At 45.1% G+C, this 72089-nt stretch overlaps 1 protein-coding gene across 1 annotated transcript; it reads right to left on the bottom strand.

Annotated features, from left to right (window-relative positions):
• Nucleotides 1-27244: 27244 nt before the first annotated feature.
• On the bottom strand, nt 27245-45585 carry MAD2L1 (mitotic arrest deficient 2 like 1). The gene is made up of 5 exons (XM_040330239.1): nt 45401-45585; nt 44564-44710; nt 40154-40274; nt 35677-35780; nt 27245-27879 (listed from the first exon to the last, which is right to left on the bottom strand). The coding sequence occupies exons 1-5, from the start codon at nt 45468-45470 to the stop codon at nt 27710-27712; spliced, it is 612 nt and encodes a 203-aa protein (XP_040186173.1). The 5' UTR covers nt 45471-45585; the 3' UTR covers nt 27245-27709.
• Between the last annotated feature and the right edge of the window lie 26504 nt (nt 45586-72089).

Raw genomic sequence — 72089 nt, forward strand, 5'->3', positions numbered from 1 at the left:
TGATGCAGTCGATCTGGCTACTCTGGATGGTAATCCATCCACAGAGATTGCGGCGCATGCGCAGTGCGGCCGTTTCCGGGCCTATCTGCGCATGCGCGGCAAGTTGAGATCGAACGGATGTGATGTCAGGGGTCATCTGACCCTTCACATCCGGGTCACCCTGCTGATTTAACCACCGGCGTGTGTGTTTGCTTCATACACGCCAGGAGCCTTGCAACAGAGGTCCATCGAGAGAGAGGACGCCGATTCGATGCACTGCAATAGGTATGAACAACAAAGTAATCTCTCCCCCACTTCTGCTCCTTGTTTTCCCTGTGGTTTGAGGGCACTTTTATGGCTTATTATCCGTGGAGCAACAATGTGGACCAGAGTCTCCCCCCACTGTGTGACTATTTATCTGTCCTATTGATATGCCTAAGGCTACCATCCTCTAATAGGATGCTGGCCTTAGAGGCACTTTATCAAGATACCTACTACTAAGGCGGTGGAGGGATACCTTGGCCCTTTTGTGACGCCCCGGATTCGCCTGGCCCCAACTCGTTTATTCTGCATTATACCTGCAGTAATGTAAATTACCATTTATTATTTAGGTGTGGGACTACCATTTTCCATGCCATATCTGGCACTACGGCGCCTCCTTATTGGTCATATTGCTCTGTGTTCACTACTATGGCCCAATATGAATCTAAGCGGTGTTAAATCACAAGAGTAGGTATGCTATATAATCTTTTATACCTCCTAAATCAGAATATTATTTAAATTGTTTAGGGATCTCTTCATATACTGCAGTACTGGTGGGGAAGTTATATCCCATCAGTAACACCATAGTCCTATATATTTTTGTGACTGTGGCAACATGTACTTCATATATATATACATGTTTATATATATGACCCATACTAGTTACACCTATTATTATCTTTATAGATCCAACTACCCAATTTCTTAAAATCTTCAATCTACCTAAGGGTACTGCATTACCCAGAACCCTGCGGATCTGACTCCCGCAGGGGGTGAAGGTGCTGCTTAGACGCGCCCCTGCCCGGTGTGCATCTTTCCAACTTCCCTCAGTCCTGTCTCTTGTGTCTTAGCTGGCGTTGCTTGACATCCCACAGTTGTTGGTGAGCATGTACATATATTATTTACGCTTTTTCTATATGAGTTTACTAATGAATTACATGAATGTATATTGTATACCCTGTAAAAAAAGTATATGTAACTAATTTACGTTTGTTTACATATTATCAGATAAGAGTGTGTCATAGATGACTGCTGCGCCCAGAAGACGCTTTGTGCGAAACATGTCGGCGACCAGCTGTTCCATTCATCTAATTCTTGTCGCATCTTATCTGTCACAGGGCAATCAATAATCTCAGTCATTGTATCTTTTATATATTTTGTTTTCATGTATTTATAATAAATTTTGATATTTTTCTATACCTTGTATCATTTGCTCACCTATTCATGACACGACACACCACGAAAAGTCCTAGATTACTGATACGGTTTCATTACCTATTCAGTTCTTTCTCTGTTCCCCTGGTAAAGAATGTCTGCTCTATATTATTGAAGAAAAGGAAGAGTACCCCTAGGGGCTTTGTGTTGCAGCAAATAATAGTTGAATCAAAATATGAAAAAATATTGTAATTTATTAAAAACAAATAAATAACAGGATGGGAGCACCCATCTGATACATATAGGAAACATGGACTCAAAAAGTGTCATTCGAACATTGAAATGCAATGGGTAAATATAAATAGAGCAATATATTGGTTTAACTTATGCGCAGAGCCCCCGACGCGTTTCGACCCTTTTGCTGGTGTGGGTCTTCTTCAGGGGGAAGAAGGTTTGCAGGCATAAGTTCTATAAAAGAGATATATATATATGTACATAATGAAATTTGTTGGAAAAACAAAAAACAAAAAGCAAACAGACATATGAGTATTATGCTATTATAAATACAGTCATTATTACAGACATTGAAAAATGATATAGTTACCAAAGTGAATGTCCAGAGCCAGAACCGGTAGCAAGACACAGACCAAGCCGCCATGACAGGGAATTCCCAGGGGACACTCAGGATGAAGGGAAAGGTCAAGATTGCCAAATAGACCAGGTGGTGGGAAGGGTGGAACAACCCCCAAACCCGCGAGGGATCGCAAGCACAGACCCCGCATGGGGCCGGAGGGTGGGGGGGAGGGGGGAAAGGGCAGGACAAGGAGGGACGGGAGAAAGGCCGAGCCCGACGGAGCGAGGAACAAGCCAACCAAACAGGATATAATGAAACCTGAGGGGAAAGAAAAACCCCATGATGGAAATATTTGCATCCTAAGTGGTAATACAAACAGAGTGTCTACAGGGAGAAAAAGTGAATGATGTGTGTAAAGGACGGATAGTGGGGAAAGCTAAATGTGTGTGAAAGAACAGATGAGTGAAAAAGAAAGGATGTGAGTGCAAAAAAATGCGTGAGAGGCAAAATGGGAAATGAATGTGAATGTGAGATGGACCTGAGAGAGGACAATACTGGGTGAATGAGGTGTGAGGAGAAAAGGATATAAAAGCTGTCTGTGCATGGATGTCAAGAGGAAAATCCAGTAAATATCAGTGTACGATGCAAAAGTAGCCAATATGTGCAGGTGGAGCATAAGTAATGAGTGTGTATCATAACAGGGTGAGATGGTGTAGGAAGGAAAAAGGACAAGGTGAAAAACAAGAGTAAAAAAAGGGAAAAGCAAACAGAACGAAACAAGAGAAGGGGGAAGGGGAGAACGAGAGGGGATGTTTACCTGGACTATCTGGATGAATAGGGTGAACCACTAGGTAGCAGGATTTTGTCTGTAAAGGGATGTGCTGCTGAGTTGACCCGGAAAGGTATGGGGTGGATGTAGACCATCAAGGCCAAAAAACTACAGCAGAATATAGGAAGGAAAGGAGGGTATAAATGATTATCAATAAGTATTAGTGATATTGCTATAAAGCAAATCAAATGTCTATCCAAGGTGCCATAGACAGAGGTCAGGCCATTACTTACTTGTCAGACAGTAATATAGTGTTATCTCTAAGTAGGTGCAAGCCTAGGAGCTCGACAGTGCGAGTTACCCAAGGCTGCTCTATTTATGGGAGTAGTGGTCCTGCCTAGGGCGTGCCTCTAAATCGCCGCCCCCCCCATCCGCACAGACAACCCCCCCCCCCACACACACACGGTCTGCGGGAGCCAAGGCGACGGTCAAAGACCGCGGCCGTTGTGCGACCCCCCCGGCGTTCCGGAAGGACAAACATGTCCCCGGCAATCGCCGTACCTGTCCCCGTCGGAAACGCCGTGACGTCACCGCATGCCGCGCACGCTACAGGCGCATGCGCAGCAGAGCCGCGAACGTCCAGGGGTATCGCGGGACGCCGCCGGCAGACTGGGAGCTCCATCTGGCGGTCAGATGGAAAAAGACCACCCTGGAGCAAAACAGGGGATGGGGAAACCGAGATGCCTCTGGAACTCCCCACCCCCTTAGTCTGCCGTGGGGCGTGGGGGTAGAACACCACTGCCACGTAAAAACCTTGCCATGGGTGAGCCCAGGGAGCCCCGCAGGCATGAACATGGTCATGGGTGCAAAACAGAACTGGGAACAGACAGACACCTGAAGTTGTTACATGTATAAATAGATATAGATAAAAAACGATAGTAGGATAAATCATTTAAATTGCCAAAGTGGAATATAACATGTTACCAAGGTATGAGTGTATTTGTATTGTTAAATATATAAACATAAATTTATAAAAGGCAAAAAGCAGACAAAAAGATGTAAAAAAACTCAGCGTTAGGGGAGGATCAAAGAACCCCCTCAAAGCTCAAATCTGGGTAAGGAAATTAAAAAAATATATAATAAGGTATGCAACGAAGAAGGACAGGAAGCTTACTATGAGGAAAACTATCACTAAACTCCTCGTTGAGGTTGCCCCTTCAATAAACGATCCCTAAAGAGGGTACAAGCGAGAGGATGCATGATAGCCTGTATGGGCTCTGGCTGAGTAGCCTACGGATCCAAGTCTGCCTGTGTCGTGAATCGGGGATCCCATCTAGAAGCCACCCACGATCGAAATCTGTATTTACGATCGGCGGGGACAAAAGGAAAGGAAAATATTAAATCATATGAAAATTAATTTAAAAAAATGTATTATTGGGATAAGATATATAATCTCAGTTCACATTATGTAAACATGTACTGTACATCTTTTATATTGACTTGTTGCAGGAACAGAATGAAAGTAGCTTGCAGAAAAATTCCAGCACTGGACATCAAATGTAGGAAATATAATTTAATGTCTAAAATAGTAGATGAGATGTTTTACAGTATTTTTGTAAAAAGTACAAGGGTGACATCTACTGGTCAACTGAAGACTTAGCATACGAAACAACGGCATCTCAGAATACAATACACATTGGCCCAGATTCAGGTACATTTGCGTGATATTTGCGGGGGAGCAGGGCAACGATTTTGCCCTGCGCCCCCGCAAATATTTTGCGCTGCCCTCGATTCACGGAGCAGTAGCTCCGTGAACTGCGAGGGCGCGCCGGCAAATTCCAAACTCCCGCGCCGAGCGTACAGCGCATGCTCCGTCGGGAAACTTTCCTGACGTGCATTGCGGCAAATGACGTCGCAAGGACGTCATTTGCTTCAAAGTGAACGTGAATGGCGTCCAGCGCCATTCACGAAGCACTTACGCAAACACCGTGAAATTCAAATTTCACGGCGCGGGAAGGCCGGCTATACTTTAGCATTGGCTGCCTCTACTATTAGAAGGGGCAGCCTTGCGCTAAAGTTGCCGTACGGAAACTCCGTACCTGGCTTGCGCGGGGCCCGCGCAAGTTTGTGAATCAGTTGGTAGTATGCAATTTGCATACTACACGCTGATCACAATGGGAGCGCCCCCTAGCGGCAAGCACAAGAATGCAGCCTAAAATCTGCGAGGCATAAGAGCCTTATGCCGCGCAGATTTTAGGCTGCAGTCGGTGTAACGAGGTTCCTGAATCAGGAGCACTCGTTACACCGGAGCAAGTAAGCAATTGCGCCGTGTAACTTATGGTTACACGGGCGCAATTGCTTCTTGAATCTGGGCCATTGTTGATTTACTTAAAGGGGTTGTAAAGGTTTGTTTTTTATTTTCTAAATAGGTTCCTTTAAGCTAGTGCATTGTTGGTTCACTTACCTTTTTCTTCAATTTCCCTTCTAAATGTTTTTTTTCTTTGTTTTCTTTGTCTGAATTTCTCACTTCCTGTTCCTCCTCAGTAAGGTGTTCAGTAAGCTGTTCTAAATGACTTTCCACCACTCGGATGATGGTGGAAAGCTTACTGAGGACAAACAGGAAGTGAGAAATTCAAACAAAGAAAAAAAACATTTAAAAGGGGAATTGAAAGAAAAGGTTAGTGAACCAACAATGCACTAGCTTAAAGGAACCTATTTAGAAAATAAGACAAACCTTTACAACCCCTTTAAGGCAAATCATATTGTGCACTGCAAGTGCAGTTGCTCTAGAAAATTTGTTAGAACCCCCAAACACTATATATATATATATATATATATATATATATATATATATATATATTAGTAGAGACCCTAGAGAATAAAATGGCAGTCGTTGCAATATTTTATGTCACACTGTATTTGTGCAGCAGTGGTTCAAACGCAATTGTTTTGGGAAAAAATACACTTTCATGAATAAAAAAATAAATAAATAAAAGTTAGCCCACTTTTTTTATAACGTGAAAGATGATGTTACGAGGGCTTTCACTCTGGAGCGTTGCGCTAGCAGGACGGTAAAAAAAGTCCTGCTAGCCGCATCTTTGAAGCGGTGTGCAGCAGCACATTGCGGGCGGTTTTAACCCTTTTCTCGGCCACTAGCGGCGGTAAAACTGCCCCCGCTAGCGGTCGAAATGCGCAGCAAATCCGCTCATAGCGTTAGCGGTAAAAATAGTTTTACCGCTGACGCTATGAGCGGCTCAGTGTGAAAGGGGTCCTACAGAGGAGGTCTGGTGCAAGAAGTATTACTCTCGCTCTGATTGCAGTGAGTGAGTGAGTGAAAAACGTATACAGCGCTACACATGCGAACTGAATCGCCCCTGGGCGCTTGTTTGACCACTTCTCCCTTGAGCTCAGAAAAGGTGGGTTTTGATCTTTCTCCTAAAGGCCAAGTGGTTCTCCTCCAACCGAATGGAGGTTGGCAAAGTGTTCCAAAGTCGAGGGCCTTGGACAGCAAATCTTCTTTCTCCTTTGGACTTGTATCTGGTTTTGGGGATTTGGAGTAAATTTTGGTTGGAGGATCGCAGAGCGCGATTGGGGTTGTAGGCTTTTATTTTGTCGCATAGGTATTGGGGGGCATTTCCCCAAATACATTTATGCGTTAGACAAAGTGCTTTGAAAGTGATTCTGTCTTTCACTGTTTACATATGTGGGCATGACTTAGGTATTTAAAGAGGAGGTCCACCCTAAAATAAAATTAACATTCTCCAAAAAATCTATAAAAAAAAATAGAAAAAAAAAATAGGATTTTCTGCTCACCGTAAAATCTCTTTCTCTGAGTTTTATGGATGAACACAGCTTTAATCTTGACATAGTGGGAGATAGCCTATCTTTAGGAGTGACTAGGCAGAAAGTGTTAACAACTTCAAAGCTGAACCGCCCCGCCCAGGGTGCGGTCCCACTGACTTTATCCTCTCAGCCTGCACCAAGCAGTTCAGTTCGTAGCAAACAGTACAAACTTTAAAAAAAGAGAGGGGTGGGTGCTGTGTCCATCCATGAACTCAGAGAAAGAGATTTTACGGTGAGCATAAAATTCTATTTTCTCTTTCGTTCATGGATGGACACAGCCTTAATCTTGACATAGTGGGACGTCCCAAAGCAGTGTCAAAATGAGGGGTGGGAAGCATAAAATTAAACTTCACCCCAAAACAAAACAGAACTCCTCAACTGAGGAGTTGTAACTCTAAACTGCCGCCTGCAAAACTTTGCAGCCGAAGAAGCATCCGAAGATGCACTCACATCAACTTGTAAAGTTTAGTGAAAGTGTGACCGGGCGACCAGGTCGCCGCCTTACACACCTGGGAAACAGACACTAGATGTCAGAAAGCCTCAGGCCCCGTACACACGTCCGAGAAACTCGACGGGCAAAACACATCGTTTTGCTCGTCGAATTCCTTGTGAAGCCGCCGAGGATCTCGGCGAGCCAAGTTTCCTCATTGACTAACGAGGAAATAGAGAACACGTTCTCTATTTGGCTCGACGAGTTCCTCGTCGGTTTCCTTGGCCAAAAGTGTACACACGACCGGGTTTCTCGGCAGAATACGGCTCCGATCGAGTTTCTGGCTGAATTCTGCCGAGAAACTCGGTCGTGTGTACGGGGCCTCAGAGGCACCATTGCCCTAGTCGAATGCATCGACTAGGGTGGCCGAAGAGACCGCTGGGCCCTTCTTGGGACCAGCCATCGAAACAAAGTATATTCTCGTAGCTCGGAAAACGTCCAAGGGATGCCACATCGTCTCCTTAGGATTCGACAGATGAGGACACAAGTATGGAAGTACAATGTCTTCCTTGAGATGGAAGGTCGAAATGACCTTAGGAAGAAAAAAGGCTGCGGATGCAGCACCACCTTATCCTTGTGGAAGATCAAATAGGGAACCGTTCATGACAAGGCTGCCAGCTCAGAACCTGTCTTAACTGACATAACAGCCACCAAAAGGACCACTTTCTGAGAAAGTGTCAACAAGGGAACTTCCCTAATGTTCTAAAACGGTGGTTCTGAGGCACCTAGAGGTCATGGCGTTAAAACCATTGGGCCGGATTCAGAAAGAAGTTACGACGGCGTATCTCCTGATACGCCGTCGTATCTCTGAGTCCGACCGTCGTATCTATGCGCCTGATTCATAGAATCAGGTTACGCAAAGATATGCCTAAGATCCTACAGGTGTAAGTGACTTACACCGTCGGATCTTAGGCTGCAATTCCAGGCCGGCCGCTAGGTGGCGCTTCCGCATCTTTTACGTGTCGAATATGCAAATGAGCATTTACGCCAATTCAGAAACGAACCACCCGGCGCTTTTTTTTTACGTCGTTTGCGTTCGGCCTTTTCCGGCGGAAAGTTACCCCTGCTATAGGAGGGGTAAGTGCGGCGTATCCTATGTTAAGTATGGCCGTCGTTCCCGCGCCGAGTTTTGAATTTTTTACGTTGTTTGCGTAAGTCGTTCGCGAATACGGCTGGACGTAATTTACGTTAACGTCGAAACCAATGACATCCTTGCAACGTCATTTGGAGCAATGCACGCTGGGAAAATTTGCGGACGGCGCATGCGCTGTTCGATCGGCGCGGGGACGCACCTGATTTAAATTGTACACGCCCCCTAGCCACGGAATTTGAATTCCGCCGGGGGATTTACGATACGCCGCCGCAACTTTAGAGGCAAGTGCTTTCTGAATAAAGCACTTGCCTCAAAAAATTGCGGCGGCGTAACGTAAATCAGATAGGTTACGCGGATCTAAAGATCCGCTAACCTATCTGAATCTAGCCCATTGACTGTAAAGCAGGATGACCTATGGGACCTTGGGACTGCAGGTCCTCTCGTAGCGGTAGACGCCAGGGTGCGTCTGCCATTCAAATCCCCACGGAGGTAGTGGAGGACGGACCGGAGGGGCCACATGCCGAACCCCTTGTACAAATGTTCTCACTAGAGAGTGAGTCGCCGGTGGTCGCTGAAAGGAAACAGCCAGGGCAGATATCTGCCCCTTAATCGTGCTTAAAGCAAGCTTTTTGGTCCACCCCACGCTGTAAGAACAGCAGGACTCTGGACACTATATAAGTCCGTGGATTCCACTTAATTTCCTCGCAAAGGGCTAAGTAAGCTCTCCAAGTGCGATAATAAGTCCTCCTAGAGGATAACTTCCTAGCCTTCTTCATGGTAGGAATCACAGAATCCGACAGGCCCCGGTCTCTTAGTACCTGGCTTTCAATAGCCATGCCGTTAAAGCCAGCGACTGTAAAGCAGGATGCAGTATGGGACCTTGTGACAGCAGGTCCTCTCTCAGCGGTAGATGCCAAGGGACGTCTGCTACTAGCCGCACTAGATCGGCGTACCAAGGATGCCGAGGCCAATCCGGAGCAATTAGGATCATAGAAATACCCTCTGCCTCCACTCTGCGAAGCAGAAGAGGCAGGAGCTTTAGAGGAGGGAAGGCATAGATTAGCCGGTACTGACTCCACGGCGCCACTAACGCATCTGTCGCGTCCGCCCTTGGGTCTCTTGACCTGGTCACCAACCTCAATACCTTCCGATTGAGTCGAGACGCCATGAGAGCTACATCTGGCGTGCCCCATCTTGGGCAAAGGAGCTGAAACACCTCTGGGTGCAGAGACCATTCTCCTTGGTCTAGCATCTGGCGACACATGTAGTCCGCCTGCCAGTTTTCCACACCCAGAATGTATATGGCCGACAGTGCCGGTATGCTCCTTTCTGCCCACCTTAGGATGTGAGCGACTTCTGACTGAGCTACTTGTTTCTCCTTGATGGTTGACATATGCCACCGCCGTGGCGTTGTCCGACTGGATCCTGACTGGACGCCCTCGTAGCCTCTGAGACCATGTGGAGAGGCACAGCCTGATCGCCCGAAGTTCAAGGACATTGATTGGCAAATAGGAATCCTCTGGAGACCAGAGACCCTGGGTCGACTGAACCCCCCAGACTCCCCCCCCCCCTACCGGTAAGGCTGGCGTCTGTCGTGATGACTATCCAGTAAAAGGGAAGGAACGACTCCCCTGGACAGAAGTGTCGGTGAGGTCAGCCACCAGACAAGGGAGGCCCTGACCAACTGGCTCACCCTGATTTGATAATCCAGGGATGATGGACGTTTGTCCCATCTGGACAGAATTTCCTTCTGTAGCACTCGCGTGTGACATTGCGCCTATGGTACCGCCTCGAAGGAGGCCACCATGAGGCCCGGGACTCGCATGCAAAAGCAAAGTGATGACCCTTCTGGGATGTCAACTACCACGCCGCAGCCCGAAGGGTCTGCAACTTTTCCACAGGGAAAAAAACCTTTGCGTCTGAGGAGTCCAGAATAAATCCCAGATATACTAGGCATTGAGTCGGTACCATTACTGACTTCTGAATGTTCAGTAGCCACCCAAAGTGTCTGAGGGTCTGACATGTTATAGACACGCTCACCTCTAATTCTGAGGCTGAGGCGGCCCTCAGAAGCAGGTCGTCTAAGTAGCCCACGATATCGATGCCACGTTGTCTTAGTAGGGCGAAAATTGGGGCGAGCACCTAGGTGAACACCCTTGGTGCCGATGCCCGGCCAAAGTGGGGAGCCACAATCGATAGTGGTGTTCCCTGACCGCAAAGCGCAGAAGTCTTTGATGCTTTGGCATATGGGGACCTGTAAATAGGCATCCCTGATGTCCAAGGATGCCAGAAAGTCCCCCGGCTGGAGGGCAGTGACGAGGGAGCGAACCGATTCCATCCGGAATCTTGTACCTTCGCGAAGCAATTGAGGACGCTGAGGTCCAGAATTGGGCGAACGCCCTCCTTCTTTGGTAATATGAACAGATTGGAGTAAAACCCCTGAAACCGTTCCTGTACTGGGACAGGAATAACCACCCCGCGTTTTAGCAGGTCTTGAACTGCCCCAAATAGGGCTTCCCGACGAGTCGGTTGTAGTTTGCTGTTGGAGGGAAAAAAATCTGTTTGGTGGGCAAGATAGAAGTTCTATCTTGTACCCTGAGATACTACTTTGCAAACCCACCGGGTCGCGAATTCGCGAAGACGTCACCCCACCAGAGAGATGGGTGGGGGCAAACCTTCATGCGGACGTAGCTTTGTCTGCAGGTTTGTTGATATTGCGAAACCAGGGACGTCTCTGTGGTCTTTTACCCGCCGTACTGGGCAGGCGAAAAAAACGCTTGTGTGCGGTAAAGAAGGGCCCTTGCTTACGGCGTGGCTCCTTCCCCAACAGGTCAGAAAACCACGGTGCAGCACAGTAATGCAGCAGTCAGTACACCGCAGCAGAAATCGCCAGAAAAATGCAGCTACAAGAAGATGGCCGCTAGTGAGAAAAGAAATACAGCATGGACACCAACATGGGTGCCGACAGCATGAAGTAGGACACACAGAAAAGCAGAATCTCTTATGCAGCTTTATACATTGTGTAAGTAAGAAATACAGCATGGACACATCAAACATGGCCGCCGACAGCATGGAGCAAGACACACAGGAAAGAAGAATCTCTTATGCGGCTTTATACATTGTGCAAGTAAAGAAATACAGCATGGACACACCAAACATGGACGCCGACAGCATGGAGCAAGACACACAGGAAAGCAGAATCTCTTTGCAGCTTTATACATTGTGCAAGTAAAGAAATACAGCATGGATACACCAAACATGACCACCGACAGCATGGAGCAGGACACACAGGTAAACAGAATCTCTTATGCAGCTTTATACACTGATTTAGTGACTTATGGTTCCCCAAGTGAAGCTCCTCAGAGAAACCCCTGCCCAGCAGCTAGCTCAGAGAGCCTGAGGAGGAGGAGGGGAGAAGGGGGATAGGGCCCTTTACTCACCTCTCCAAGGATGCCCAGCTCTGTCTTCTTGCTAAAGCAAGGTAGTAGCTACTTACCCTTCCTGTGGGTTTATGCTGGAAGCATCCTGGACAGCACATCTACCGCATGGTAACGGTGGTGGCTGTCGGCCAGGCTACTGCGACTCGGCCCTGTAGACCGGTCCGATGCAAGCCCTGGAGCGTATAGCTCACCGGCCACCCGTAGAGCGACGGGCATGTCATGGACGACCTAGCGCGTAGCTATGGTCGGCACACGCTCGATGGCCGAAACTGGGAATAATACAAGGATCTGGGATCCAGCCTGTCGCCCAGTCGACAGTTGATCGAAGATCGCAGGAAAAACTTAAATAAATAAATAAAAAACCCAAAAAATGAATCCAAACTAAAAGCCTCCAAGCCTTGGGCCTGAAGGGAGCCATGTCTTCTCCTAGACTAGGCAGAAAAAAACTGAACTGCTTGGTGCAGGCTGAGAGGATATAGTCAGTGGGACTGCACCCTGGGTGGGGCGGTTCAGCTTTGAAGTTGTTAACACTTTCTGCCTAGTCACTCCTAAAGATAGGCTATCTCCCACTATGTCAAGATTAAGGCTGTATGCAATTGACATATAATATATTCAAATGGTGGGTGATCAGTGAAGACAACGAGTCCAATGAATCAGCAGATGGAAATCCAGAAAGGAAAGTTCAAAAGGAAGCTATGAACATCCAGTGTGTATTGAGTAGTTCCAGATAAACGTGAAATCAGCCCATCACCTGATAGTAAAATGGAAGGCTTACCAGAAAGCCTGTGACCGCCCTTCTCAGGGGGGCCAAAACAGACTTATACGATGAAGTTATCCTGCAGAGCAGCTGAGAAGATCCTCCGTCTCTCACACCTTCTATGGCTCCAACCACGGCTCACAGGTCCTTCCAGGAGTATCACAGGTGTGTGTGTATAGTGCTGAATAAACACTCAAAGTGGGGGTGGAAGTGCCGCAATGGAAAAGAAACAGGAAAAGAGTTCCATAGTGCAGGCGCTTAAAAATCAAGAGGGTTTATTGTGGGTATAAAATACAAACTCTCGTGTTCAGCGAGAGGTAATAAAATATCCTTGCAAGGAATTATAAAACAAAGTAGCTCCGTTTGGCGTCAAGCCGCCTATGGGGAAGAAAAACCGCGCATGCGCAATGCGTGTGCGAGTCGCCCGACGATCGTTTCGTCACACTGACATCATCAGGGGCACCTGATGATGTCACTGTGACGAAACGATCGTCGGGCTTTGTTTTATAATTCCTTGCAAGGATATTTTATTACCTCTCGCTGAACACGAGAGTTTGTATTTTATACCCACAATAAACCCTCTTGATTTTTAAACGCCTGCACTATGGAACTCTTTTTCTGTTCATAGCTTCCTTTTGAATTTTGAACTTTCCTTTCTGGATTTCCATCTGCTGATTCATTGGACTCATTGGCCCGGATTCAGATACAATGGTGTATCTATCGGCGGGCGTAACGTATCTCAGATACGTTACGCCGCCGTAACTTAGGGAGCAAGTTCCGTATTCATAAAGAACTTGCGCCCTAAGTTACGGCGGCCTAGCGTATGTGGTCCGGCCTAAGCCCGCCTAATTCAAATGTGGATGATGTGGGCGTGTTTTATTTAAATTAATTGTGACCCCACGTATTTGTCGTTTTTTACGAACGGTGCATGCGCCATTCGTGAAAGAAGCCCAGTGCGCATGCTCAAAATTACGCCGCAAATCGTCAATGCTTTAGACGTGAACGTAACTTACGTACAGCCCTATTTGCAAACGACTTACGCAAACGACGTAATCGACGGAAAATTCAACGCTGGCCCGACGTCCATACTTAACATAGGATACCCATCATATAGCAGGTGTAACTTTACGCCGGAAAAAGCCTAACGTAAATGACGTAAAAAAATGCGCCGGGCGGACGTACGTTTCTGAATCGGCGTATCTACCTAATTTGCATATTCCTCGCGTAAATCTACGGAAGCGCCACCTAGCGGCCAGCGTTAATATGCAGCCTAAGATACGACGGTGTAAGACACTTACGCCGGTCGGATCTTAAGGAAATCTATGCGTAACTGATTGTATGAATCAGTCGCATAGATACGACCCCGCAACTCAGAGTTATCCGGAGATACACCGTCGTAACTGCTATCTGAATCCGGGCCATTGTCTTCACTGATCACTCACTATTTGAATATATTATATGTCAATTGCATATATCCTAAGATTTTCACTTAATTTTTTTGAAGGTTTTTGAATGTCACGTATTTTTCATTTTTTACGTTTATTGTTTTACTAATTTTAATTACATTTCCAGCGCTACACTATTTTTTACATATGTTTTTTTGACTTGTTATCAAGGTTTTAGTGTCTAGCTGCAGGATCCCTCAGGGATTATTAATATTACCCTCAGGGACTATTAATATATTTTTCACTTTCCCTTTCCCCTTTTACACAAGATTAAGGCTGTGTCCATCCATGAACGAAAGAGAAAAATATTTTTTTACTTATCAGAAACCCCTGTTGCTAGGTAGTCTTTCTTATCTGCCACTTCCTATAACGCGGAGCTCTTCTTTTTCTTCCTCCCTCGCGTGTTCTTCTGGGTAATGGGGCACACTGTCTCTGGGACCTGTGTGTGTCCCAGAAGGCAGCCGGACATTCACAAAGCGCCACGTGAATCGCGCATGCGCAGTAGGAAGTGGGCAGTGAAGCCACAAGGCTCCACTGCCTGTTTCCCTTAGTTAGGATGGCGGCGCTAGATCACGATCTGATGGACGGATCGGCCTCTGGGGGCCGACATCATGGGCTCCCTGGACAGGTAAGTGTCCTTATTGAAAGTCAATGAAAAATATATAAAATGGATAGGAATGATGGCGCTGCCTGAGTGTATTTCTACACCTATATGGTCCCGGTGTGGGTCTACCTAGACCAAATGTGGGTAATAGATGCTCCACTGAATACAATACACACTGGACTAACTGAGGTCTATGCTGGTAGAAGTCCCACAATGCCAGAGGGCTGAGGGAGCATGAGCTTAAAGGCCATCAGCTACACTAGAAGTGCTATGAAATTGGTGTATCTAGATGTTGGAAACCAACAAAAATGCACTGAAAGTATGCTGCTGAACAGTGGGGTGTCTGAACTGATATAACTCTATATGTGACGGCTATCACAATATACAGACATCAATATATAAACATACACAGATTGCGACAAGTGCTATTAAAAAAACAAAAACAAACAGTGTGAACCCGGTGGTGGTTCCAATAATAGTCCAGCAAGAGTTATATATGGAAATGAAAATAAAAATAACTAAATAGGCCAAAAATGAATAATAGCCAAAAAACACACAGTTACATGGATATGACATGCAGTGGTATTGCATAATAAACCAACAACACCAGTCCACCCTGTGATCTGCACAGGAAAATGTTGTATGGAAAAAGATGCAGATAGCTGGCAGCCTGTAAGGAACAATTGTATATAGTGTCTATGAATTTCCAAAATGAGATAGTGTGAGAATGTAGAACTCTTGATGAGGCAATTGGAGTCCAGTAAAGGGATCTGGCTGGTGAAAAAGAGGTGCTCCTATATCACACTCCGACGTGCTCCCGGTGCTCCCCTCCAGGTTCCCCACTCACCAGATAAAGGTCCCCTCTTGGGGTGACAGGCACGTATTGCCGGGTTTTATAGACGTTCCTCTGCTCCAATTTTTCCTCCTTCCTTCAAATGGATTTCAGGCTTCCAATGCTTCCACGGCTTTGCTGCCTTAATTCCTCAAAGGGAACAAAACCAGGGGCTCCAATATTGTGATAAAGTATGACCAGAGAATGTAGTCAAAAATTCTAAAGTATTTATTTAAAATAAACAATATGACATAACCTGCAGTGAGACTGGCTGCTGCAGCAGGTGTACCTATGCCAGAGTCCACATGTAGCTCCGATAACGGAGTATGCAGGGAAAAAAACACTAAATAAAAATATGCAAGTTAAAAACTAATAAGAAATAAAAGGGGGGGCCGTTGTCTGCAATGTAGCGGCTCAAGTGGCTGCTAGTAGCCGGCGTTAGGTACCGTCACCTGGCTAGTATGCACGACAGCGTGTGCTGTCTAGGTGTTTGGCTTGCGTTCCAGCCGAACCACCCGACGTTCACCCGGAAGTGACGTAGCACGTGACGCAGCCTGACGTACGTTTCGAATTTCTGATTCGTCCTCGGAGGCTTGTCAGTGTCACGTCAGCTCATCGAATTTATGGGAGTCGCCGAGCCGCTACGATCCTCCCACCCCTAGGGGCTAAGCCAGTAGTATTACCCTAAAGGACGCCACTATTGTGAGTACAATACTGGGTATACCCTGGGACTTGTAAATCCGCGGCACAGCATGTCCCATAAAAGGAACTTAACTAAACATAACAAAAGCATAATAAAGTAACATATATGTTTTAAAACCAACTGACACAGCTGATAACATCTGCTACAGCAAGAGAAATACCATTATAGTAAGATCAGGTCTATCCCATAGGGTCATAAGTGGGGATATGTTCAGGTTATAAGGGGTGATATTGAGAGATATAAAATCATAATGTTAGTATAGAGAAGAGGGTCATTTAAGGAAGATTGGTAGATACCCCTCTGCTTGATCATAAAGTCATAAGTTACCATAGTGTACAAAAATCTAAAGTGTACAAAAAAAAACCCCAGGCTAATGTGAAAGAGTTAATGAGTTATGTTTAGGTGTTACCAGGGAACTAGCAAAGATCCATATATACTCATGGATACGGTCTCTAAATACAAAGTGACTTGTGTGCACACCTCAAATGTGTGAAGAAATATTGAAATAGGTATAACCGTATATAGAATGTGTATATAATCCTAGTGGTAAATACCACATGGTATAGGGACTGAATAAAATATAAGTGTACATTATAAGTGTGGCCGGAAGGGGCTATATGTTACCTCTATGTATCCAGCTTTAGAATCAAATATAGTATGCTGCTGACATGTAGAAAACATGACAGCCATATTCTATGTGTGCACAAACCTAAGAAATAATAATACGGGCATAGAGAGCCCTACGTGGATAAATCTCTAAGTGGCCTGGTCCCCCAGAAAGGGGAATAGGCACTCCAGTGAGTATGTGAAAGTATGGCCTCTAAGGGCGTGAGCATAATGGTCATGCTACATGTGCAAACAGTAATAGCTATAAAAGAAAAGTGTAAAAACTGTTAATCATGAAAGGGGAAAAAAGATGTGACATAAGTAAATGTCCCAGAAGACAGCTGATATCTATAACGTAGTCCCAGAAGACAGCTGGTTATTGTGGAAGATAAGGGAACAACTATCAAGTATGGTTGGGGGATATGACATGTATATGTATAAGTGCCCCAGAAGACAGCTGAGGGTTATGGGTTGGCTAGGAAACAGTTTAGATCTATGTCTACATTGAGCCCATGTGGCACCAATGTTCCCAGTCGGTAAATCCAGCTCGTTTCGTTTTGCGAGACGGCTATTTCTTTATTCCCTCCCCTCCAGTTGTCTTTAATGCTGTCTATACCATAGAATATAAGGCCTGAGGGGTCCTTCTGGTGGAACTGTTCAAAGTGCCTGTACAGATGATGTTTAGAGGACCCTTTCCTAATCAGGTTAATGTGTTCTCTTATCCTGATACGCAGCTCTCTGGTGGTTCTACCTATATACTGCAAATGGCAAGGGCATTCGATGGCATATGTAACATGGGTGGTGTTACATGTGATAAGGTTTCGGATCTTATATACTTTCTGGTCATTTCTAGATCTAAACTCGGTTTTTCTCCGGGGTTGGGGTTTGCTGGCTCTGCATGCTAGGCATCTTTGACACTTAAAAAACCCTTTAAGATCTGGACATATCTCAACTTGTTTAGGGGGGTTGATGACATTGTGTACCAAGTGATGTCTAAGGGTAGGTGCCTTCCTGTAAATGAATGAAGGTCTGTTGGGAAGAATTTTTGATAGTGTGCAGTCCTCCTTCAGGATGGGCCAATACTTTTTAAGAATATGTTCAAATTCCTTATATTGGGAATTGAACCCTGTAATGAAAGAGCACTGGTTCCGGCCTTGACCTACTGGTGTTTTCTGTTTAAGAAGGTCTTTGCGATCTCTTTGAGAAATTTGAGTTTGTAATTTTTCCAGGCTTTCAGGTGCATACCCCTTTTCTTTGAATCTGCCCACAATGGTTTGGGCTTGCCTGTTGTAATCATCGTCCGAGTTACAATTCCTTCTGAGCCTAAGCAGTTGTCCTTTCGGAATATTGGCCTTCCATTTCGGATGGTGGCAGCTGTTCATAGGGATGTATCCATTCCTATCGGACTCCTTGAAGAATGTCCTGGTGTGTAATTCTGTACCACTCTTATAAATTTCTAGGTCCAAGTATTCAATCTTCTGTGTATTAAACTTTCCAGTAAAGTTAAGATTGAACCGGTTATTATCGAGGTTCCCTAGAAATTCGTGTAAGGCCTCTACTGTTCCATCCCAAAGGATGAAGAGGTCGTCGATATAACGACGGTACATCTTGATCTCCTGATGGTTTCCATTATAGATGTATTCTTCCTCCCATACATTCATCAAAAGGTTGGCAACACTGGGGGCATAACGTGCCCCCATTGCTACCCCCTTTGTCTGTACGTAGTACTCATTAGCGTACCAAAAATGGTTGCACTCCATCGCCGTTTTAAGTCCCTCCAGTATAAACTGTATCTGCTCTTGCCTGTATGTGGTCTTCTCATGCAGGGCTGTGGCTACCCCCATGATGCCATCCTCCTGTTTAATGCTTGTATACAGAGAACTGACGTCTATGGTGACTAATATGAGGTTCTCTGCTCCCTCCACCTCTCTCAATTCCTGTATCAATTGGAGGCTATCTCTGAGGTATGATTTACCTTGTTTGACCAGTGGCTGCAAGAAAGTGTCGAGGTACTCTCCGAGTCGTGAAAAAATCGAGTTGATGCCACTAATAATTGGCCTTCCAGGAGGTTTTGTCATGTTTTTATGGACTTTTGGGGTGTAGTATATAACTGGCGTTTTCGTGGAGTTGGAGATAAGGTATTCAGCCTCTTTACACGTACTTATTGAAAGTCAGCCGCTACGGTGTTTGTAGTGGCTGACTTTAAGAAATAAATAAAAAAAATCGGCTGGAGCACCGCTTTAAAAAAAAAAATCTTTCTTATTTTCCTTTTTATTTTTACACTGTTCATATATATATATATATATATATATATATATATATATATATATATATATATATATATATACATATATATATATGTGTGTATCACTTTTATTCCTATTACAGAGAATGTAAACATCCCTTGCAATATAAATAAGCATGACAGGTCCTCTTTATTGCAAGGTCTGGGGTCAAAAAGACCTCAGATCTCACAATTACACTTAAATGCAAAAAAATAATAACATTTTACAATTACTACAAAAAAATGTGGCCCTTTGGTCCATGGCTCTATGACAGAGCATTCCCCAGGGGATAACGGGGGGAGGGGGCACTCTTAACCTCCGCCCATCCGCAGTCCTCCCCCACCCTGGGACCAAAGTGTCCAGGACTAACAATAAAAAACATCTGTGGGAATCCCAAGTACTAAACACCTGCTGCCACCACAAGCATGTTGGGGAAGGACCCAGATACTGATTCCAAATAGAGTAATACATACAAATAGTGTGCATGTATATCATGTAAGTGTATGTACACCACAAAAAACGGAAGCTCCCAGGCCCTATTTAGGGCATCTCACCCCTTGCTGCGCTGACCAGGGGTACCCAGGGGACTCACCTCAGGAGAAGACTGTCCAGCGCTGCCGTCCGCCCTCAGTACACGGCGCGTGGGGAGGAAAAAAAACGTGAGGTAACTTGCGGCATCCAAAGGGACCTGTGCACCCCGTAGGATTCAGCACTAGGGGTCAGGACTACCCAAAGATGGCCGCCGAGCGTTCAGAACGCAGCCACAGGAAAATGGCTGACCACAATGTAAGCTGTGCCATAGCGCGGCTAGGACAAAACGGCCGCCAATGGGAGTTTTCAATGCAATTGAAAACACCCAAAAAATGGCGCCATCGCCGGCAGAATGCCGCATTTAAACAGTAAAAGCCGTGGCGTGGCCTGGCTAGCGATGGAGTAGGATGCTGAAGGAGCTGTTCTTGCTAAAACTCCTGCCTACCAGCCTGTGCACATATTTGGGTTGATTATCACCCGCAAACCTGTCTGGTGACTTCGGGATCGGAGTAGAACATGTCGCCGCCGAAAAAATCATCCGCCGCTGTGGAAAAGCTGGCAAAATACTGGCACGAGGAGCAGGCCAAAGATGGCGCTGAGGAAGCTCCAGGGGAGGATCGCCATGCTGCAGAGACGGTGAAGGTGCTGGAGGCTATAGCTGCACTCCAGGGCACTCTGACGGCGAAAATAGACGAGGTGAAGATAGATATATCACTCATGCGACAGGACTTGTCCACGGTGAGGGACAGAGTGACTGAGACGGAGACCCGCATCAGTGCCGCGGAGGACATTTTGCACCCCTTACAGCATGCCTCAGAGGACATGCAGCACCAAATTCACCAGCTGCACTCCCACCAAGACGAAATGGAGAACAGGCTCCGCTGATGTAACCTACGCTTCATAGGATTACCGGAGCGGGCGGAGGGCAGAAACCGGGCAGAATTTCTGGAGAACCTCCTTATCAAGGAGTATGGGCGCAAGGCCTTTTCAGTCATGTTTGCGGTGGAGAGGGCGCACCGTATACCAGCGAAACCCCCACCTGAAGGAGTACGTTTATTGTCAAATTCCTGAACTTCGGAGACAGGGACAAAATCATGCGTCTCTCCAGAGAGAAGGGAAACATGCGGATGGGGAATGGTCACGTGGCGGTCTTCCCGGACTTTTCTAATGAGGTCCAGAAGAAGAGGTCCCAAAATCAGGATGTAAAGCAACGCCTTCGAGTGATGAACCTCAAGTATGCAATGCTGTTCCCAGCCAGGCTCAGAGTGGAAGATGGTCGGTACAGTTTTTTGACACCCCTGCCGCGGCTGCGGCCTGGCTGGATCGGAAGGGGAGGCCGGTGTAGCAGCAACTTTGGCTGAGTGTGAGTACTGTTCCTTGAAGGGAGTTGAGGGAGTCTGTCCCTCGCCCCCTTTTGCCGAATATGCTTCAGGGGCCTTCCCTATGGTGTTTTTTTTTCACCTATTTTTGATGAGTATGCACTATTTTTTATTTTTTTGCGGGGGGCCCCTATGTGTGATGGAAGCTGCTCCCTCCGGGCTCGGGGGGAGACACCAGACATCTGTACTGTTACATCTCCCCACCGCGGTGGTTATGTTTGAGATACACTGGGAAAACTACTGGAACTGCGGTGTGGGCACAGTGAAATTTCACGCTGGATAGCAGGAGGAGCGAAGGCCTGTACCTTCTGGGAGTAGTGTTCATTCCCCCGCTCCGACAACATGCGCTGTTCAGTGAACAATCGCCCCCGAGGGAATGACTGGCTCTGTATTACCATACTACAAGCCGAAATTAAGATTTGTGCCTCCAGTCAGAATTTACTGCTGGACGTTTTTTGTTATGTTTTTTATTTTTATGTTTGGGGCTCAGATGCCTGCACCAAGTTGGGGAGGTGATGGGCTGGGAGGGGGGGCTGGGGTTGTCATCTGTTGGCAGGGCCACCGTTGTGACCCTAAATGGATTAAAATCTGTTTATGTTACTGTAGAGATGTAATGAGGCTAATACTGTATGTTGATATCAATGCTGGAGACGTCCGACTAGTTCATTTCCATACCGTGTTTCCCCGAAAATAAGACCGGGTCTTATATTAATTCTGGCTAAAAAAAACACACTAGGGCTTATTTTCAGGGGATGTCTTATTTATTTATGGTATGTACAAAAAAAATTCTCCCCCTGTCTGCTTTGGAGTCAGCATTGTGAAATTCTGTAATCCCAAAAATAATTCTTTGTTTAAAGACCTTATAAAATGATGTAATCCGTTCTGTAAAAAGATAATATCATGTGCAGTGTGTCTCCTTGTGTAACATTATTGTGGAAAATACCTTATTTACAGTGCCGCTTGCCGCTCACGTGACCCGCTGGAGCTCATATACTGCAGAGGGAGGGACCAAGATCCCCAATGATGTCAGCCCCACTCTGAGTACTGCAGTGGGTAGGGGCTTAATAAAGTTTTATTGAATAAAAAAACCGTCTGACATCAGCCGGGAGGAGAGGAGAAGAGCTCCGGCAGGTCACGTGAGCGCCCAGCAGTGCTGTAAATAAGGTATTTTCCACAATAAAGTTACAAAGGGGAGACACACTGCACATTATATAATCTTTTTACAGAAAGGATTACATGTTTTTACAAGGACTTTAACTAGGGCTTATTTTTGGGGTAGGGCTTATATTGCAGCCATCCCAGAAACTCACGCTAGGTCTTATTTTCGGGGTAGGGCTTATTTTCAGAGAAACAGGGTAGGATGGTACCATGACCTCAATTAAATTAGTGACGTGGAACGTCCGGGGTGTGAGAAACGAAATTAAGCGCACAACGGCTCTCACATTTTTTAAGGCACAGAGAGCTAATATAATTGCATTGACCGAGACGCACGCTACGGGTCACCTGCAATCTGCTCTAAAGCACCCTTGGGTAGGCTGGGCTTATCATAGTACACACACCAGCTTCTCTAGGGGGGTTTCATTATTGGTAACAAAGGCTACCCCGTTTGAGCTGATATCTCTGGAGTCGGACCGGCAGGGGAAATATTTATTTGTACATGCCTGTCTTGGTGGAATGCCTGTTTTGCTAATAGTTTGCTATATCCCCCCCCCCCCGCACAGCTCGGAGGTCGTCACTGCAGGCCTGGCATTTATGGCTAGGCACCCGACGGTACCGGCTGTGTGGATGGGGGATTTTAATATGACTATGGATGCTTTTATGGATCGACCGGCGCAGGCCGGGGGGACGCCTGGGGGGTCCAGACAAACCAGACTGAGCCGATTGCTGATGGAATTTGCCCTGGTGGATGTGTGGAGGCAGCTGAATCCCATGGCCTGAGCATACACCTGTCACTTGACTAGCCACGCTACTATGTCCCGCATTGACTACATTATAGTCTCTGCATCACTCATGCCCAGAGTGGTTGGGGCTGGATTTGCTCCTAGGGCCCTGTCGAACCACTCACCATGTTGGATGCAGATGTCCCTCTTGGGGGAGGCTCCCAAGCGTGTGTGGAGACTTAACCCATACTGGTTGACTGCTTTGACGGATCACAAGGGTATAGAGAGAGAGCTGCAGTATTTCTTTTCTGAGGGGCAGGATGCTAATTTAATTAACTCCCGGTGGGATGCCTTTAAACTCCATGCGCGTAGAGTGCTAGATACTAGAATACATAGACTCAAAGCGTCCTCTAAGGTGGTGGTGAGCATGTCTGATGATACACTACAGAATTTAGAAGAGACTTACAATACGCAGCCATCCCCTGAGAATCTAACAAGGGTGAAACTACAGTCTAGGGTGGTCTCACAGTTGCAAATGGAAAAGGCCAAACGGCGCGTTTTCTTTTGTAAAACACGGGTATATGAGCACGGGGAGAAGGCAGGGAAGAGGCGGGCTTAACTGACGCATTTGGAGGATAGACCGCCAGTGGTGGTATCTCTGGCTGAGCCGGACGGCTTGGTTATCACAGATCCCCCACGGGTAACGGAAAGGTTTATGCAGTTCTATGGGGACCTCTATAGCTCTCAATGCCAACACACGCCACAGGAGATACAGGCATACTTGCACACATTACACTTCCCTAAGCTGAATGTGGTACAAGTACAGGCACTAGAGGCACCTATTACCACACAGGACATTGCCACAGCAATATCACAGCTGGCTAAATCCAAGGCTCCGGGGTTGGATGGCCTGCCCCTGGAGTTCTACGCGGCTTATTTCGAGACGCTTGTCCCTAAACTAAAGGCCCTATTCCATTCCATGTTTGAACTGGGAACACTTCCCTCGTCAATGCAGGAGGCTCAGATAATAGTCCTTCCCAAGCCGGGTAAAGACCAGCAGTATCCAGAATCATATAGGCCTATATCTCTGCTACCAGTAGACATTAAGATCTTGGCCAAAATATTATCATCTAGACTGAACACAGTCATTCTTTCCTTGATCCCCCCGGACCAAACTGGGTTTATGCCGGGAAAGAATACTGCGATGAATATCAGACGGTTGTTTATGAACATTCAAGCCCAGCACGAGAATGTGGGGACTAGGGTGGTGGTGGCCCTAGATACGGCCAAGGCATTCGATTCAGTCGAGTGGCTGTATCTGTGGGAGTGCCTGAGAAGCTATGGGTTTGGCCCAAACTATATTAGATGGGTACAACTTCTCTATCAGACCCCCAAAGCTAGAATTGTTGTTAATGGTTGGCTCTCAGAACAGATTTCCCTGGAACGGGGCACAAGACAGGGGTGCCCACTGTAGCCGCTATTATATGCCTTGGCGGCAGAACCATTGGTTATTGCCATTAGAATGAGCCCGGAAGTGATCGGTCTTAGGAAAGGAGATGCTTGGGAAAATATAGGCTTATATGCAGATGATACGGTTCTGTATCTGGCGGATCAGGGTCCCTCATTGCAGGCGGCATTGATCATCATAGAGGAGGTATTCGGGTTTAAGGATTAATTGGGACAAATCTCGGATTCTCCTTCTAGACCATTTCCCCCCACCGGAAATGTCCCCAGAGCTACCCTTGCAGAGAGTGGCAGAGGTTAAATACCTGGGGGTGAGAGTTACACGGAACCTTAGAGATTATGTCCCTTTTAACGTAGAACATTTGTTCGCCACTATCAAATCTAGAACCCAGGCCTGGTCGAGGTTGCCCCTAGGGGTAATAGGTAGAATTAACCTAGTAAAAATGATCTTGCTACCCAAAATAGTATATATGATTTGGCACGCCCCCTTGTACATACCGTTAAAAGTATTTAAGCAGATGGAAGCAATTCTGAATTCTCGGGACAACATAAATTGGCTTGGCATATACTTAAGAACCCCACACTGGGGGGTGGGTGCTCCCTCCCGGATGTGCAGGATTACTATGTAGCGGCACAACTTTCTCACCTGTACTATTTCAACATGTCTGAGTCACAGAGATATAGGGCGTTAGTTTGCAATAAACCAAGCAGCCCCTTTCACACTCCCATTCAGGCGGTGCTCAGGAAGGGACATGGAGGCTGTACATCATCCCGTTTTGGAGCGGAGATGTTGGTTCACCACCAAAAAGTATGGGACATTGCCCTCAAAAAACAGGACCGGTCCCATATTCATTCCCACACTCCACTGTGGAATAATGGTTGCCTGCCCGAAATGGACACGGTTCCAGATCCACGGCTCTGGGCGGCATACGGGGTACTGTTCCTGTCTCAGGTCCTGACGGGGTCCGGAGTCAAGTACTTTTCAGCACTGGGGGAAGTCAAGACTGCTTCCCCCAAACTGACAGATTGACGCAACTGTATATTATTCACTGGGCAGATCTTACGCCTGCGAGATTAGCGAAGTTTCAATCCGTGAGAAGTCCCCTGTGTGAATTAACTGCAGGCTCATATAATTTGATATGGCACTGCCCGGACATACAGGACTACTGGCTCCAGGTGACACAACTTCTACATGACAACATGGGGTCTCCAGTGGGTATGGACACGAAGCTGTGTCTTTTGGGTCGAATACCAGATATCGAGGTAGATAAATACCAGGCTATTGTCATATATGAGACACTACTCCTGGCTAGGAAAGAAGAGGCTAAGGCCTGGATGCAAGCGAGAGCCCCATCACTGAGGGACTGGAAAAAAGGAGGTAAACGCCACCCTGCCATATAGAAAGATGATTTATATTCATAGGGGGCAACCACAGAAATTTTCCAGTATTTGGGACAGGTGGCTGAAACCTGCACTGTATGAGTCGCAAGAAAAAGCTTACTTTTTCTAAAGGGTGGATATGGGGAGTAGGAGTGGTATCCAGATGATATGATTGAAATGGTTATTTTTGTTCCATGGCAGGTTGTGTTGGTCTCTCTTCGTTGTATTTCTTTTTTCCCTTTATATCATCACCAAAGTTTCGGATATACCCACGCATGTTTGAAAGTGTACATGTTACAGTGCTGGCCTGATTTATGATGCAACCTGTTTAATTAGTTGGACGATGTTGGTCCACTGAATTGTATATGCGTGTAACTTGTTTGCATCTCAATAAACTTGGAGTTTTCTGGTAAAGAAAAAAAAAAACCCTACAGGAAAGCCACAGTAAAAAAAAACAAACAAACACACTGCAGCAGAGGGAAAGGGGAAGGGAGGAGAAGAGGACCCCCGAACCCCAGCCGTACCAATCCACCTAAGCAGGGGGGACTGACCGTCCGAGCGAGGACTCGCTGACAGACCTACAACTGCAATGGAGGCAGCTGTCGGCCCGGTCCACTGTGAGTGAGACAACACCACAGCCCAGTCATATGGGGACCTCGGAGCAAAGCTCACTTGGCCACCCCAGGAGTCATGGGGTATGGCGTGGCAGACCCAGCCTCTTTGCAAAGATGTGCCCACGCTTGCTGGTCGGACTGAGTAGACTACAGGGATCTATATTATCCAGCCTGTCTCTCAGCCAACAGTTGAAAGATTCAAGAAAAAATGTAAAATAAAATTTCTCCTCAGGGCGCTGGGCCCAAAGGGAGCCATACATCCTTCTTTGCTAGGCAGAACGAAACCGAGGCTGCAGCGAGGAGGGTTATGTCAAGATTTAAGGAGCTGTGTCCGTACATGGACGATAAGAAGAAGAAAAGAAAAATAAAATGGTTTGTTTCTTTTGAAGTTGTAATTTTTCGGAAAAAAGTGAGATAAAACAAAAGAAATTGCCACAAAGTTGTAATTTTAACAAGTTCTCACACACACAGACAGCGCGAGTAGCCCCCCCCCCCCCCAAGCTTAGACACAGAGGGGCCCAAAATCCAAACACCTTTGGACCTTCTATCTAGGGGCATAACATACATATCCAATTTCCTGGATCCCTGAAGTGCCAGGACAGGCGAAACAACCACAAAGCGACCTCATTTTGGAAAGCAAACACCCAAAAAAGTTATGAAAAAAGGCAGCAAGTATTTTGAAGTCTTTGCCATGATTTTTTGGAAAATGCAGGAAAAAAAAAAAAAAAAAACCCCAACACACACATCTATATATAAAAACAAAAAAATGAATACAATATTTCCAACACCCAGCATAGGTATACTTAGAATTACACCTCAAAACAATCTGCCTCCTGGGTATGGGAATACCAGACAAGAGCCTAGCCACATAAAGGGGTACAAAATCCAATGATCACCTTCAGGTATTCTAGGGACATGAATTACACATCTAAATTTCCTTAGCCGAACTGGGAGGGGTTATGCCCGGGTGGGCAATTGCCTTTTTTGGCCAGTGTCCTCCTGTAACATAACTAAAGTAGTCATGAATTTGAAGTACCCAATGCCTTGCAGCATATGATTAGGAAATATTATTCTAGCTGCAGTTGTGCTCATCAGCACAGTGCTGCACCATTATACCATATGGACCACAAACAGAAAAAAATACAATTTTGTCACATCCGTTAAGAAATATCACTTTATTTTATCAAAAGGTCTTGAAATGGATAAATTGACATTTACAAGAAAAAAAACAAATCTGATGTCAAGGTTTACAAACATAGCATCCATATAAATAAAACAAGAGTTAACTGGGAGTAGTGATGGGACCAAAGGTTTTGTGTTTGATGATAGGAAATTTAAGCAGCAAAAAAAATAAAAAATAAAAAATCTCCTGATAAGGGAGGTACAAAATCAAATGATGTGCAGTGTCAAAAAAATAGAATATAGCATAAGAAATCTCTTCACATTTCCAAACGTTTATGCAAGAATAAAATGCCCACATTCCTTCCCAATTATTGTACAATATATCAACATCCCATACAAGGGATAACAGACAATTAAAAGCTATATCAGCACACAAGTCACTAGTGATATCTGCAGCAGAGAAAAAGATGGAGCAGCTTTCTGTACATCAGTAGAATACATCTCTAGGAGTCTATCTTCTTGTATGCCACCATACTGTTGACTTTGTGGATTGTAGTAGTAAAGGAACGAAGACGGACTTCTTCAGAGTTGGAAACAAACTGAGGCCCAGATTCCTCCCACTTTTCAGGCACTTGCAAATCCTTGTCTGTGTAGATCAGCAAGTCAAAGGCACCTAAAAACGAACAGAAGTAATGAGAGAAATGTATCCAAAATAGGAAAGCAGTGACTTTTATGATCATATATGTAACTACATCACCTAGTTCTGTGCTTCAAACAAAATGGACTCAACTAGGACGCCCCCCCCCCCTTTTTAAAAAGCAGCTGTATGTAAAATTGACAATGCCAGAATGTAATTAAAGCCTAGCTCAGTGTTTGTCACTTTAAATAGCTTGTTTGGCTCAAGCTGGTCCAAACCATTTGCTTTATGTGTAGGGGTTAGGCTGTACGTGAAATAATAGACTCCTATAGAGGACACCATTTCTATTAACGATTTGCTTTACTAACAGATGTAACAGTTTAGGCGCTCTAATCTGCATGTAGCATCAACTAAATACAGTATACAACGCAGTTGTCCAGCAGCAGGATGGGAACCTTTGTCCCTCTCCTGGAACAAAATTGAGTCAAGCTGAGCTCTTAGCCATTTACAGGAAGCTTTGCATTTTCCAAATGAATATAATAATGCTTCTTTTGATTGGCTGAGGCAGAGATAGTATGGATTAAGGCTTCTTTGAGGCAGAAATGCATTAAGAGATTGCGTTTAATGCGGTTGCAAAAAAAGGAAAGACTGGAGGTTTATGCAGTGCTGAAAACTTGCTTTGCTTACACAGTAATCTATGGGGCTGCACTGTGCCGACACAGGGAGGAAGTAGAGCACTTGCATTGCTGGATGTCAGAGAACTACAGGCATCAGAACTCAGAAGTATGCCTGCAAAGCCAGTAGATTTTAAATAGAAAATTATGAAAAAGGCCTACTAATGAGGGTCATCTTTTTCTTCGAGACCAAAAGAGACATGGTCCCTTATTCCCTTAAACAATGGGCACTTGGTCTTCCCAATGGAGAAGGCCTTACATTTGCACTTCATGTTGTATAATACTACACCTACTGTGGCAGGTGGTTCTTTGTTTGAATGTCTATAGGGTATTATTTGGAAGGAGGAGGTAGCAGTAATTACATCTCCCTTAGGGAAAAAGAGCCCACAATGAGTCCAACTGGTTGTCAACCGAGTAATGACTCGTTACCAGACAGTCTAAGCGACTTAGATCGTCAGTATGCAATTTCTTGGTATGGTTTGATGCATTTTTTGGATCTTCTGATATGCAGTGAAAAAGATACCAATGTTTCTCATATATGGCCCTAACTTTGTAATGCTGTATCGTATCAGGTGATGATTCTAGTGGAAGTAGTTTGTGTTTGGTATGTATATTAGGGACGACCCTGTCCTGGATCTAAACCTCAGGTGCAAGCTTTTCTAAAGGCCAAAAGATACCAAATGGTTGTACAAATGTTTTTAGCTCAGTTATGTTTAATCCTTTCATGCCTAAGCCTATTTCTGACATTTGGTATTTACAAGTTAAAATCCGTATTTTTGCTAGAAAATTACTTAGAACCCCCAAAAATGATATATATTTTTTCAGCAGAGAATCTAGAGAATAAAATGGCGATTGTTGCAATATTTAATGTCACACAGTATTTGTGCGGCGGTGTTTTAAACGCAACTTTTTGGGAAAAATTAACTTTCATGAATTAAAAAAAAAAAAAAAAAAAATGAAAAAGTAGTTAGCCCAATTTGTTTGCATAATGTGAAAGATGATGTTGCGCCGAGTAAATAGATACCAAGCATGTCACGCTTCATAATTGCGACAAACTACGGTACCTACAAATCTCCATAGGCGACGCTTTAAACTTTTTTTTTTACAGTTACCAGGTTAGAGTTACAGAGTAGGTCTACGGCTAGAATTATTGCTCTCGCTCTGACGTTCGCGCGATACCTCACATGTGTGATTTGAACAGTTTTCTCATTTATTTTTAAATTTAAATTGTGTTTTTTTTTTTTTTTTTTACATTTTGATCACTTTTATTGCCGTCACAAGGAATGTAAACATCCCTTGTGACAGTAATAAGTGGTGACAGGTGCTCTTTATGGAGGGAATCGGGGGTCTAAAAGACCCCCAATCTCTCCTTTGCACTTCAAAGTATTCAGATCGCTGAAAACGGTGATTCTGAATACTGTGTACTTTTTAAATCCGGTGCTATTGGCAGCCGAGAAACCCGGAAGTGACGTCATGACGTCACTTCCGTGATAACATTGCGGAGACTGAATCAAAGCCATTTACGGCTTAGTTTCAGTCTCCGCCTGGACACAGAAGGCGCCGGATGGAGGATCGGGATCTCCCGGTGGGACGGGAGGCCCGGTCAGAGCGGCGAGAGGGGGGGGTGTCCTCTTCCGCTCCTCCGGCATAACAACCGAGCGGGCATCATCCCGGTATAACACCTGAAAGCCGAGGACGCATATATGCGTACTCACGGAGCAAAAGGGTTAAATAAATATTACAGCGTTTTTAGAAATACAATTTGAAATAATGGACAGTGCACCTAAAAAGTCCCATATGCCCATTAGATTTTTGAATTTTCCATTAACAAAAAGGAGGCGCTTTATGCATGCTCTGATAAGATTCACAAAAAGCTTGCCTAATCCATTGGGACTTCCCTTGCCATTTCCTGAAAAGGGGAACAAAAAGGGAATCAGACTTCCTGACATCCTTAGTAGCCTCCAGATATGTAAACAAAAAAAAAACAAAAAAAAAAACAAAAAAAAAAACACCCCTTTGAATATCTAACAAGCTGAAAGCTTCCTCTTGCACAAGGGGGTTACCACAGAAGGTGGATAGCATGATATCCCGAGATCTAGGAAAGAATGACAAAAAACATTCAGTAAAAATCCTAGACCAGTCTTGAGAACACCACAGTAGTCAAAAACAGAGAAAAGGCTCTTTAATCGTGCCTGATTTTCTTGGCCTAGCGTTTCAACAAGCAGCTCAAAAGGGTGAGGGAATACCTTGAAGAACTATAAACAAATCCCAGGATGGGAAGCATTTCTATCTTCTAGAGATAGCTCCAAAAGTCTAAAAAAAAAAAAGAAGGGGGGGGGGGGGTCCTCCAAAAGATACATTTGAAAAAAAAGAAAAAAAAAAGAAAAAAAACACATTAAGTGCTACAGCTTGAAGTTTTAATGTGCCAAGAGTCTAACCCCTGGTCTGAGAACAGTTAGAAACTGAAGGAGAGAAAACTATAGCCTTTTGGCCCAAAAAGGAGCTACTAGGAACACATTTGTTTTCTGTGAATTCAGCCAACAGGCTGAACGAGGGAAAAGGCATAGTAGATGCTGAGCACATCTACTGCCACTACTGGATCCTGTGGATTTAGGGAACAAAACTTCTCCACCTTATTTTTTGAGAAGCAAACAAATTTACTTTTGGCTGTCCACAGAAGTCAGTCGAAAAAACACTTCCCGATTGAGAGGGCATCCGTCGTCTCACTTGCAATGACTTAGGAAGTCCGCCAATTCATTCTACATCCCCTTTAGATGCTTTGCTGAGATTGAGGCAATGTTTCGTTCTGCCCAGGTCAGGAGGCCCTCAGCTACATTCATCAAGGTAGGACTCCTTGTGCCCCCATGCTTGTTAATATAAGCCACAGTGGTCATGCTGTCCGAAAGGACATCCTAACTAGGGCTGCAACTAACGATTATTTTCATAATCGATTAGTTGGCCGATTATTGTTTCGATTAATCGACTAATCGGATAATCTTAAATAAGTGTGGTGTACAATTTAGTTCATATGTAAAAAAAAAAAAAAAAAAAAAAAAAAGGCAATTTATTCTTAAATATCCATATGCAGTGGTAAATATAAATAACCAAGTACAGTAATTGTAATGCCTTCTATTACCTCCACTTTCTCTGGGTTCAGATGCTGATCTTCCCTGCACAGAGTCTTTAAAGTGATTTATTTATTTTTTTTAAACTTGTTATACTTACCTGCTCTGTGTAATGGTTTTGCACAGAGCAGCCCAGATCCTCCACTTCTGGGGTCCCTCACCGATGCTTCTGGCTCCTCCTGCCTTCAGAGTGCCTCAATAGCAAGCTGCAAAGTATAGTATAGAGCGCCCGCTATAGCAAGGTAAAAATACTTCTGCCTTTAGAACCACTCACTTCCAGGACTACATGTCCAATAAAGCATTGCTCCTCACACATTTACAAATTCTCAGGCACTTAGTGACATGTATGGATGGTGTACTGAGCTGTACGTGTGCTGCACTGTATTTCCTGATATGTAAACAAATAATGCATACTATATGCAGGCCAACTTATCAACTGGCCGATTAATCAATTATTAAAATAGTTGACAACTATTTTCATAATCGATTAGTTGTCGATTAATCGATTAGTTGTTTCGGCCCTAATCCTAACCAAAACCTCCAATTTCTTCCTGAAGACTTGCAAAGCGCGATCTACTTCACTCAATCCTTGCCAATTCGGAGAATCAGGCTTTGCTTCTGGACCTCTAGATTCTGCACATGGGCACCCCAATACCAAGAACTTGCATCTCTAATTATTATCCAAGACCGTCTAACTCTATGGGGGCCCTCCACCACCAGTGCAACTTTTCTATACCAGGTTGTTGAGTGAATCTCTGGCCCCATCCCACACTCATTAGAAATAACTGTAGGAATCCATGAAGCAGCCTTGTCTAAGGCACTGCTGGGATGAAAGTCATTTATAGGCTCACTGCTGCCATAATGTCTCAAGGGCACTGGCAGATTCAGAAAAAATTTGACGGGACCTCTGAATTTTAATTCAGTACCCCTACATTAGATGTCCAGATAGATTAACCTTTTCCTCTTCAATCTCCAAGGTCTCAAAATAGCTAACAAATCATAACATTTGAGAGATAACTTGTACTGAGGTACTCTAGAAGACTCATCTTTTAGGAATTCAGCATCACTAGCTTACTAAGCTTGAAAAGAAAGTCTGCTGCCGCAAATGCCTGAGGAAGAGAGGAAGAGCAGAGGAATCCATAGAAGACGTGCAGTATGACCATGACTTTTGCTGGAAGCACTTGCTGCCACACATCACCTTCCTCTAATTAAACGCCTTTGCCTGGACGCACAAGAAGGGTGAGCAAGTTATCCCCTTGGGGGGAATTAAATAATGGTGACAGACTCAAGGTCAGGATAAAGAATGCACGTTGGAGAAATTATGGGAGAAGTAGTTTCATTAAAACCAGCGGGGCAAGTAATGGATCACCTGGGGTTTCCAACGCTTCTTTAATTTTTGCACTTGTCCAATAGCTTCTGATTTGGCATGGATCATTGCTTGGGTAATTCTAAGTTGTCACATGTACACACAGGGGAGTGGATTTTCCAAGCCTTAGCAATGGTCTGTTTGGCTGCAGTAGTGACATGAAGCAGAAGCTTAAACTGGCGGCGTGTCAAAGACATGGGTTTTTTATTCAGGAGAGCCACAGCTGGGTCTGGCAATAGGGGAGTGGCAAAGAGTTTCCATAGGATTGCAAAGATGTCTGACCAGAAGAACTGTACTATAGGGCATTCCCATCAAATGTTAAGGTGAGTGAAGATTTTCTAATCCTGGCAGGGAAGGTACCACCTGGTGAGCACTTTGTAGTGATCAATAAGCATGGTCATGGGTGAGGGCAAGATCTTTCCTACTTGCCAATATAAGAGTATTTCGCTGTGTCTGGAGTTAGGAGATTAGCCCACGTCTATGGAGGTCAAATTTGCATTAGTTCAAGAAGCGCAAGTTCTGGGTCTAAGGAGTCAGGAGGGGTACATGGGGGTAATCCAAAGTTTAATTTGCAAGTATCGAAAAAGTTTAGAGGAGGGAATACCATAGGTCTCACAAAAAAGTGTCAGGAAGGATTTGAAAAAGTATTGGTCGCAAAGAATTTTTGGGCTCAGATCAGGCCTACTGCTGACCAAGCAGAAAACGAGGTTAGGAAGGGACTAAGCTGGATAAAAAGGATGGGTTGCGTAGGAAGGAGTGTAAGGCGTTATGAGGAGAGTGAAGGCCAAAGCAACTTTTCAGTCTATTCCATATAGTGAGGCTGGGTCTCATAACGGTTAGTGATGGGACAACCATGGTCTGGAGAATATCTGTAGAAAAAAGGGTCGCAGGCAAGATTCTAAAACTATATATAAAAAGGAGGGGTTTCTGTAGCAGTGTGGTATAGGTTGGGCCAACTGCACAGCATATTTATATAAAAAAAAAATAATAATAATTTAGGCACCCCAAGGCCCCCTCTGATCTGAGCTGGAGTCATGAAGACAAGGATATTATCTGCGAAAAGACAGTTTTGTGTTGACGGCCACCAAGTTCTACACCATGAAGCTTAGGGTTTCAATGAATTAGGAGGGCCGGGGGCTCCATCGCGAAGAGAAAGGCTTTGGAATTCAAAAGCACTGAAGTCCACTGTAAAAAATGTTTGCCAATGGCACAGAATAAAAAGTGTAGGCAAGAGTAAAAAAGGCCTTGCATATCTCGACGGATACAAAGCATGAGGGAATCCGGCATGTGCGAGCAGCACACGTCAAGAGTGTTGCACATGGTCACCTGCCTGACAAGAGGGGATAAACCCCCACTTGGTCTTTGTGTACTAAAAGCTGAAAAGAATTTTCGCAAGGATTTTGACTTCTGGGTTGAGGATCAATATTGGTCTGAAGTTAGACTCATGGAGACAGCTGCCGTTAATGATTCAGCGTGGAACAAGTGGCCATCCAGAAACAGGTACGAGTTTGTTAGAGTCAGACAGGCAGGTCAGATGTAGGCAGAAGAGTTGTCAGGGTCCAGGCCAGAGTCTGTAACGATGAGGTGGCAGGCAGAAAACTAATTCAGAAACAAGCCAGGGGCCAGTGCAGGCAGAGTTCAGATGTAATCCGAGGCAGATCAGGCACAAGAACGGGCAGCAGGTTAAAGACCAAACAGCAAGGATCTAGGGCAGTGATGGCGAACCTTGGCACCCCAGATGTTTTGGAACTACATTTCCCATGATGCTCATGCACTCAGCAGTGTAGATGAGCATCATGGCAAATGTAGTTCCAAAACATCTGGGGTGCCAAGGTTTGCCATCACAGATCTAGGGCATCAGTCCAGTTAAAAAAGCCTGCTTGGTGCCTGTATTAGGAGCGGCATGCACACCCGTATAGGCGCACATTCCCATGCACAAGTATGGCTCAGTGTTCTGCGCTTAATTGCATGCAAGTGCCTCAATACTTGTTTATCTGACTTATTTCCCAATTCAAAAGCTGCGCATGTGCAATACATGCTCCCAACTACTCCAAGCTTGTGTTTTACTGGAATTGAGAGGGGGGGGGGGGGAAGAGAGGGAAAACAGTATGTATGTACGGCTTTTGAACAAGGAAGCATGTCCATGCCTGTGATGCTGTGGGTGAACACCCAACTTCTGCAGTGTCCTGGAAACGGGCCAGGGCATAGAAATGCAAATATTGGGAGTATTTTGGTTAGGTTTCATGGATGACAGAAAAGGCTTGCAGGTATGCATTTGCAATAAACAATATTTTTTACAAACAGTACAGTGCCTTTTAAACTATTTGGGCCCCTTGTCTGGATGGGCCAGTTTATGTAAACGCTCAGCCTTTAAGCATTTTCATCACATGCTCAACTGTCCAGGCTTGTCACAGATGTACTTTAAACCATTCCCATAACCCTAATGCTGCAAGACACCACATAACAGTGTATCAAGAAAATATGAAATAAAAAATTGAATATATATACATTATATATATATATACACATACATATATACATATATATATATATATATACATATATACATATATACACACATATATATATATATATATATATATATACATACATACATACATACATATACACATACATATACACACACACGAAGAACTGAAAAACTTACAAGCTGTATCCAGCAATGGAAGGAACGTTACTGTAGCTGTGATTTGTCTAATAACTGATCGGATTTCTTCTTGAATAACCTTTGGAGATTTATTCCTGATAACGCTAAAAAATAAATAAAAAAAGCTTCATTAGGACAGGAGATTAGATAGTCAGGGCAGTTAACAGGTAAAAGCACTAAGATTTTAAAAGCTAGTCAAAAAAAATAAATACAATTATTAATCTTTATTATTTGAGGTGTGTAAAGCAAATTCTAGTTTTTCCATCAGAAGAGGTGAGAGGGACACATGCACTGACACCTGTCGCCATCCAACCGAATCTGCCAAAAACAGATGGATGGTGGTCCCATTTCCCATCCGTCAGGTGGATCGAATGAAAACAGACAAGACCATTTCCATCCAATTGCCCCATAACATAAATAAGCGTGATCCTACCTGCTTTAAAGTAGAACTATAGGCAAAACTTTTTCAAATTTTGGATAGAGCAAGGGAAGGTTATAACCCGTCTGATTTTTTTACACTATCCGTGTCCCATTGGGGAGATATCTCTTCACTTCCAGTCCCATAACCAAGCAGGAAGTGAGGAAATCCCTGCAAATTCGTTCCTCATCACTAGTGACCCCAATAAAAGATTGCTTTTCTGGGGACAAACCAGAATTTTTTTTCTTTCAATAATGGTAAACAGGACTAATAGAGAGATTAAATCTCCTTAACAAGGGCCCAGGAAGCAATAAAAAAAACTGGCAGGTGTTCTAATCCCTCTTCATTCCATCCAAATAAATAAGTTTGGTCCTTAGTTATACTTTAACCACTTCCCGACCGCCGCATGTAAATGTACGTCCACAGAATGGCACGTTACAGGCAAATGGGCGAACATGTACGTCCTTGAATTCTAGCGGGTGGGGGGTCCGATCGGGACCCCCCCGCTACATGCGGCGATCGGATTCCCGCGGGGAGCGATCCGGGACGACGGCGCGGCTATTCGTTTATAGCCGCTCCATCACGATCGCTCTCCGGAGCTGAAGAACGGGGAGAGCCGTATGTAAACACGGCTTCCCCGTGCTTCACTATGGCGCTGCATCAATCGAGTGATCCCTTATATAGGGAGACTCAATCGATGAAATCAGTCCTACAGCCACACCCCCCTACAGTTGTAAACACACACTAAGTGAACACCAACTCCTACAGCGCCCCCTGTGGTTAACTCCCAAACTGCAACTGTCATTTTCACAATATACAATGCAATTTAAATGCATTTTTTGCTGTGAAAATGACAATGGTCCCAAAAATGTGTCAAAATTGTCCGAAATGTCCGCCATAATGTCGCAGTCACGAGAAGGAAAAAACAAAAAAAAAAAAAAAACGCTGATCGCCGCCATTAGTAGTAAAAAAAAAAAAAAATAAAAAAAAATGCAATAAAACTATCCCCTATTTTGTAAACGCTATAAATTTTGCGCAAACCAATCGATAAACGCCTGTTGCGATTTTTTTTTACCAAAAATAGGTAGAAGAATACGTATCGGCCTAAACTGAGGAAAAAAAAACATTTTTATATATGTTTTTGGGGGATATTTATTATAGCAAAATGTAAAAAATATTGAATTTTTTTCAAAATTGTCGCTCTATTTTTTTTTATAGCGCAAAAAATAAAAACCGCAGAGGTGATCAAATACCACCAAAAGAAAGCTCTATTTGTGGGGAAAAAAGGACGCCAATTTTGTTTGGGAGCCATGTCGCACGACCGCGCAATTGTCTGTTAAAGCGACGCAGTGCCGAATCGCAAAACCTGGCCTGGGCATTTAGCTGCCTAAAGGTCCGGGGCTTAAGTGGTTAAGCTGCAAGTCCTCCTTGTGCCTGAGGAGCCCTCCAAACCTGCATAAATAACTAAATTTCGGACAGAATTTCTCCTCAGCATCCACAAACAAACGCAGTTCTTTGCAAATAACATGCATTTACGGCTGAACGCCGGCATTGCCATCGCTGGGCCAAGCGGGCCACAATTTATGAAAGGCTCTCAGCACAGTATAAACTGCATGTAGCATCAGCTCTATACTGCGTACAGCACGGTGTTCTGGCAGTCATAAGAGAATTACTTCAGTTCCTACCGGTAGAGAGAAAAAAAAAAAAAAAAAAAAAAAAAAAAGCACTTGCACTGGCTGCCGGTCCACTATCGCACATTATTTAAGGCTGGATGTATTATGTTTAACCACTTGCTTACTGGGCACATATACTCCCTTCCTGCCCAGGTGAAATTTCAGCACTGTCACGCTTTGAATGACAATTGCGCGGTCGTGCGACGTTGCTTCCAAACAAAATTGGCGTCCTTTTTCCCCCACAAATAGAGCTTTCTTTTGGTGGTATTTGATCACCTCTGCGTTTTTTTGGCGCTATAAACAAAAATAGTGACCATTTTGAAAAAAAAAAAAATTTTTTTTTTACTATAATAAATATCCAATAAAAAAAAAATTATAATTTTTCTCAGTTTAGTCCAATACGTATTCTTCTACATATTTTTGGTAAAAATAAAAAAAAAAATCGCAATAAGCGTATAGTGATTGGTTTGCGCAAACGTTATAGCGTCTACAAAATAGGGGATAGAATCATGACATTTTATTTTTATTATTTTTTTTTTGTACCATTAATTGCGGCGATCTGCGATTTTTGTCAGGGCTGCGATATTGCGGCGGACACATTTTTGGGACCATTCACATTTATACAGCGAACAATGATAGAAATATGCACTGATTACTGTATAAATGTGACTGGCAGGTAAGGGGTTAACACTAGGGGGCGAGGAAGGGGTTAATGTATTCCCTAATTAGTGATTCTTACTGTGGGGGGGAGGGGGGTGACCGATGGTTGTCCCTATGTACAAGGGACACACTATCAGTCTCCTCTCCCTGACAGGACGTGGAGCTCTGTGTTTACACACAGAGCTCCATGTCCCTGTCTCCATGACCGCGGGTGCTTGGCGGCCATCAGGCACGCGCATCGGCACCTGACTGACGCGGCGGGTGCACCAGTCAGTGGCCTGGAGGCCGTATAAAGACGGCCTCCTGGCAATTCAGAGCCACAATGTGGCCGTAAAAACCCGCCATGCGGGCGGGAAGAGGTTAAGATTATGAGAGGACTGGCACCAAGCTATCTCTGCTCTCGTTTTCATAAACAAGCTTTTGTTAGATCACTCAGATCTACCAGCAGAGATCTCCTTTACATCTCGGTGCCCAAGAATATCCAGCGTGGTGGCCGGGCCTTCTCCCACCAGGGTACCGTTCTATGGAATAGCCTCCCTGTCAAGCTCCAGGAGGGCCCTACTATTCCGGTCTTCCGCGGGTTACTGCAGACTTGGCTTTTCACACAAGCCTTCCCTGCGTAGCCTCTCTTCCACCCTTTTGGCTGCTCTGTGCTGCTTCTGGGTCCTCTTTTCCCCAGTAACTCTGCTAGGCGCGTCGGGACCCTTCGGGGTAAGACCGCGCTATATTAAGATACCTCTCAACTCAAAGAATTTAAAGCTCCAGGCTCCTCCCTAAAAAAAAAAAAGTCAGCAGGTCCAGTGCTTTGAAAAAGTATTCATACTCCTTCAAATTCTACACCATTTTGTCATGTTACAACCAAAAACGTAAATGTATTTTATTGGGATTATATGTGATAGACCAACACAAGTGGCAGATGAAAAAATGGTTTTCCAAATTCTTTACAAATAAATATCTGAAAAGTGTGGCGTGCATTTTTATTTAGCCCCCTTTACTTTGATACCCCTAACTAAAAATAGCGGAACCAATTGCCTTCAGAAGTCACCTAATTAGCAAATAGAGTCCACCTGTGTGCAATTTAAAGTGGATGTAAATTTTTATTTTATTTTTTAATGAAGACTTCTACCTGAAGCGTGTTGGCCAAGTTGACATTAGGCCTGCCATTCAGTGGCCAAACCCTGTAGATTTTTTGGTCCATTGCATTTCTGAAAACTTCTAGCCCAATGAGGGTGATAGGTCAAGTATTTGTGGGGGCTTAGAGAAGTCCAGCCTGAGCCTTTAAGGCTGGGCTTCTCCTATGAGTCACAGGAGTGCAATTAGTTTTGTACTCCTATGACCCGTTTTCAGTCGAGAACGGTCTGAAGTCCGCTCTGCGCTGATGTTGCTGGGATCAGTTGAGGAAGCGCATCATCCCGACTTAGGATGTCTGGATGCGCCAGCTGTCTAGACTGATGGCAGTCTCAGCAAGCCGTTGAGACTGCAGCTACCTGCCCCTTCACAGCTCAGCGCTCCAGTGAGCGTGAAGTAACAGGACACACACACTTCTCTTCTAAAGGCTACGTCCACAATTCAGAACATAACACCAATAATCAGCATGTAACATGGTGGCAAGCTGATGAAGGTACCACGAGACAGGCTAGTCTTAAGTGCCATTCTGCTGACCTACTAAACAAAAAAAAAACAAAAAAAGGGGGGGGGGGGGGGGGAAATCAGTTGCTATACTTACTTGTCATCTTTTACAGTTTTGTCACATTCTACATCAAACTGCCAACGTTCCAAAATTTCACTGCTGTCAATACTTGTAATAACTACCACCAGTTTCTGGACCTGACATTTGTACAGCCAATCTGAAACGACATGCATAATCCAAAAATTACTACAATAAAACATTAAAAACTAAACAAGCTGGATTTAAAAAAAAGGCCAGTATGAAGTTCAGTCAAAGCCAACAGGGTTCGCCACAATGGAAGAATCTATTGTAAGCAATACATTTTTTAATTTGACCACATCTTCTAATGGGAATAGTAAATTTGGTGTGACTAATCTAGAAAGCACATCCGTAAAGGCTCCCAATCTTTAGAACCTTCTGCAGCTCTAATGCAAAACCAAATACTAGTTTTGCAATTAAAGCAGAACTCCAAGAAATCTCAAAAGTCTCCTTGCCAATGCTTAAACCCCCTGCACTGCAAGGAATAAATGCTTGTTTTTGTCTCATCTCATGTATGAATACAAAACGTTTTACCTGCTGTACCCCTCGCTACCCTGGGAGCTGGCACTCTGCTCTCCCCTCAGACACCCCAAGTTGTGGGCAGGCCCTTGGCATCCTCACCTATAATGCAGGACTGCTGTTCCTGCACTGTAATGAACACAAAATGAACCCAATGGACGAAACTCCAAGAGGAGAGAAAAAAATAAAAAAAAACAGACTTCAGAGGCCCAGTTTCACAGAAAGAAGGAAACCTGCTGGTGCGAGGGACAAGAGAAGAAAAAGCGGCTTTTTTAAATTACCCCAGACAAAAAGAATTTAAACACTTGCAGCACAGATGGACACTTACTGCAAGGCTCATATCAACGTTAAACTGGTGTTTATACCATATATTTATTGCAGCTCAAGGTATAGCCTAAGGCCCCTTTCAGACTGGGGCGGGAGCCGCGGTGGTGGTATAGCGGCGCTATACCGTCGGATTTGCCGCGGGATTCCGTCGCTAGCGGGGCGGTATTAACCCCCGCTAGCGGCCGATAAAGGGTTAATACCGCCCACAATGCGCCTCTGCAGAGGTGCATTGCCGCAGTTCCCATTGTTTTAAATGGGAAGGAACGGTATACACGCCGCTCCAAAGATGCTGCTGACAGGAGATTTTTTTGTCTCCCGCCAGCGCATCGCCTCAGTGTGAAAGCCCTCGGGCTTTCACATCGAGTACGCAGTGAAGGAGTTTTTCAGGCAATATAGCAGCGCTATACCGCCTGAAAAACTCCTCAGTGTGAAAGGGGTCTAAGGCTCCGATCCAAAATTAAGTTACTGACTTTCCTTTAAAGTCTTTGTGATTTACTCACTTTCCTTAACCACTTCCCTACCACAGTACATCATATGACGTCCTTGACTGTCAGGGGGGGTTGAAGATATCAATGCCTGAAGCTGCAGGCATCATTCCATTCAGATATTCTTTCCAGGTGGCGATTCTGTGCACAGCAAGTTCCATCACTTGATCACTAGATAGATCTCTATATGAATTTTTACATGTAGGAGAGGAGTGCCAAAATAGGCACGGTATGGAAGTGGTTAAACCCATAAAGGAATGAAGACTCCAGCCACAAGAACAGTTTCATGAGGGTGCAACAAAAATCTTGCTTAGAAGTACAAGATCTCAAAGATAGTAGGCAAGGACTAAAAGATGGAAAAGGAGGAGGTATTATGTTGAAATAAAGTAATGAGGACAGGGAACAGATGAATAATTGCTTTTTATACATGTGGATTCCTTTCCTTGAAGGATGTGGATAGCTCATAATTTAGCTGAACCAAATTAGAGAGATTACAAAGAAGCAAATTGTATGCATGACTGTCAGACTGAAATGAATAGAACTATTCTGTAGGGCAGTGGCGGTCAAATCTTCTCTCCCCTGCCCCCCCAATTGCAGCCCTGGACATCACCAATGGGCCACACATAATATTTAGTGCATCTCATGTAATGCAACAGAAAGCCATCAGAGGCTGCAGATATAAGACAGGAGATGGACTACAGGCATGCAACGGGAGGTGGTCAAAGACTGCAGACATGCAACAGATTGTAGGAGACTGGGATCATGCTTTACAAGACATTCATAGATTAGCAACAAGTTTCATTAGACATAGATTGGAAAATAAAATACAGTGGAACCTCGGATTGCAAGCAATGCGGTTAACGAGCGTTTCGGAATACGAGCAATGCATTTATGTACCACATTTAAGATTTCTCTTAGAAAGATCCATGATATACAAAAATAGAAACATACAAATGGACAACACAGAAAGTAAGATTGTGTGAAATTAACAAGCCATTTTATAAGTCAGTCTAAAGCGGGGGAGGGGGTCAGCAATTTGCAGATCATGGACAGGCGACTAGTAGATCGTGGTCTGGGCTTGCTGACCCGCCATTCCAGAGCAACAAACAGAGTGCAATGCAGAGGGACTACTTGTAAAGTTGGAGCTGTAGTAGGGACCAAGAGGCACATAAGCCAATGTCTCCTCTGTAGTGCTGGCTCCTGTCCCTTGCGGAGTGATACCAACTACACCATCTCTTATCCCAGTTGGCGGTTTCCAAAGTGCCAGCAGCAGGAAAGAAGAAATCTTCAGGTCAGTGTGAAGCAATACACTGGGCATAAGAGCAGCGTTGTGTTTCTTTCTCACCCCCTGCTTTAACCCCTTGGACCTCACAGAAGCATGCAATTGCTGGCCGCTTGCAGAGTAGCCCCATGTACCTGAATGGGTTGCGGTTGGCAGGTGGTAGCACCCACCAAAAGCAACAGGGGGGGCTTAACTCCTACTGCAATAGGTGTACGCCAAAAGAGGTAGGGTTTGGGGGCAGTTTACATTTGAACAAGCCCTAAGGGTGCCGCTGTCAAATGCAACCAAGGGCTCATTCACAAGTGCAGCAGGCACTGCTGCGCCTCTGAAAAGTGATCCCGGTGTGTTTGACAGGTAGTAAGGAGGAAATATGTTGCCTCCTCACCACCTAATTTAAATCCATAATTGCTGTGTGTCAGGTGGTGACATTGGGAACAGTGATCTTTGGCTTCTCCCATGTTGTTTCCAGTGGATCTCCACCTCTTAAAGTTGCCTACCCCTGGTCTAAAGAATTTATTTCCTTTGAAGGCTTGAGTAGGCCTAGGTAAGGTAGCCACAGACGACTGGAGGGCTAATAGAGAGAACACATGTATGGTTGTTAGCAGGAGGCAGGATAGCCTTCTCTGAAGAGAGTGGTTTTCACAGATCACCTAAAAGTGCACAGAGTAGGAGAAAATCAGAGACTGGGGTAGGGAGTTCCAGATGATGGGGAAGGTTTGGGAGAAGTCTTGGAGGCAAGCATGATTCTGCACATTCTCCAGCCAGGTTCTGACTTGCTGCAGCTTCTAATGCACACTGAAAAGCTTGCAGTGAGCAGTGGAGTCAGTCATCAATTTTCAGGAAACAAGAGGAGCCTATACAACCTTGCAGAACTGAAGGCAAGGCAGAGTTCAACCTTAAAGCGGTTCTCCACCCTAAAGTGAAGTCCCGCTGATCGGAACCCTCCCCCCCTCCGGTGTCACATTTGACACCTTTCGGGGGGAGGGGGGTGCAGATACCTGTCTAAAGACAGGTATTTGCACCCACTTCCGGCCCGGCATTCACGGGCAAAAGACGGGCATTGCGTCACATGCGTCGCCCCCCCGTTGTGTGCTGGGAACACCCGGCTCCCAGCACACAGCGGGAGCCAATCGGCATGCGCGGCGCGACTCGCGCCGTAGGGAACCGGGCAGTGAAGCCGCAGCGCTTCACTTCCTGGTTCCCTCAGCGTGGATGGAGGGGGGAGCAGCAGAGAGACGAGCGATCGCTTGTCATCTGCTGCGGACGCCGCTGGACTCCAGGACAGGTAAATGTCCTAATATTAAAAGTCAGCAGCTGCAGTATTTGTAGCTGCTGGCTTTTAATTTTTTTTTTGGCGGAACATCCGCTTTAAGCGTTAGCTCAGTTGTGTATGGCACCCGATACTAAGTGAATATATGAGGACAAATACAGCACCCAGTAACCGAACAGCTCCTTATATGTACAGTAACAATTTTAATACATACTATTCACTAGAGATGAGGGGGTACGTTTTGCCAATTTCCTCTAGAAACCCATTTAGGCTCGTTCACACATGTCCGATGCGATTTGCAGTCAGTTTTTAAAAAAGCCTGGTGCAGTTTTATTCACCGATTCGGGTGCGATTTTTTTTTTTTACTTGAATTCACACCTGAACCGGACCTAAAAACCTCACTCTTTCAAGCGGAGTGACATATGTGAACTGGCATTGCAAGCTAGTCCAGTGCACATATTATGCGAATCGGATGTGGTTCAAAGTTCATCAGATTCACATATGTGAACCAAGCCTAAGGGGAACCCCCCCTCCCCCATCAGTACCTTGGAGTTGCTCCGTCACAGTATTCAAGTATTCCTTTAGATCTGGATCTGTAGAGACTAGCAGGGTGAGCCCATATTTCTGCGCACGGGTGAAGGTCTCTGGAGGATAAATCCCACGCTGATACAAAATACTGTTGATGCCAAAAACTGTGGTGACAAAACAAGGTGCGTTTTATAAACAACCATAACAGAATAATAAATTATATATATATATATATATATATATATATATATATATATATATATATATATATATATATATATATATATATATATATTATAATATTATATTTTATTTTTTTTTGTTAGAACTCAAATTCTGGCTCAGCATCGGTTATGTTTTACAAATACATTGGGTTACGTTGCATTAAAATTTAAAAAGGTGCATTTTTCCCCCAAAACTTCTGTTTGAAAAACCGCTGTGCAAATACTGTGTGTGATTAAAAAAAAAAAAAAAAAAAGTTTCACATGTAAACAAATAAAAAAAAATGCCTGGTCTTCAAGTGGTTAACCACCACTGAAGCAGAGGATTGTGGAGATGGGGGAAGAATTCCAATTAAAAGAGGTATCAGACAGCAATGGTATGTACTATGTAGCTACATTGGAGCCCTATTTCCACACATAGATTTCCTCTAGCTGTACAAGCAGCACAAGGCTCATCAATTCTCGGACACGCCCACACCAGATCGCAAACACTTGATTGGTCAGTCACCGCTCCTTATTGCACCTTGTAGTTCATCCATACTGGAGAGGTTCCGGTGACAGGCAGCCTATTATACAAGGCAGACTATAGATCCCCCATAACACAATACAGGGCGGCTCATTCATTCCCCTTACAGAAGAACTCGGACACGATCTCCGCGCTGCCTTTCAAAGTGATCCCTTCACATGTCAGCTGTCCCGCCATCTCTCTTCCTGGCTTTACGACCCGATTCACTGCAACCCAAACACTTCTACGGAGAGTCGCGCCTTCCGCTTCAAACCGCCAGCGAGGCAATTGCCACGCCCAGCTGACGAGCGTGATTTCTGGTTGGTTACGTGTAGATAATCGTCTTTGCTGTGTTTTCAGCCATTTTTGGTAAGGGTAAGCAAACTGCATACAGCCATACACACTGTATGCACCATGCTTCAGCTGTGAACGTCGGCCATTTTTACTAAGGGCAAGAAGCGACCGACGACGGGTCATGTGACTGCACGCCAGCCTATATATATATATATATATATATATATATATATATATATATATATATATATATATGAATGAACTGTACACTTGTTAGAGCGGCAGACAGCTTGGAGAGTTCATGTATTCTGGTAGAGTTTTTTTTCATGTACATTCCGTTAACCACTTAAAGAGGAAGTAAACCCTTCCATTTAAAAAAAAAAAAAAAACCCTGTAAGAGAAAGGCATAATGAGCTAGTATGCACAGCATACTAGCTCATTATGTGTCACTTACCTGTGATCGAATCCCCCAAAGTCCTCCTTCGTCCCGTCCGCCGCCAAGTCCAGATCGGCGATGATGTCACTCCCGGGCATGCGCACAGCACCGGCAGGGAAATACGGCATTAAAGCGGATCTCCACTCTAAAGTGGAGTCCCGCTGATCGGCACCCTCCCCCCCTCCGGTGTCACATTTGACACCTTTCAGGGGGGAGGGGGGTGCAGATACCTGTCTACAGACAGGTATCTGCACCCACTTCCGGCCCTACGATACGGGCAAAGGACGGGTTTTTTCTCCGCTTCCGTCGCCCCCCCCGTTGTATGCTGGGAACACTCGGCTCCCAGCACACAGCGGGAGCCAATCGGCGGGCGCAGCGCGACTCGCGCATGCGCCGTAGGGAACCGGGCAGTGAAGCCGGAGCGCTTCACTTCCTGGTTCCCTCACCGTGGATGGAGGGGGGAGCAGCAGGGTGACGAGCGATCGGCTCGTCATCTGCTGCGATCACCGCTGGACTCCAGGACAGGTAAGTGTCCTTATATTAAAAGTCAGCAGCTGCAGTATTTGTAGCTGCTTGCTTTTAATATAGTTTTTTAGTGGCACATCCGCTTTAACTCGTTAATGCCATTAAAGTGGTTGTATACCCAAAAATTTAACTTTACATGTAAATACGTCTCCTAATCTCCTTAATCAATTGCAATGTGTTATTTTTGCCTACCTGCATTGTTTTTCCTATAATGGCTGTATTCCCGAGTGATGACGTAGGCAGGCGCCGTATCGTCGTTAAATCCGGCAAGCCGAGACCCGGCCGGATACATTCTCTGTTTGTCGGTGGTGCGTCATTTACTGTTGTTGACATCAGCCCCGACATCCCGCGATGGTTAGGCAGCTATCTTCACCCCAAGAGGATCATGGTTACCATGTGACTCCAACGTCACAGGGCTAAAGGAGACAGACGGCGCCATTATCAAAAAAGGAGAACTCAAGAGAAGTGCCAGATAAACATTGTATGCATCTTGGCTTCATACAAGATGGTTTGATTACACAGCGCAGAAGAAACTGTGGGCGGAAGTAGAAAGGGAACTAAACAAGGAAGACCACAACTAACATGGCGCGGATATAACAGCAGAAATGATTTTACACGATCATCTGTAAAACAGTGAGTAAACGAATGTAGTTCAAACCATAGCGCTCAATCGTTTTAGAACTGTTTGATATTCAAAACCATATGCATGGTTAAATTAGGACCGGAGGGTATACAACCGCTTTAAGAAAAACGGCACGCTCAGTGCACCTGCGCTGTTGTCTATGGCGCGAATGCGCCGTAGACATCGGCGCTTGTCTCAATTGTAACTATTTCCTAAATCGTACAAGTTTAGGAGATATTTCTTGCACCTACAGGTAAGCCTTAATCTAGGCTTACCTGTAGGTGCAAGATGTGTGGTTGGGTTTTCAACCACTTTAAAGTGGTTGCAAACCATGATACACCACTTTTACCTAAAGGTAAGCCTATAATAAGGCTTATCTGTAGGTACTGGAAATATGTCCTAAACTTGTACGGTTTAGGAGATATTTACTATATACCCTTGCGCAAACGCCACCCAGGGCCGTCTTTGACGTGGGGCAAAAGGCCACCTGCGATTGCTCCACAGGGAGCCAGAACTGTGATCTGTCAATGTAACCAAACTGATCCCCGTTCTGACAGGGGAGGAGAGAGAGATCGTCTGTTCCTAGTGATCAGGAACAGTGATCTCTTTCCTCCTCCAGTCAGTACACTCCCCACAAAAGAGAGATGGTGGGGCAGCTGACATGTGAAGGGATCACTCTGAAAGGCAGCGCGGAGATCGTGTCCGAGTTCTTCTGTAAGGGGAATGAATGAGCCGCCCTGTATTGTGTTATGGGGGATCTATAGTCTGCCTTGTATAATAGGCTGCCTGTCACCGGAACCTCTCCAGTATATCAGGGGTGAACTACAAGGTGCAATAAGGAGCGGTGACTGAATCAAGTGTTTCTGATCTGGGATGGGCGTGTCCTAGAACTGATCAGCCTTGTGCTGCTTGAATATGCTTACCCAAGGAATTCCAGGTGTGGAAATAGTGCTCCAGCTTGGACGCAATGTAGCTATATGTACATACCATTTCTGGCTGATACCACCCCTGCACTCTGCACCCACCTCACCCCTGCACTCTGCATCCACCTCACCCTGCACTCTGCATCCACCTCACCCCTGCACTCTGCATCCACCTCACCCCTGCACTCTGCATCCACCTCACCCCTGTACTCTGCACCCACCTCACCCTGCACTCTGCATCCACCTCACCCCTGTACTCTGCACCCACCTTACCCTGCACTCTGCATCCACCTCACCCCTGCACTCTGCATCCACCCAACCCCTGCTCCAGCTTGGACGCAATGTAGCTATATGTACATACCATTTCTGGCTGATACCACCCCTGCACTCTGCACCCACCTAACCCCTGCACTCTGCACCCACCTCACCCGTGTACTCTGCACCCACCTTACCCCTGTACTCTGCACCCATCTCACCCCTGCACTCTGCACCCACCTCACTCCTGCCTTCTGCACCTACCTCACCCCTGCACTCTGCACCCACCTCAGTTTAGGCCAATATTTATGCTACATATTTTTGGTAAAAAAATTGCAGTAAACATATATATAAAAGTTACAGTATCTACAAAATAGGGAATAGATTTATGGCATTTTTTTTTTTTTTTTTTTTTTACTAGTAATGGCGGCAATTAGCGACTTTTAGTAGAACTGTGACATTGAGGTGGATGTATTGGACACTTTTTTGGGACCAGTGACATTTATACAGCCATCAGTGCTATAAAAATACACGGATTACTGTATAAATGACATGGGCAGGGAAGGGGTTAACACTAGTGGTGACCAAGGGGTTAAATGTGTTCCCTGGGAGATGTTTCTAGCTGTAGGGGGAGTGTACTGACTGGAGGAGGAAAGATATCGCTGTTCCTAATTACTAGGAACAGACGATCTCTCTCTCTCTCTCTCCTCCTCTGTCAGAACCTGGATCTGTTTGTATACAATGACAGATGGTGTGGAGCGATCGCAGGTGGCCGGCGGATATCGCAGCCGCTGGTCACATGCATTGGCTCAGACACCGGTTTGTGGGCGCGTGCCTCCGGTGCCGTGCGCAAGCCCACTGTATTGCACAAACTGACGTACAGCTATGGCTATTTGCACAATAGAGCCAACCTGCCGCAGTATAACGACGGCAGCTGATCAGCAAGTGGTTAAAGTCCGGAGCAATTTTATAATTTTTCTCAAGTGTGAAAATCTTAATTTTTGCTAGAAGTTTACATGAAACCATCAGCAAATATATATATATATATATTCAGAAAACAAACAGCCCTGGAGAATAAAATGGTGCACAACTGTTTGTCAAATGCATATTCCTTGATTATACAGGACGCAGGCATATTCTTAGACGACTGAGCTTTATGTTGCTACTTTCAGGTGACTGGACATCGGCAAACAGAACTGTTAGGACTCCTATATATAAGGTGACCCGATTTTTTAAATAAAATCCGGGGACATATTTTTCTTTTTACTAGTATTGGTGGCAATCAGCGACTCATAGCGGGACTGCGATATTGCGGCAAACAAATCAGACACTAATAGGCAGATTCAGAAAGACTTAGGCTGGCGTATCAGTAGATACTCCAGCCTAAGTCTGAATCTGCGCCGACGCAAATTTAAGCGTATTCTGGTAACCAGATACGCTTAAAGCTTTTGTAAACCCGCATCAAAATTATTTTTTTTTTTTTCTCCTGCAAGGCAAAAGTCATAATGAGCTAATATGCACCGCTAATATGCACCTCGGAACGAGGTGTGTAGAACTTACCTGGTCCACGCCGAGCGAGATATCATCTTGACTCGGCGTGTCTTCCGGGTATCGCTGCTCCAGCGCTGTGATTGGCTGGAGCGGCGATGACGTCATTAAAATTTAAAGATTAAAATTTGGCAAGGTCCGGCGGCTGCCGGTCCTTTAGCCGAGGATCCGCCCTGCGCATGCGCCGCTGCAATCAGCGGCGCATTGCGAGGAGAATATCTCCTAAACCGTGCAGGTTTAGGAGATATTCTTTATACCTACAGGTAAGCCTTATTATAGGCTTACATGTAGGTAAAAGTAAAAAAAGTGGGTTTGCAACCACTTTAAATTAGGCTAAGATACGAGCGCCGTAAGTGTCTTACACCGTCGTATCTTACCGTGTAATTTTTAGGCTGGCCGCTAGGTGGCGCTTCCATTGTGGTCGGCGTAGAATATGTAAATCACTAGATACGCCTATTCACGAACGTACGCCCGGCCGACGCAGTACAGATACGCCGTTTACGTAAGGCATTTTCAGGCGTAAAGTTATTCCATCAAATAGCTGGACTAGTAATGTTAAGCATGGCCGTCGTTCCCGCGTCGAAATTTGAAAATTTTACGTCGTTTGCGTAAGTCGTCCGTGAATAGGGCTGGACGTAATTTACGTCCGCGTTGAAACCAATAGGTCCTGTGCATGCGCCGTTCCTAAAAAACGTCAATCACGTCAGGTCAACCCATATTAACATAAAACACGCCCCCTCAGCCAAATTTGAATTAGGCGCGCTTACGCCCGCCGCATTTACGCTACACCGCCGTAACTTAGCAGCCAAGTACTTTGTGAATACAGTACTTGCCTTGCAAACTTACGGCGGCGTAGTGTAAATACGCTACGCCGCCGCAACGAGGCGCCGTCGTACCTGAATCCAGCTATAAGTGACACTTTTGACACTTTGTGGGAACCAGTGACACTAATACAGTGATCAGTGCTAAAAATATACACTGTCACTGTACTAATGACACTGGCTGGGAAGGGGATAACATCCAGGGCAATCAAAGGGCTAAATGTGTGCCTAACAAGTGTTTTCTCACTGTGGGGGGATCAGGATCAATGTCTCCTATACTGACAGAACGGCGATCTGCCTTGTTTACATAGGCAGACCACCATTCTGCCTGTGTACATAACGATCAGCGGGTACCGGTGGACCCAGAACTGCAGGATTGCGCATATACGTGATCCTTCACAGCGTAACCGCCCTGTACCAGTAAATCTGCTATCGGCTGATCGGCAACTGGTTAACATCATCAGCATTATGATAACTCACAGGCAGCTGGCACTCTATCATTGCTCTGTCACAGTGTGTCACATAACATGGCTGCTGGGTGCTGATTTTGTTAACTTATGACCAATTTGCTAGAGGGACAGACAAAGTGCAATGTAGTCTATTCGCAGACACCCCCAATGCACACCTGTGTTGAAGCCTTGAAGGCACTGGCTTCCCCCCTGTTCCTGCTGCTGGACACCGTCAGCTGAGCTCAGCTGCCTCTCTCTGCCCATCGCCGCCTGCCTCACAGCCTCTCAAGTCTTATTCCTCGTACACACGATCGGATATCTGATGGAATCTATCCCGATGGTTTTTTTCGTCGGATATCCGATGAAGCTGACTTTCATCAGTCTTGCCTACACACCATCAGTCAAAAATCCGACCGTGCCAAAACGCGGTGACGTAAAAAACTACAACGTGCTGAAAAAATTGAAGTTCAATGCTTCCGAACATGGGTCAACTTGATTCTGAGCATGCGTGGATTTTTGACCGATGGACTTCCACACAGACGATCGTTTTTTTCTATAGTTTTTTTATCCATAGGAAAAATTTAAAACATGTTCTATTTTTTTTCACCAATGGAAAACAAACCGATGGGGCCCACACACGATCGGTTTGTCCGATGAATACAGTCCATCGGTCTGTTTTCATCGGACAAACCAATCGTGTGTACTAGGGGTGCAACGGATCGTCATTGATCCGTGATCCGCACGGATCAACCTATTCGGATCGGTACACATGTGATCCGTATGATCCGTACATTGCGAGCTCCCTCAGCCTCCTCTCACTGCAGTACACTGACTGACAAGAAAGGAGGAGGCGCTAGCACTCGGCCAATCAGGATGCAGAACAGAAGCGACGACCCAGAGTTGCCCTGCCTCCAAACCAATCAGCGGGCGCGTTACAAGCAGGCAGCGTGTGTTAGTGTTTTGGCCGGAGCCATGTGTGAAGGGAGAAGGAGCGCTGCGGAGCCCTGGGGGGAGGAGGAGGGGGAGGCTGAGTGTTTGTTATTGTATTCCTGGACGGGGAGGATGCTCTTCGGCATCACCAGCACTGGACGAGGACGAGAGCAGAACACATACGGTAGTTAATACATTGCGAGTATATGACACATTCCTCCCCTCCACACTGTGTCCCCTGTCAACACACACACACACACACACTATGGGGACACCATCATACCCCACAATAATCACTGACAGGTGAAGCCCTGCTGTGTGTGTCCGATCATATATTTTTTATAGTTATTTTCAACACAAAACTGAGCTTATGTGCATAAATACAGTGTTTAAAAAACCAACAGACTGTTTAGTTTTAAAAGTAGCAGCAAACCTTACATGCTTAATAATGTGACAGAACACCTCTGATTTCACATTTAGTTAAATGTGAAATCAGAGGTGTTCTGTCACATTAGCAAGCATGCAAGGTCAGCAGGTTTGCTGCTGCTTTTAAAATGTAACATGTAAACAGTCCGTCGGATTTCCAAACACTGTATTTAAGCATATAAACTCCATTTTGTGTTGAAAATAACTATAAAATATAAAACTCTGGTGGGTGTAACAAGATTTTTTTTTTTTTTTTGCTGATCCGAAAATGATCCGATCCGTGACTCCTGATCCGAGGATCGATCCGATCCGTGAGTTTTTTGATCCGTTGCACCCCTAGTGTGTACAGGGCTTTACTCTCCGGGCCCCGGCTACTACTGAGTGGGGGTAGAGGAAGATCTCTCCGCCAGTGAAGGCAAGGAGATAAGCAGGCAGGCAGCTGGCCGGGACTTGAGCCAAGGCAGAAGAACAGCGGAGCGGAGCTAAATGGGCATGCACCCAAAACTGAAGAAATATTTCCTCCACTCCGACCAGCACATGATCATCAGAAAGGGGCACGGTTAATGGAAAAAATAATTCTGCACTGACTGTCTTTGAAATTACCCCAACCCCTGTTCAAATCCAATCCGGGCACCAAACTGAGGACAGACTTGGTCGGACACAGTGTCCTCAATCCGGGGACTGTCTCTGGAAACCGGGGATGTCTGGTCACCCTACCATTATAACACCAACCACTGACAGTTATCCTCAGTTTTTGTCCTTAGGTGATGGATTACATTTTTTTCTTTTTGATTTTTTTATATTTTCTGCTCCAACATGGCTACATACCAGATACTTACGCAACCTCAAGATCCGTACCCCAGGCACCACACTGCAGTAGTGTATTTAGGTTTTGTGCTGCCCTAGGCCCGACTAAACTTGTGCACCCCCAAATTTAAATATGACCCACCCCTTCCTGTCAAGACCACACCCCTTTCTGTTTAAGACACACCCTGACATTTTCAAGTGGGGACACTAGTTCTTAGGGCCTGGGGGGCATTGGAGTCCCTTAAAGGGTCACTAAAGGAAACATTTTTTTTGCTGAAATGACTGTTTACAGGGTATAGAGACATACAAGTTAACTGATTCCTTTTAAAAATGATTAAAAATAGATTAAATTCTATCATATAATGTGCCTCTAGTTTCACTTTCGGTTTTAAACTGGTTTCATGTTTATGTGAAGTAAAGAGACCCACAGAACAAAAACAAACAAATCCAGGGCAGTGTTTTGTTTTTAAAATGAATCTGATTGGTTCTGAGGAGTTTTAGACACACAGCTTAGACCACAGTGAGAAGCTCCCATGAGATTTTTCATAAAGAGCCAGACAAGCAGGAAGTGTGGAGATCACAGCAGAATTACAACTACTTCAAAGCAAAAACGAACAATGAGGACATGAAACCAGTACTGCAGTAAGGTAAAGGAAGCTATTTAGCTAAAGAAAAAAATTCCTTTAGTGATCCTTTAATTTGCATAGTTTTCCTCTGACATCCTGTTTGCTATGGGGCAGGAAGTGAAGGGAAATCTCTGCAATGGGACAGGGATGGTAAAAAATAAACTGACAGGTGCTATAACCCTCCCTTACTCTAAAATGTAAAAAAAAAAGTGTTGCCTATAGTTCTACTTCAAGCACAAATTTCTGATCATTTTATGGAGAGGACTAAGAAGATATAACCATGCCAATGGTGCAAACATATAGCACAGTGAGGAAGGTTTGTGGTCCAGGATGATAGGATAGTAAAAAATTAGAAGGAGCTTGCGTTACACTAACAGTGTACCGCAAGCCGGCGGGGACTCTTTCCGTGCTGCCCCCCTACAAAGTGCTGGCCTGGGCCTTGTTGGCCTAGGCCAGGATACAGCTCTTCCTCACTGGCACCATACCCAGACCCCACCATAATGATGTAAGACATGGAGCCAGCCTGTTCAGTCGCTTCAAGCACTGGATCCTACATTAGGTGCTCCCTCATGGCAGTTGTGCAGCGCATTGAGTTAGCCCCAGGGTGCTGTACAGGACAGTGGTGATCTACGCATGTGTTCCTGCCTATCTGAAATATATCAGAATAGGCTATATATATATATATATTGTAAGGGGTTTGCTCGGTAGTGGGGTGTGTGACCCCCTGGATGGGTTCACTACACACTGAATTTATACAGACAGGCAGTCGAAGACATCTTGCTGGAAACAAGTGCAAGCATCCAAACAGCAGAAACAAAATCAAACATAAAATAAACCCTGGCCACTTGGGGCGTCTACCTTCACCACACAGGAACCTATCTATGGAGTCTGGTACAGCCTAGTGCTGGGCAGACACTGCTGGTCATACAGCAGAAAAACAATAGTCTTTTGATTTTTATCACACAGAAAAATCAAACACCTCCTCACCTCCTCAGAAGACTTTCAGTACACTGCTCTCCTTATTCACAAAGCCTCAGGATGCAGCCAATCAGTTTTAATCCTCTGGACTACTTATAGAGGCCTTAATTGCCTCATTCTGAACAGCTGAAGTCTTCTAACGCCCTTAGACCTTTTCTGACTACATTTGCAGCCGACGCCTAATAACAATTGGTGTATTGTCTAAACAAGGCAGAAATGTATGTCCTGTCTGTGACAACACCCACAGATTTACCTGACTTCCTGTCACATACCCCCCCTCTTGTTTCAACCCTAGGGTTGGGACACAGGTTGCCAGGCAGGCATGCAGTCGGGACAACCCATCTGCATTCCCCATTTTAGCACCGGGGCGATGCGTTACCACAAAACTAAATTCCTGGAGGGCCAGGAACCACCTATTTATTCTCCTCTTTGTTCTGCGCCATCCACTTCAATGGGGCACGATCCGTCACCAGTTCAAACTGTCTACCCACGAGGTAGTACCGGAGAGAATCCAAAGCCCATTTCACCGCCAAGCATTCTTTCTCAATGGTGGCATAATTCTCCTCATGGGCCTTCAACTTTCGGCTGAGATACATAACAGGGTGTTCCTCCCCCTTGATAATCTGAGATAGTACAGCTCCTAAGCCCACATTTGACGCATCTGTCTGAACCACAAAGTCCCGTGAAAAATCAGGCAAATTTAAAACTGGCTGACTACATAAGGCCTGTTTTAAAGCCTGAAAAGCTGTTTCTGCTTTGGGGGTCCATTTGGTCATTACAGACTCCTTCCCTTTGGTCAAATTGGTCAGGGGAGCAGTCTGTGAGGCAAAATGGGAGATAAAGCGGTGATAATAGCCCGCCATCCCCAAAAATGCACGAACCTGTTACTTGTTGGTGGGACGTGGCCAATCCTGAATAGCCTCAACTTTGTTTATTTGGGGCTTGATTAGACCTCTTCCAATGGTATACCCCAGATACTTCGCCTCTTCTAGCCCAAGGGTAAATTTTTTTGAATTGGCTGTAAACCCGGCGTTCCAGATGGAATCCAACACAGCCTGAACTTTTGGCAAGTGTGATCCTCACTGTGGATAACAACGTCATCGAGGTATGCAGCAGCATAGGCTCGATGAGGCCGAAGGGTCTTATCCATGGTGCATTGGAATGTGGCGGGAGCATTTTGTAACCCAAAAGGCATCCTCCGATATTGGAAAGATCTGTCTGGAGTTACAAATGCTGTTTTTTCCCTGGCCGACTCCGAGAGATGAATTTGCCAATAACCCTTGGTCAGGTCTAATGTTGTCATGTACCGGGCAGTGCCTAGGCGATCAATCAGTTAATCTATGCGGGTCATAGGATAGGTGTCAAACTTAGTGATTTGATTCAGCCGGCGAAAGTCATTACAAAACCGCCAACTTCCATCTGGTTTGGGCACTAAGACAATGGGACTGGACCAATCACTATTTGACTCTTCTATCACCCCCAGCTCAAGCATTTTTTTTACTTCCTGGCGAATTGCCTCTCGCCGGGCTTCTGGAATTCTATAATGCTTCAACTTGACCTTATCCCCTGGTGTGGTGATAATGTCATGTTCAACTCCGGAGACCCAACCTGGCAGGTCTGAAAACTTCTCCTTATTACGGAGCACAAATTCTTTAACCTCCTGTTTCTGAGTTTTGGATAGAGTCTCCGCTATCCCAACTTCAGGGACAGCAAGGTTAAATGGAGCAGAAAATCGGGTAGTCTTAGCGACCAAGGACTCTCTATCCTTCCATGGTTTCAGCAAGTTCACGTCATAGAGCTGCTCAGGTTTTTGTCTTCCCGGTTGGCTAATTTTATAATTCACCACTCCCATTTTTTTCAACACTTCATATGGACCCTGCCATTTGGCTAGGAATTTACTTTCGACCGTGGGGACCAACACCAACACCCTATCACCCGGTGCAAAGGAACGGACCTGGCCCCCCGATTGTAAATCCTTTGTTGAGCCAATTGGGCTTGGGCTAAATGTTCCTTCACAATCGGCATCACTTGGGCAATTCTATCTTGCATTTGGGCCACATGTTCAATCACACTTTGAGGGGAACTCTCACTCTCCCATGTTTCCCTGGCAATGTCCAGTAGGCCCCGGGGGTGCCTCCCATACAGTAGCTCAAACGGAGAGAACCCTGTGGACGATTGGGGAACCTCTCTTATTGCAAACATCAAATAAGGGAGCAGATAATTCCAATTCTTCACCTCCCAAAATTATTTTGAGGAGGGGGAAAAAAATGGCCATATGTTGGCAATGATAGCTAGGTCGCAACAGCCATCTCAAGTGGTCCACAGTATCACCACATCAACACAACTGACTATAACAGACACGCCTTCTATATTGAAGGAATTTCACTCTTTCACTCTGGTGACTACACTAGTGCATCCGGACCAGTCCGGCTTCATACCAAATAGATCTACGGCAAATAATCTGAGACGACTTTTTTTAAATATGCAGATCCCTATTGATAACCAGGGAAATATAGCTATACTCTCATTAGACGCCGCCAAGGCTTTTGATAGTGTTGAATGGGAATACCTCTGGAAAGTATTGGAGAAGTTTAATTTGGGCGAGGGAATAATTTCTTGGATTAAATTATTGTACAAAGCACCAAAAGCGTGCATGCGGATAAACAATACCCTCTCACCCTCATTTGATTTATATAGGGGAACGAGACAGGGCTGCCCCCTTTCTCCTTTACTTTTCACCCTGGCCATAGAGCCCTTGGCGGCTGCTATAAGGGGGAATCCAGATATACAAGGTTTTAGGCAGGGAGAATTAGAAGATAAACTGGCACTATATGCAGATGATGCGCTGCTGTTTCTGGGTGATACGTCTGTATCCCTAGTCCACCTCATGGAATTGGTTCACACCTTCGGAACATTTTCCGGTTTTAGAATTAATTGGGATAAGTCCACCCTCCTCCCATTGGACCCGCTTCCGGGACCTTTGCTGCAGATTGCGGACCAGATTAAAGTTGTGGATAAATTCAAATATTTAGGTATTATGGTTCACTCTAATTTAGAGCAATATATCAAGCTGAATGTGGAACCTGTTTTAAAAAAAAATCAGGAAAAAACAACTAGTTGGATCAAGCTGCCGCTGTCCGTGGTTGGACGCTGCAACCTGATCAAAATGATTTGGAATCCTCAGTTACTTTATGTGCTCCACAATGCCCCCATCTGGATCCCTGCCCATGTGTTTAAAAGATGTAATACTATATACCGGGCACTAATATGGAGGAAACAAGTCCCAAGAATCAAATTGGAAACTTTACAGGAGACAAAGGATTTGGGAGGTCTAGCAGTACCGAACCCATTTTTCTATTTTGTGGCGGCACAGCTACAACATTTGACAGGATGGCTATGTCCAGAGTCCCTGGACCCCATTAGAAATATAGTGTGTACCCAGGTAACTGGGAATAACCTGGTGGAATGTATAGAGGCGGGGGAATTGGGTGCTGTGGACCAATACCCCACTTTTATACTTATAAGTAAGGTATGGAACAGAACTAAACAGCATTTGCAATATACGGAATATACTAACTGATCACGTATATGGAAGAATAGTAACTACCCAGAACTTAATAAACTACAACATTTTTCCAATTGGGAAAGACGGGGGATAAGGTATATTTCACAACTATACTGCAAAGGCATACTGAAAGACTTTCAGTCCCTGCGTACGGAATTTGACTTGCCTAACACATCCTTTTTTCAATATTTACAACTGCGTCACGCTATCCTGGCGCAGGCCACAACCTCCATATGGGAGCCCACTAGACCGGTAGTGCTTATGAAATTAACTATGGCGCCCTCCAGGAAAGGACAAATCTCGTCCTTGTATGGCTCTCTTCTTGGTCATGTCTCTGGGGCGATGACCTTGAGATGCAGAGCTGGCTGGGGGGACGATATAGGACAAGTCTCTGATGAGTAGTGGAAAGTAATACTGGGCAATGTTCTCAAGGTATCACTGTCATCAACCCAGAAGCTTACTCAGCTTTTTATTATTCATTGTACATATCGTACACCTGAAAAGCTGTATAAATGGCGTAGAAGAGATGATCCGTTCTGCCCCCGCTGCCTGGTGGATAATGGGACACTTGTGCATATGCTGTGGAGGTGCCCGAAGCTGCAGCGCTATTGTGCTGCGGTAGTGGCTACTATCAATAGCATATGGAACCTTCAATTGCCTATTGATCCTAAACTCTGTCTGTTGGGGTGGTTAGATGAAGAGCGATATGGGCCACACACCTCTACCGCTATTCTCAGGGCTCTGTTTTTGGCCAGGAAACGTATTGCCAGGAAATGGCTGTCCGTAGAGGCCCCCACACACATAGAATGGGTTACATCGGTAAATGATTCTCTCGTTAGGGAACAACTTACGTATAAGCACCGGGGTAGTCCAGGGAAGTTTGAGAACATATGGGATCCCTGGTTGGGTACCCAAGGCTTGGCACCATCGTGGCTTATGCAAAGCAGGATCCATGGAGATAGAGCTGCAGCGACTTACTTAACTAGATGGCGGTATGGAATAAAGATTTAATCGGTAAAAGAAAAGGGGAGAGGTACTAATGCTTTCAAGTAGCTTATTAAGAGAGATATGATATACGGTGTTAGGCCAGTATTGAGATAGCTCTCCTAATATAACATAAATGCTCTTGGACAGATTGAATATATTACATGTAGTGTTGAAGAGTATAAATGAGGTGTATTGCTTCTTTCTGTGTCCCTGATGATATTCGAAATTTGTTTTGTATTACATTTTTGAAGGGCTTTTTTAAAAAAAAAAAAAGAGAGGGGGGGGGGAATATAGAGAAAAATTTTGTATATGTCTTTTATATGTCTCAATAAAAAAGTATCTAATTAAAAAAAAAAAAAACAGGGGCAGAAAAATTGGGCCTTAGGCACTGGTGCTGGTGCCACAACACTGCAACCCCCCACAGATACTCTAGTTGGAGTGCAGGAATGAGCCCTGCTGCAAAGTATTGCAGCAAAAATTATAATTACACGCCCCTGTTAAACAGGGGCAGAAAAATTGGGCCTTAGCCACTGGTGGAGGTGCCCAGAACCAAAAATGTTCTTACAAGCTATCAGCATGATCATTGAGGAGGAAGAGGATAGTCACTCAGCATAACAGGATAGTCACTCAGCGTCAGCATAGGCAGACTTGAAGGAATCTGACATTTAAAAAAAAAATATTTGGTTACATCAGCATCAGGTGCTTGGTAGCTGGTGGTGATCCAAGACTGATTCATTTCATTGTTTTGAAGGTCAGTCGATCGACCGAGTTGGTGGACAGGCGCACCCTGTGATCGCTTACAAAGCCTCCAGCAGCACTGAATGTGCGTTCCGAAAGAACGCTAGATGCAGGACAGGCCAGTAGCTCAATTGCATACTGGCCAATGATCCATCCTCAAGACCCAGTAACCCAGAGTATTTTCGGTGGGAAAGGTGTCCAAGTCTGATCCTGCTCCTAGGTATTCCTGCACCATGTAAAACAGACGCTGGCGATGGTTGCTGGAACCGATCATACCTTGGGGCTGCGGACTAAAAAATTGTCTAAACGCATCGGTCAGACGGCCACCTTCTCCACCGCTCCTTCTTTGACTGACCAAAGCCTCAGCAACACGTTGTCCAGGACCAGGATTTTGTAACCTTCCAGTCTCTGGGAACGCGTTGCAGAGGCCTTTCTGCAAGGCATCCCGAAGATGTTTCATCCGCTGCTCCCTCTGCGACGGCAAGATAAGGTCCGCAACCTTACCCTTGTAATGTGGATCAAGGACTGTTGCAAGCCAGTAATGATCCCTTTCCTTGATACCACGAATACGAGGATCCTTTTGCAGGCTTTGCAGGATCAGGGAGGCCATGCAGCGTAGGTTTGCTGAGGCATTTGGTCTGGAGTCCTCTGGGTCACTCAGGACGACATAACCGCAGCCACATCCTCCCAGCCACATACAAGTCCATGGGTTTCTTGGGACTGTAATTGATCCCTTGAAGACTGCTGCTAATGCTGAGTGCTAGGTTCCACCTCCATGCTGACACAATCCTCCTCCTCCTCCTCATCCTCTTCCTGTGTGATAGGCGGGCAAGCAGGAACACTGTCTGGATAAAGGGGGCTTTGAGAGGAAAGGAAGTCCTCCTCTCCCTCCCTCTGTTCTGCCTCAAGTGCCCTGTCCATTATCCCATGCAGCGTGTGCTCCAACAGGTGAATAAGAGGGACAGTGTCACTGATGCATGCACTGTCACTGCTCACCATCCTCGTGGCCTCCTCAAATGGTGACAGGACAGTGCATGCATCCCTGATCATGGCCCACTGGCGTGGAAAAAAAAACAAGCTCCCCTGACCCTGTCCTGGTGCCATATTGGCATTGATGGCCCTCTGCTGGGTGTGCAGCAGCTGCAGCATGGCTAACGTAGAGTTCCACCTGGTGGGCATGTCACAGATTAGGCGGTTCTTGGGCAGGTTATATTCCTTTTGGAGGTCAGCCAGCCGAGCACTGGCATTATATGACCGGCGGAAATGCACACAGAGTTTCCTTGTCTGCTTCAGGACATCCTGTAAGCCTGGGTTCCTGCCCAACAACCACTGCACCACCAAGTTAAGGACGTGAGCTAAACAGGGCACATGGGTCAGTTGTCCCTGTCGGAGGGCGGAGAGGAGGTTGGTGCCATTGTCGCAAACCACCACTCCTGGCTTAAGCTGGCTTGGTGTCAACCACCTCTGAGCCTGCCCATGCAGAGCTGACAGAACCTCTGCCCCAGTGTGGCTTCTGTCCCCCAAGCACACCAGCTCAAGCACCGCATACCGCTTCCACATGCCGGTAGAGAGCCGGAATCGCCTTCCGTGAGAAAAAGTTTGGGAACCTGCCACTGAGGTACCGCACATTCCACAAACTCATGGAAGAGGGCAGAGTCTACCAACTGAAAAGGCAGCAGTTGAAGTGCTACCAATTTAGCCAAGCTAGCATTCAACCACTGGGCATGTGGATGGCTGGGAGCGAACTTCTTTCGGTGCTGCAGCAGCTGGGGCAGGAAAATTTGCCTGGTACAATTTGACGCCGGTGTACCGATGCTTGGCTGTGACACACCTAATTCTAAACCTTCATTCCTCTCAGTGCAGGTTTCAGAGAGGACTGAAGGTATAGTGGGGTTGGAGATCCCAGCTGATGAGGAAGAAGGAGAGGTCCGCTTTGTTCTTGGGTGTGGGTCTTTTAGGTACGCTTGCCAACAAACTGCATGGCAGGTTGACATGTCTGGTCAAGCATGTGGTGCCCGAGTGGCTGATGTTTTGGCCACGCAAGATACGCTTGCGACATATGTTGCAAATAGCAGCTGTGCGATCTGATGCACTTGTCTCAAAAAAGGCCCACACCAAAGAACTTTTGGAATAACGCTGAGACACAGCAGAGCCCTGCATATGCGTAGCTCTGCGTTGTGATGCAGTCGGTGTGCTGCCCTTAAGCTGGCCCCTGGAGGGCATCCTGCCTCGTTGGAGATGTGCCTCTGCCTCCTCCTCCTCCTCTCTCCTATCAGGCACCCACGTAGAGTCAGTGACCTCATCATCCCCTACCTCCTCATCACTGTAGAACACCTGGCAGTATGCTGCAGCTGGGGGAACATGACTGCCAGATTGCTGTCCTTTTGGGCACCCCCTCTCTATGGGCTCATGTTACTGCCTTTCTCTAGCTGTGTACCATCATCGGAGCCTTCAAAATGCTGCGCATCCTTATGCAGCATGTACCCAACACTGTGGTCAAACAGTTGGGGGGACTCCTCAGGAGGACATGGTGGGGCTAGGGAAGGAGTGACTGATTCCATTGAGCAGAGGGAAGAGGACGCCTTGGCAGCTGCTTTGCCAGACAAAGTACCCTGAGCCTGGGTGAGAGAGGATGAGGACGGCTTGGTCATCCACTCTACCAAGTCTTCGGCATGTTGCGGCTCAACACGGCCAGCTGCCAAAAACAAGGTTGAGCGTGTCCAACGGCCATGTGCTGATGAGGATGCTCTGTGTCCACGACCAGCACTGTTGCCTGCTTGCCCTCGTGACTCTCTGTCTCTCCTTGTTGTCCTTCCAGACATACTAATGGCCTGCAGAGGACAAAGGCAGTACACACACCTCGTAGTTTTAGGTGCAAACTACAGAGGACACGGGCAGTACACACCAAGTAGCTTTAGGTGCAAACTGCAGAGGACAAAGGCAGTACACACACTACGTAGCTTTAGGTGCAAACTGCAGAGGAAACGGGCAATACACACCAAGTAGCTTTAGGTGCAAACTGCAGAGGACAAAGACAGTACACACCACGTAGCTTCATGGTGCACACTGCAGAGGACACGGGCAGTACACACTACGTGGCTTTAGGTGCAAACTGCAGAGGACATGGGCAGTACACACACTACATAGCTTTAGGTGCAAACTGCAGAGGACAAAGGCAGTACACACACTACGTAGCTTTAGTTGCAAACTGCAGAGGACACGGGCAGTACACACCGAGTAGCTTTAGGTGCAAACTACAGAGGACATGGGCAGTACACACCAAGTAGCTTTAGGTGCAAATTACAGAGAACAAAGGCAGTACACACACTACGTAGCTTTATGGTGCACACTGCAGAGGACACAGGCAGTACACACCAAGTAGCTTTAGGTGCAAACTACAGAGGACACGGGCAGTACACACTGTGGCAAACCTAGCCACTTCTGGAACGCTGGACGTAACATGTCAAAGGGTTGTCTGTATTATATGCTATGTATTCTGCTGGGTCTTATGTGGGCATGGTAATTCGTATGCTAGCAGCCGTAAGCCACTAGCATTCAAGTACTTTGTTTTATGTTGCCCAATCGGTGTTCGGCAGTTTTAAACCGAACTCTCACAACACATAACCCCAGACCCCAGCTATAAACCGACTGTTCCCTCGTGCAGCAATGCCTGATGGGAGAATTATCCAAAATGTTAAGTTCCCCATGTGGTCCTCACTGTATTACCCCTGCTAAATCTGTTTGGCTGTTTGGAAACCCCTTGCATGGGGAATTATATAAATATGGAAGCCTGTGAATAAAAAGTCAGTTGACTCCCAGAGCTGTGTTTCGTCCGGTTACTGGGGGGGATTTGGGACATTGCCTTACTGACTGTGGATTTACCCTGGTTACAAGCGGAGATCGTGGATTTTAATATTGTACTCCGCTACACACACCAAGTAGCTTTAGGTGCAAACTACAGAGGACAAAGGCAGTACACACACCACGTAGCTTTATGGTGCACACTGCAGAGGACAAAGGCAATAGACCACGTGAGAATACTGCAGCTAGCACAAGCACCTGCCTGCCAGTAAATTAGGAATAGCTGATCTAGCTAAACTATACAGTGTATAAATATATGTACAACACCTGGGATGCATATATATCCTCTACACACTGTAACTTTAACTGACTAGCCTGCCTGCTCTACCTAGAAAAAATGACACTGTCTCTCTCTCTGTCTTTAACCACCGCCGCAACACACAACACAAGGCCGACCTGCAGACGGCCTTTTATAGTGTGGGGCGTGTACTAAATCCCCTGAGCCATAATTGGCCAAAGCCACCCTGGATATTAAGTCCTTTGACATTATATAAGGTGAAAGTTATTTTAGTCATTTTCTATCCTGAATGGGACCCTCCGGTAAGGAAGGCGGGAAAGGAGGAGAAGGGGAGAGGAGGAGGAGAGGAAGGAGAGAGAGAGGGAAAAAAAATTAGTAAACCCCCCGCATGTATGGTGACCTAGTGCACTACCGGGACCAGACCACACAAAGAAAAAAAAAAGTCTGGCACGCCCTCTTGTAGTCCTCTGAAAGAGCAGGGAGGAAGCAGACAGAATAATATGAGTTAAACGGTGAACAGTTTTGGTCACTCCAAGATGACCAGCTAGGGTAATGTCATGTCCAATGCTAAGCAGGTCACGACGATATTTCTGTGGCACGACCAGCTGTCGCTTGGGCACTGGATGAGATCCCTTCCCTTCGGTCACCCGATAAAGTAATTCCTGATCCTACTCTATCCATTTCCTTTCTAATCCCCTGGGGTCCATCCCTTCCCTCTCCTGTTTACTAGTTAATGTTGAGTCAGATAGTAGTTCCCGGGGGAAAGTCAGTAGGGGTAGCCCAGTTAAAGGGTGGTACAGTCTGGTTCGGGGTTAGGGAAGTTAGGCCTCACCTGGGTCCCATCATTGAGTGCCTCCTCCGCTCGCCTTGCTTGCTGCCGGGTGGTCACAGGGAAGGCAAAATCCACATGAAAATATTTTGGGGACAAATCCACATGAAAAGATAAAGAAAGATGTCCCAAATCATTTCCAAGTAGAACATATGTGAGTATATCTCTCATAACTCCATCTTCCACATCTCCATATGCACTTGGGCAGTAGGGATGCGTAAAACTTTGCCTTCAGCCACTTGCACAGCTATGGAGGTCCCAGTTTTCCCAGTCATTGTAACCATCCTGGGTTGCACCAAAGTATTTACAAAAACATGGAATATCCAGGCTCAAACTTACCGACCAATCAGCAACCAACCAAATTCACCTGTCTAACAGTGTGCGTTAAAAACAGAGGTTTAGTTGCACGCATTTGCAAATGCATGCGTAAGCTGCAGGCCCCGTCAAGGCTCTCTGTATATGGCTTAGGCCTGCAAGTGTCCCACGATAGGAAACTCCTTTCTATGGTGGTTCACTGAGAAGAGGAGGAGACAGGAGGGCTGGCAGGTGACCTCAGAAGAAGAGCAATTCTATTGCAGAGAGCAGGTAAGTATAAGGCCGGGTACTCACGACCAAACATGTATGGTGAAAGCGGTCCGTCGGACCGTTTCCACCATACATGTCTGCCAGAGGGCTTCTGTACGATGGTTGTACACACCATCGTACAGAAGTCCGCGCGTAAACAATACGCGGGGCGTGTCCGCGGTGTCGCCGCGTCGATGACGCGGTGTCGCCGCGACAATGACGCGGCGACGTGGGCGGCCCGCCTTTAAAATGCTTCCACGCATGCGTCGAAGTCATTCGACGCATGCGAGGGACGGCGGGCGCCTGGACATGTACGGTAGGTCTGTACTGACGACCGTACATGTCCGAGCGGGCAGAATTCCAGCGGACTGTTTTAAAACAAGTCCAGGAATATTTGTCTGCTGGGAAAAGGCCCGGCGGGCAAATGTTTGCTGGAATTCGGCCCGCTCGCGCCCACACACGACCAAACATGTCTGCTGAAACTGGCCTGCGGGCCAGTTTCAGCAGACATGTTTGCTCGTGAGTATGGGGCCTAACATGTTTGTTATTTAACCACTTGCGTACTGAGCACTTTCACCCCCCTTCTTGCCCAGGCCAATTTTCAGAGCTGTCGCAATTGCGTGGTCATTCAATACTGTAACCAAATAAAATTTTTATAGTTTCTTTGAGACATATAGAGCTTTCATTTGGTGGTATTCATTCACCACTGGGTGTTTTATTTTTTGCTAAACAGATGAAAAAAGTGAGAATTTTGGAAAAAATAAACTTGTTCCTCATTTCTGTAATAACATTTTGCAAATAATAAATGTTTTTTCTTCACCGATGTTCGCTGATGAGGCTGCACTGATGGGTACTGATGAGGTGGCACTGATGAGGCTGCACTGATAGGCACTGATAAAGCGCCACTAATGAGGCGGCACTGATGGCCACTGATGAAGAGACACTGATTAGGTGGCACTAATGAGCACTAATAGGTGGCACTAAAATGCTGCACTGATGGACACTGATTGTTACTGATGGGACTGCACTGGTAAACTGGGCACTGATAATCCTTTCCTTTCCTTTCCCCACACAGTGACAGAGCTGAGGAAAGGAAATGCTGATAACCAGTAGTTGTTTACACAGCTGATCACATGGAAAAAGCCAATCTTCGCAAACTGTTAAAAAAAAAAAAAAAAGCCAATGTTATTGGCTCTTTACCCTCATCACTGATGTGCTGTGTCTGAGGGACACAGCTCACCACTGATCGCCATGCTGCTCGCCCCGCGGGGGTGCGCACAAGCAGCATGACCGGGAGGATGTAATTTGATGTCCACCCGGAAGGTCGAGAGTCCCACCCAGCAGGCAATCTGCTATAGGCCGGGTGGGAACTAGTTAAAAAAATAAAAACAACTTAAAATTATATTTTACAATCACTTTTTTTATTCATCATGAAAATAATTATGAATAACTGGATACATTCATATACAAATCTGTTTCACATTAATTGTTTTCAAGACATTTGCTAAGGAAAAACACTCACTGACATCCTCAGTATTATAAACGCAAGTTTTCCAGTGAATGTGCAGAGAATCCAGCTCTGTAAATGTGCTTGATTTTCAAGATCTTCCGCCCAATCTGAAACAAATGCTATGGAGAAACATTGTTGTATCTATGCAACCGTAATTTAACAAGACTTTCAGAGCACCTAAATTACTTGTGTTATCCTAAATAACACTTTGCTATCCCCTTGGATCTTTCAAATAGTATTATTTAATTCCTTAGCTGGGGGATACTTTTGTTCATCACAAGGGACCAAATATTAATTTTGTTCACATAGAAGTGCAAGAATAAAAATAATCCTACCCCCTGTGATTTCAGCTTATGATTAAATTCCAGGCTGCTTTCAGTTGGCTGATGTTTATTATAACTGGCCGCCTTGGTCTTTCAATACATTTATTATTCATTCAGTGATTGAATAGGGATAGTCTTGTGTTGTTTTACTTTGTTATAGACATAGTTTCATCAGTGTTTTTGTGCATGTCTGTGAACATTTTCAGTCAACCAAGCCTTTGAATATCTAGTGTTACTACCAAAAATGACTGGATTTACAATTTAGTTTTTAACATCTTACAGCTTGTCCACGTGGTTTCTTCGTGCTGGCTAAAATGCGACCTTTATAATACTTATAGGCAAAATATAAATAATTAAATGCAAAACAAATATACCAAAAACAGTATTATTATGAAAAGCAGGCTAAGAATAATAATTTTTTTTTGGTTCCGGTAACAAGCAATTACATTTTTTTTTGTTTCATATATAAATCCTAAAGGACCCCCTTTCACACCTGTCCACAATACAACAAATGGTAATGCACTACTGTGCTCCATTGCAAAAATCGTGCATGCCAATTTTTTTGGACAACTTTTCTCCAATCTGTGGTTTTCGATATAATATACCACATGTCTGTTGAATATCTCTGCAAGTTGTATTCAATGTTTTCATTAACCCAATCCCACCACTGTCTCCTGGCCCTTTAAGAGCTTCTAAGGCTGCATTCACACCTGAGCGTTTTGTCGCCTGAAGCGCGACGCCCCAAAACGCTAGAGGGGAAAAAATACATTATTCTCTATGGAGATGGTTCACATCTCCACTACAAAACGCCTGACGCCGAACGCCTGAAGCCCTAACAAGTTCTGGACCCTTTTTTGTCGCTCGAATTTGGGCGTTTGGGCGTTTTATATTGGTGACCCTGGACCTGTACAAAATCGCGGTAAAAAACGCTGCGTTTTGTCGCGGCAAATCGCGGTAAAAGACGCTGCGTTTTGTCAGGGCAAATCGCGGTAAAAAACGCAGCAAAACACTACACTCAGGTGTGAATGCAGCCTAAATGCAGAGAGGCGGGCATTCGGGTCACGTGATCAATGTGATTGGCGATCACATGATCCCTGCCGGTGACTGTGCTGGGAGCGCACAGGGCGTGGGTTCTTAGCACAAACTGCTGTAGGTGACATGAATATACCACATGCATTGCTCTGATTTCAACAAATGTACTTTTGTAATACACGGACCTAGAGGCTTCATGTAATGACTTCCCTGTAACTACATTTAGAGATTCCCATTTTCAGTCACCTTCCACCTGGCATAAAGCAGGCTCCTTATCCAGCAATCTCCCATACCGCCAGGAGGCCATACACACATAGATCGCCTAGATTAGAGATTTTTCTCATTGAGAGATCCTTCTTTCTTTTTCTTTGCTTCTCAAAGCAGTATTTACCGCGGTAAATACTGCTTTGAGAAGCAAAGAAAAAGAGAGAAGGATCTCTTTGGATATTTGGCGTCCGGACCTTTGTTGTTATTTGTTTGTAATTTGTTTTCACTTGTTCGTATATATCTGTTATCTGTGTACCACGTTCTATTTTAGTAATGTGGGACTTGATGAACTGTAACCAGTGTAGATGTAACTTTATTTCTCAGGTTAACTGAGGCATACTTTTATCACTATCACTTTGTTTAATGTAATAAACTTTTCTGTAATTTTTATCATACCCCAGTACTGTCCCTTATTGCTGCCTTAGTAGCCGCTTTATGCTTTGGGGTTCTCTCATCTGAGGTTTCCCCTACCTCTCTTTTTATCTTAACACAGAAGATTGTTTATATGTGGCCTCTCTGCGTTAAAGCCCACCCGCTGAGAGGTCACATATATGCGCTATATACGTTGCCGGGAAGCGTTTAATACATTGCAAACTCTTTCACTTGAGTATGGAACTGATGAACATTTAATCAGGTAGTGAGTCGATTATGAAGAATGAAGCAAAACTCAATAACGTTACTATACAATTTATGATGTACTTCTGACATGTTTTTGATGCTTGATAAATGCCATGAAAGTGTTGTTTTTCTAGGGGGAAGGGTTAAAGGGGAGGCGATGTAGAGGAAATGATTTGCTTTGAGGTGAGGTTAGGCTGTGGTGTAATAGCAGACATTTTTGTGAATTCTCTGTAAGATGGATTTGTATACTTTGATCTCTTTGACACTTAGCTTGGTCCAGCTTAACTTTGTTGACACAATTTTTTTTGCTACTGGCAATATTTCTCAATGCCTCTGCTCCTACCTGGCACTGGAAGTATTGCTGGCTGGCTTGATACTTTTGCCTGCACACAGAAGCAAATGGTGTTACCATATGGTTGCTCTGTACAAACAGGAAGTGACTGGAGCTTCTCTGTCCTAGTTCTCTATTACTTCCCAGTGCATTCTGGTATACAGGAACCTCCATTGCCTCTCCCCCAGCACCCAGCTAACACTTTGTAGATGCTTCACTAACAATCAATCAAATGCTAAGGATGCTGTTATGGCACATCACGGTCACCATTGAAATGATTGAGATGGCTGACAAGCGTTAATGCCTCATGAAAGCGACATACTGACTAATTTTTAACACAACATAACTTTATTGTTCCTGTGTGAGGCCCATTGTAATATTCGTGGCAGACATTGAAGGGCAATTATGAGGCTATAAAAACGCTGCCTAAATACAGAGCATTGGCACATGCATGAACAAGTCCTAAGGGTTAGCAGTGGAAGCAAGATAATCACTCAAACAAAAGGCCATTTTTATTGAAACACACTTGTGTTTATAATGGTCATGGGCTTTTGGTGCAATTAAATATTGATGATTAGGAATTGCTTAGTTAATTGTTAAATACAGGCGGTCCCCTAGTTACAAAGATTCCGACTTACAAACAATTCCTACTTACAAATGGAGGGAGACAACAGGAAGTGAGTGGAAATCTACCCCATAGAAAGGGAAATTCAGTCCTGTTATGCCGCGTACACACGGTCGTTTTATGTGATGAAAAAATACAACATTTTTTAAAACGTCATTTAAAATGACCGTGTGTGGGGAAAACGTAGTTTTATGTCTTCTGAAAAACGACAAAAAAAATATTCGAACATGCTTCAATTTTTTATGTAGTTTTTCAAAACGTCGTTTTTTGTGTCATAAAAAATGATCGTGTGTAGGCTAAAACGACATTTAAAACAATGTTTTTAAACCCGCGCATGCTCAGAAGCAAGTTATGACGCGAGCTTGAATGGAACAGAGTGCCGCCGTACGTGCTGAACGTAACCACGCTTTGCTAGAGCATTTTGAAAAAACGATGGTGTGTGGGCAAAGTCGTTTTTTAAAATGAAGTTTGAAAAACGTCGTTTTTTTTTCATGAGAAAAAACTACGTTTTTTTTACAAGACAAAAAACGACCGTGTGTACGCGGCATAAGAGTTATTATGGGAAAAGGGTGTCTCCACTGAAGCTTTATTATCATTCCTTGTTTCCACAATAACCCCAAATTTTCAAAATCCAACTGTCATAGGGACATAAAGTGAGGTAAAATCTCCTGAACAGGGGCACAGACAGAAAAACAAACGTTACAGGGATGTTAACCCTTCCCCATGCTGTCCAAAAAGCTTAAAAATATTTTTTTGGGCTGAAGCTACACTTGCTTGCACATGCTTGCCTGGAGAAGCCGAGACAGCTGCTGAGGGACCCCAGAATAAGCAGTTTGGGGACACTCTGTGCAAAACGAGCTGCACAGTGGAGGTAAGAATAACGTTTGTTATTTACTGATCCTTTAAGATCTGTTTTAAGCACTGGACACATGCATATAGGTCTTGTAATCTGACTAAAATCAAATCTTCTGAAAAGCATCATATAGCATTGCTAGTAAAGACTTGTTATTATATAGATTATCACATTTTTGGCCATCTTTTACGTTTTACCATGCAATAATTGTGACTGTTTTTAAACTTATTGTTGTACTGAAAATTGACCACTAGATGGCAAAAGCAGGCTGCAGTTTGTTCACCCTTATGCTGAGCATGAAACCTGTTCCTTAGAGTAATTCTATTTGGATTTTTATTACAGCTGAGGTTTGCTTTTATTACAGCGATCGACAGAAATACTGCAAGTTAATAACCACAATAAAGAAAAGTCGCTAAACAATTTCCCACAAAATATATTATAATTTAAATTCGAGTTTAAATGAAAAATGAAGTAAGGTATGCAAGGGCTGCTGCTGGTAAAGCCTTTAATGTAGCACACCATAACCAGAGAGCTAGGGCTATCACAGGCTCCAAGTGTTGGGATATTTTAGCGTCAAAATACTAGTACTGAAAAAACTTAGTGGATTGGAACTGTGTTTAGAAGATTAAGATAAAGCAAATAAACAAATGGTTTTTTAGACTTATACAGTGAAGATATCACTATGAGTTCAGGGCTTCTGTGTTTGCAAGACTAATTGGGGCCCAAAACTATCGCCCCCGCTTGTGGATGATGATTATTCCTGTGCATGTGGGGGCCTCTACTAAAAAATATTCACTATAGACTCACGAGAAGCCCATGCAAGCAAATAAACATGT

Source organism: Rana temporaria, chromosome 1 (assembly GCF_905171775.1).
Source record: "Rana temporaria chromosome 1, aRanTem1.1, whole genome shotgun sequence".
NCBI lineage: Eukaryota > Metazoa > Chordata > Amphibia > Anura > Ranidae > Rana > Rana temporaria.

Excerpts from the sequence above, each read along its gene's own strand:
- MAD2L1 (XM_040330239.1), bottom strand. The coding sequence starts at position 45,470 with ATGGCGGGACAGCTGACATGTGAAGGGATCACTTTGAAAGGCAGCGCG. Across the intron at positions 44,711-45,400 it reads GATCGTGTCCGAGTTCTTCT|TTTTTGGCATCAACAGTATT; the intron begins GTAAGGGGAATG and ends TTGTCACCACAG. Across the intron at positions 35,781-40,153 it reads AAAACTGTAAAAGATGACAA|CGTTATCAGGAATAAATCTC; the intron begins GTAAGTATAGCA and ends TTTATTTTTTAG.